General features: G+C 41.5%; 3 protein-coding genes across 4 annotated transcripts; all 3 read left to right on the top strand.

The window, feature by feature from the left end:
• The first annotated feature begins 22,261 nt into the window (after positions 1-22,261).
• Positions 22,262-29,744, top strand: skor1b (SKI family transcriptional corepressor 1b). 2 transcript variants are annotated; one of them, XM_031866679.1, is made up of 8 exons: positions 22,262-22,449; positions 22,929-24,670; positions 25,020-25,113; positions 25,229-25,333; positions 25,452-25,511; positions 25,888-25,962; positions 28,313-28,387; positions 29,104-29,744. In XM_031866679.1, exons 2-8 carry the CDS (start codon positions 22,946-22,948, stop codon positions 29,196-29,198), a joined length of 2,229 nt encoding a protein of 742 aa, XP_031722539.1. In that variant the 5' UTR covers positions 22,262-22,449; positions 22,929-22,945; the 3' UTR covers positions 29,199-29,744. The 2 variants fall into 2 exon arrangements, with proteins under 2 accessions (XP_031722539.1, XP_031722534.1); XM_031866674.1 differs by having other exon boundaries at positions 29,101-29,744.
• Positions 29,745-30,665: 921 nt separating this feature from the next.
• On the top strand, positions 30,666-39,403 carry pias1b (protein inhibitor of activated STAT, 1b). The gene is made up of 14 exons (XM_031865364.1): positions 30,666-30,689; positions 32,071-32,503; positions 32,612-32,696; positions 32,898-32,945; positions 33,073-33,163; positions 33,262-33,396; positions 33,507-33,612; positions 34,106-34,179; positions 34,459-34,619; positions 35,090-35,223; positions 35,302-35,479; positions 35,598-35,737; positions 36,638-36,675; positions 36,773-39,403. Exons 1-14 carry the CDS (start codon positions 30,666-30,668, stop codon positions 37,103-37,105), a joined length of 1,980 nt encoding a protein of 659 aa, XP_031721224.1. The 3' UTR covers positions 37,106-39,403.
• Positions 39,404-40,234: 831 nt separating this feature from the next.
• On the top strand, positions 40,235-46,805 carry morf4l1 (mortality factor 4 like 1). Its single transcript, XM_031865376.1, has 12 exons — positions 40,235-40,348; positions 41,630-41,676; positions 41,785-41,852; positions 41,947-42,033; positions 42,368-42,445; positions 42,572-42,597; positions 42,837-42,928; positions 43,096-43,197; positions 44,368-44,456; positions 44,560-44,732; positions 45,577-45,661; positions 45,746-46,805. Exons 1-12 carry the CDS (start codon positions 40,309-40,311, stop codon positions 45,828-45,830), a joined length of 972 nt encoding a protein of 323 aa, XP_031721236.1. The 5' UTR covers positions 40,235-40,308; the 3' UTR covers positions 45,831-46,805.
• The last annotated feature ends 24,727 nt before the right edge of the window (positions 46,806-71,532 follow it).

The raw sequence follows: 71,532 nt of genomic DNA, 5'->3' as shown, positions 1-71,532 counted from the left end.
TCCTCCTCTCGTTTGCAGCTGAACTTGTGGTGACCTGCTTTGTTGCTCAGATGTTTGGAGGTGGTAAGATACAGTATGTCACTGGTGTTTCAATCATCCGGCATGACCGTTGCAAATGTCCTTTGATAGTTGCATCTCATTTCTGTAACGGATGTAGAGGAAATGGTTGTATAGGCCCAATACTAAGGCAAAAGAAAACTACAAAGCAGATGATTCAGATTTCAGATCACGATGTCGGAGGAAACGCATGAAGTGCCGTCTTATTGTATGATATTGATTTTTGCAGACAGGCACATGGCACACTGACTTTGTCTCCTCGATGATGCACGACTGTGGCCTTGTGAACATGACAGGCAGTCTCAGGTCAAATACCTCTGTCTCCCATCCTCCGCTGTGTCTCTATTACAGTCTGTTGGCTCTTTGGCTGACTTATTGACCAGCTCTCATGCTCGTTACTCAACAGAGGAGTAGTTTGCTGTGATTGATACCATGACTACTCTAAGACCGCTTTTAGCCCCCCTCCTCTCTCCTCTCCAAATCCTATCTGCAGTTTTAAAGCCATGAGTGGGTTTCATTAATGGTCCCTCCTGTTTATGACACCATAATTAGAGTTGAGGAAAGGCACCTAACTACCACGGTTCCACCATACTGAGAAAGTCAATAATGCAAGCCCAACAACTTCTCACACAATTGAGCCCTGTGGAAAATCCATATGCTCTGCTGCTCTATGTCTTTATGGTGCTGTTTTAGAAGAAGCCACCTGATTTGTTAGTGTTTTGTCTTCCACTTTTAACTAATCCCACAGAATTGATTAGTAACAACGGCAATATCATTTAGCTTCCAGCAGCCTCCACAGAATGGATGTTGTGTGGGATGTATCCTTGTGCAGCCAGTGTGCGACACTGTGTTTAGTATGGCATGCGAGGCCAAGCCTTGTGGCCATTTACCTGCTTTATAATTTGTTTTGTGCTCCACCTCATGTACATGAAGCGACTCCTGTAAAAACCCAACCAGGCTGACCGCTACGCCTGGGTTATTTGTGCGCAGCAGGTCATGGGGGATATTACATTAGATTGCTTTCCCAGAAAATAATTTTGCCAGGTGGTCTATTGGGCTTTTCTTCGTGTATCTGTCAGGCAGGATCGCATGCAGTTACACAGAGAAAGAGAACTGTTTGAATACACACAAATACACCCTGTTTTTTTTACTCACCCATCTGTCTTTTTAATTAAAACAACAACAAGAAACAGCTAAGGGAGTACTTGTGCTTGCAAAAGAATATGTAGTTTTGCAGGCTGCACCTTAGATGATGAAAGAAATATGTTGTTTTATTTTACAAGCTAGTTTCAACTGAACATTTTATCAGTGTTAACGTAAATTCAATCATTCAGGAACCACACTGCCACTTAAAAATAATTTCCCAGTCTGGCACTTGTGTCAAGCTCTTGATGTATGTCCTTTGTTTCCTCTATCACAGGTTAGTGTGAGACAACATCTTTTAGGGAGAATAGTGTGTGTGGTCTTTAAATGCTCAGCAGATGGTGTTCCTTTCAACTAAAGACAAGTCAGGTTTTATTTATTTATGGCCCAATATTGCAAAGCATGCCTCAAAGGGCTCTGCAAAATACAGAGATGAAAACAGTGGCCATGTAAAGCAAACAAGTTTCTGAAATAAGATAAGTTTCTGTTCTTGATGCCGTTGAGCTGGGACGTTACTTTTTGTCACACAGCCCCTTCTCTCTGGGGTCACGACTGTCATCTGATGGGTGCTAGAGAAAGCACCATGAATAGTTGATGTCAGAGTGTTCGCTGCAGCCCAGACTTGAATGTAAATAAGATGCAGGTGACTGGGACACAATTTCAAGGATCAGGCTCACTACAGCTCTGTTACACATGGCTTTTCTATTTGCACATTTCCTGTAGGCTGTAGAGAAACCAGACCGCTGCATTCAGACCAACAGTAGCCCTGCGTGAAAAGAAATGCAGCCCTGTCAATTATTTGGATGAAGAAAAGGGTTCCGGCAAAGCAGACGCAGTGTCGCTTGACAAAAAAGTTGAACCAGGCTAAACTTAAGCTGCAATGTAACTCCATCAGGAAAGGCACGTACATGCAAACACATTCCTGGTAGATTACATGGTAATGTGAATGATGTAATGTCTTTACCGCTTTATAGTTGTGAGGAAAGGAATTAATTGCAGCCGTAATAACTTTCCAATGTTTTTAAATACTGTCTCATGGTATTATAAACCCATGTGCAGTGTTTTTGCGTCTGTAAAGCCTTCGAACATAAAGATCTGTTACTCAAACTGGCCCTCCTGGATCAAATTTCAGATCTCACTGGTGTCTGTAGCAGCATGAAGCAAGCTGATGTTTGTGCGAACGCCTGCTAACAGTCCTCTAAGAGCAATGCTTGCGACTGTACTCTAAGTGGTGCTTTGAGCTGCAATTTAACATGACTATGCTAACATGCTCACAATGTTAACATGGTGATGTTTAGCTGGTAATGTTTACAATGTTCACTGATGAAAGTTGAGCATGCTAGTATTTGCTAATTACCTCTAAACACACATTCAATTGTGAGCCAGATGGGAATGTCATTAGTTGTGCAGGTATTTGGTCATAACCTCAAAGTGTTCTAAGAAACATTTTGGCTTGATAATGGCGCTAGAGGACGGGATCCCCAAGTCAGTAGGATGCATCCTACTAATTTCATTGCAATCCATCCAATAGTTTCTGAGCAGGGCTAAAAACTATTCAAAATAATTCCTCATTAAAGATGCTAATCATGCGCCTACAAGTTTTACCTTATAGGTAGCGCTGTCGTTGCATTATAAAGCAGTGTTAATGAGGCCAGGAAAACATGTTGAGATGACAGCAGTCTAATGACTTCCATGACAGTATACAGGCACTGGTGTAATCACAACTAAATGTCAGACACCATAAGGCCTGGTGCATAATAGCTCCAGATTGATATCTCCCTCTTGCTTTAATTAAGAAATGCATCTTTTGCTTAAAAGGTATTGATTGTAGTTACAAGGAAAAGCAAGCCATCAAACTAAGAAGTGAAGAGGGGACCCTGGAGTCACAACAGACTGAACAGTGTGGGGAGGGGATTTGTTCTGAGAAACAAAAGACATGCAACCACTAACTGTTTGCATACATTGCATTGTCTTCCTTAAGATGGAGGTAGAGGTTAAGTAAGCACTGTAGCCGTCAGGGTTGGGTTGATTATCAATTATGATAGTTACCACTCAGGTGCAGACGTTGGCCATTAATCAAAGCATTCAGTCAAGAACCTGTGAAGCATTTGTCTGAGTAACAGAATCCCCCAGAGTGAGGTGCGTCACTGAATTTGCCGAGCAGGAGATGAAGCGGCGCAGGTAGCAAGACAGTGGATAGTTATCTATCATGAATAAACTAGGCCTGAGAGAGGAGCGACAGAAGGCTACACAGAGCTAGGATGGGACGTTTCCCCCCGCAGACCCCACACCCTCTGGCTAGCCTTCCAGGGAGATTAAATGTTATCTCCAACATGTGCTTCTGTAAACGTAAACCAAACTTAGCTCATATCAGTTCACCCTTGACTGGAAACCTAACCTCGGTGCCTGAATGAACCGGTATCATAATTAAATCATCAGCGCTTCGCTTTTACTGTGCCTGCAACCCTAACCACAGCAGGAGAGGGGTAAGAGGAGCGTGGCTCTGTCGGCCGGTGATAACAGTGTAACCGTGAGCTGAGAGCCTCTCTGAATGGTCTAGCATGGCAGGAGCTGGTGGGGCAACAGCCACCCACCTAACACCCGCTTAGACCTTATCTGGATATCTGTGCTATCGCTCTCTTAGTTACTCCTACATTATCCTTACTTACCGCACTCCTTTTAAACATTGTTCATTACCTTTGAGAGGGAGGGTGCAAATATAGTTATTAACCTGCAGATTACCTTCACATTGTTAAACCTATATAAGCCTTTATATTGCCATCAGACAGCGAACGATCTTAAATCCCCAAACTCCAAAACACAGCGCTGTTCCTGGAGACTCGCAGTAATGTCTCCTCTGTGTTACTCTAATGCCTAGTGGCTTGTTGCACTGCATGTGTAATGACTGTGGAGCTATCAGAGCTTATCCTGTCGAACAGAGGATATTAAGGGGGGTAGTTACAAAGGCCAGACTTTAATTTGACCCCTGCCTGCCCTCTACTCTGGCTCGGTGGCTTGGTTTGGGCAGTTGGTGATGAATGACTGTATTTGGTGGGCAGATTGTTACAGTTCCACACTAATTGAGGGGTCAACACAAAGAGCAAATGTGGTAATTGAGTCACTTGTGTGTGGCTATAGAGCTTAACACAGCTCTTTTGACCCATCCAGTCTACCATGGAGTCAGCAACAGAGAACTCTCCTGCCTCCTGTTGTTATTGTGCCATCCAACTGATATTAATATCTTCTTTATTGGTTATTTTTACACAAGTCTTCAGTCTGAGCGATGCAGTGCATTTATTCATGAGAATAACTCTTTAAAAGCAGTCTGCAGTACAAGGATGTCCTTGATGTTGTTGAACTGTTACATCAATGAGCAAACCACAATCATTACCAGAATATAGTGCTGTATATTCTGTATACATTAATACAAACAGACTACACACACATGGATACCTGCAATATGTCTGAAATGTACTCAGTTTGTACATCTTAGCAATCTTATAGAGGTAATGTTCTGCTATTTGCCTGATTGCCCTGTTTAGTGCCTTGTTTAATAATTCATCAATCCAGTTCCCTTGCTCCCCTCTTACCTTGTCTGTATTATAAATTGCACATAGAAACAGAGCTGCAACTAATGATTATTTTCATTAACGGTTAATCTGCCAGTATTTTCCTCCAATAACACTTGTAGTATTAAGAACAACTTAGTTGTGAGCCCAACGCAGGTGAGGATGACCCTGATGAAGGCTACAAGCCAGAACGTCTACCACAAGTTTTGCTCTGTTGTCCAACCAACAGTCTAAAGTTTAAAGATATTTGATTTTTAATTATGTAAAACACAGAAGAGACACCGGAACCAGACAACTATTGGCAATTGTGTTTGAAAAATTATGTAAATGATTAATTTATTGATATAATAGTTGGCGATTCATTTTTGGTAAATCTAATTATTTCCACCATGAAGAAATATTTTTTTTCTGCTGTGATCGTAGTCTAAACACGGAGAAGTTTCTTTTTTCTGTCTTGGTATTTCATAAAATAGAAGTTCATAATAATACTAATAACGATATAGAATAGTGTATTCAGTGGTCGATCAAACAGTTTTTACCTTCATCTGTTGAGATATTTTGGCTGAGCCTCACACCGGTGTTATTTTACCAAAGTAGCTCCTTTGTGGTGGAGACAGTGTGCCCTGTGTTATTGGATGGACTTTAATGCATCTGTTGGCCTCTGCATTTGCTTTGCTCCTGAAACATGTGCTCAGCTGAGACTTTAGCAGAACACAATCCATTTACACCTAATGGCCATCGCCTTTGAATGTGGTGAGTTGTGAACAACAGTCTTTGTGTGTGTGTGAAAAGCTACAAGGACAAATGCATTCTGCATTTAATGAGTGTGGGCAAAAGGGAGCCTGGGTAGTTAAAACTGAGACTTGGCGAGACTATTTTGTCCCTTGTTACCTGACTCTTCTGTTGCACCTTTAAACTGCAACATGCCACTAAACTACTCTGATGGTCTCACAGGACAGATGTAGAGGCTGCAGCCCCGTGTGAATGCAATTGATGGACCACATTAAACTCTGAGCTTCATCCTGCTTAAATGCTTTTGCACTCTAAATCTTTTCTGCTATATCACTGTGGGAAGACCACACACTGTGGGAGATTTATCCATGAGATTGTTGGATTGTCACTTGAACTGTATATTTGGTTGATACGCGGGCTAGTGATCATCGCCTATGTGTGTGTATTTATGTTATTGAATGCATCGGTGGAAACAAAGATGAGATTTCTTTGTTTACCCCGGGCACATCCTCCCTATGGTCTGTTTAAATGTCCGCCATTCTCCGCTAACACTCCTTGCTCCTGACTAAGATGAGATTGTTCTAATGCACAAAAATGTGGATGTTGTAATTACCATTTGCAAGAAAAAGAAAGCAGCTTCATTGATATGCTGCCGCTGATAAGGCAAGAGCTTGGCAGCGAGACAATGGCGGAGGCCACCAGGGGCTCACCAGCACCCAGGGACACGGGACCGTCCTGCCTCCTCCGTCAATGCAGACGACCAACAAAAGCAGCCTGTCATTCACCGCACACTAGCGTTTTTAATTAATTTTCAGTCAGCTCTCCTCGGAGTGCTTGTGTGGTGACGTTGACCCTCAGATCTGCTTCATGAATGTAGCTTTCTCCTCAGCCTTGGCTGTCACGAGGTCAGCAGTGCAGGCTCCCTGAGCAGGAGCGCCTTTTTCTTTACTACTGGACTCAGGAGGCTGTGACCCTTGTCCTTACAAAGAGGGTGCATGTGTTTGAGAATATGTGTATGATAGAGGTCAGTAAGGGAAATGGCAGTTCAGTTGGACTTGTATGAGAGCATGCTAAACATGATGACGAGTATTGATTCTGAATATCAAGGCTTCGTGTAGTATTAAGTAGTACTTGACCCTTGTTTTGTCACTTGCCATGGTAATTGTCTTTATCATGGCTGTATCAGTTATTGACAAAACTGTCAAAACCAATAACCTATTAAGATTTAGAAGGAAGAAATATATTGTCACATCGTCAAGTTGCATTAACACTCCACAGTGAGGAGTTTAGTGCCGCTCTCGCTCGCTATGCATGAGTACAAATCTGGGCGGCCTGCAGATAAGCCGGATCAGAGTTGATCAAATTGCTGTTGTCTTAAAGCCATTCTTATTTGGATTAATCCACAGGAGTGGTCACACCCGGTTGGCCTGTAAATCTAGAGGTCCTTGTGTTTCCACCTGCCCCCCTGCCCTTTGTGATCTGCCAGGGCTCTGGAGGATGAAAGGAAGTGGGACTCGTTTTTTTGTTAAACGTGTCAACTGTGTTCAAAGGGGCTTTTTAAATAAGTGCCCTCGACCATAGGTTGAATTCTTAGGTTCATCCCATTCTTCATGTTACCCCTCTTTTGTCTCCATAGAAAGCTAAATTTAATCTGATTCACTGATGGCTATAATGTTATTAGAAATGAGGGTTTTTGAGTGACTGCAGAGCTGTTCTCAAAGCTTTGTCATCATGCAGGATGCTCTTCTTGGCTTTCAAGCAGGAGATTAGACATGTGGTTATCTGCTCACTTAAATCTCAGGGATGGACGTACAGGATGTGTTTTGGTTATTTACTTTTATTACATCTTCTTCCTTTTTAATAAACCCTAACTCCAGATCAAAAATAATTCAAAGGAAATATCCACTGGAAATGTATTTGGTCTAGGACCAAGTTCAATCCAGTTCTTAGAAAAAATAAATAAAACATCGCAGGTAAAAGTTTGGCTAATCTAGGATGGCATTATTTCAGCGATCTTTTTAATCTGGCCCTAGTGGCTGGGTAAGATGTCCTCTGGTCTCTAAACGCATTAGATCCAATGGTGGACCATTTTGCTCACAATTAATAGAGCTCCCCAAGAGACCAGGAGCCTATAGACTTGTGGAAATACTGTAGCAGCCTTCAGGCAGCTGGCTCGATGTGGCTTTCTTCCCCGTCACTCACATTTGTCGTAATGGCACGAGAGCCTCACTGGCTATTCCCCAATGCTGTGTGTATGCATGAGTGTGTGTGAGCCCACTGCCCCAAGCATGTCTCATTTCAAAGTGCTGTCACTCCCTGCTTCCTGGCATCTATTAACACCCACCATTATCATGCTAATCTACATTGTATGATTACATAAAGTAATTTATTCACAGTTCTATTCCATGGCTGCACAGGGATGCATGCGTCTATTGTTGAATGTTTTAAAAAGAACATTTTATGATCATCAGGTTCCTTTTATTGTCTCTTCCTCTTTGAATCGTGTCTGTTTTGCTTCCTTGTACTTTTCACACTTGTCTTCTTACTTTATCAACAAAATCCGCTCAAGCTCTCGCAAAGATCTGAACGCATCTGCCTACTGAGAAAATAATAGCTACAATCGTCAACTGAGCCATGCTGCTTTGTTCACGAAGAGACGATGAGTTGAGATCACTTTCCTCACAGTCCTCTTTAGCTCCAAATCGGAAATGGTACGAATGTGTTTTGTGTTGAAAGCAGAGGGCAAGAGATGAGCTCTCTTCCTCATTTATTCACAGCTAGTGGAGTAATTAGGAATGCAGAGGGCTGTTAAATTAAAACTGAATTGCACTTATTAACATTTTAACTACCAACCCCACCCTCTTTAGACACTAAACAAGGACAGTTTCAGCTCTAATATGCCTGAAGAATCCCGCTGAGGGGACTCTTTATGTATCCCTAAAACAAAGACGTTCTTTAAAGTAAGATCTCCCTTTTGTTTAAACAACCAGGCATTTAACATTCAGTGTAATATGCCAGGGCTTCCTCCACGCTGTCAGGAGATGCACCGCCAGTGCTTCCCAAACTCTTTGCTTAATGGAACACTATTTGTGGTCAGATTGGAAAGCTAATGGTGGTCCCTTTGAGGGTAACTCTCCAAATTAAATAGCATGGATTCACATCTGTCAGACAAAACCAGGAGGCTCTTTGTAATCAATGACCCAAACCAAGAGAGGCTCCATGGGGGGCGCCTCCGCTATGATGGCAGCAAGCATAAGGAGCCACCAGGGATGCAGGCAGCTCACCTGCACTAACAGCCACTGTGCTGGGCTTGTGGAGCAGGCTAGAACCTGCGATGGAGCACCAACAGGGTTAATGTACATTTATAGAGCAGGTCAAACTACTTAGGCCAGGCACTGATTTATAATGCAGGAGTGCAATGTGACTAAACTGTAAAGGGAATTCTTGTTTTTCTGTGCAAACATTGCCGTCGGTGTTGTGTTAAAATGTTGAACCCCATTAATTTTATCACTCCCCCTCTCTTGTTTCTCTACGTCTTTAAATTTTGTTTGGAGGAGAGACTAGCGAGGCCTCCCGCTGTTCTGGAGAATTTCCTCTCGTTGTTAATTTTCCCTGCTCCATATGGCGCCACAGACACTTCACCTGCAGGCTGTAGCAGGCCGTGCGGCAGCCAGCAGACATCCTCGGGCTCAGGCTGTCATTTACACAGGCCTGTGCATCTGTCTGAGCAGAACAGAGCACAACAGAACACAGACAACACTTCACCTCACGGCCACCTGACAAAAATCAGATGCTATTTCTGAAATATGGCAAAATAAAAAGGCGGTGGCAGGTTAACACAAGACCTTCATGCGAAAGGCTCACGTCCTCACCACCAGTTTGGAAAAGTCAAGCTCGAGCGTAGCCAGAGAAATCATGCCAAATGTGCATGTGTGTGTTTGTCAGTCTGTCTTTGAGCTGGTGCTAGTTTATGTGCACACAAGTGCATGTGTGCACTGGGGGCTTGAAGTTAGCCTATGGCAGAGCCATGGAAGAGAGGGTTTCATCCTGGCTTGCCATTGATTAGAGAAGGGTCTTTAATTCCATCCCACCCCATGTTGTGATTCATTTGCATTCTGTGTCAGGAGGTAATGGAGTTTTGCTCCACGGTTTGCTGTGAAAATCTTGAAGATGTGGTCTAATGTGCATGCAGCCGCTAGCAAAGAGCTTTCTGATTTATTATGTCTCTTGTGTTAGCTAATTTTTCCCCTTCTTCCTTGTCTTGGGGTAGGACTTTGTGCCTTAAAATGGTTTGCAGAGTGGAGAGGTGCAAACACTGACTCCCAAGATATTTGTCATGATTTTCTACAAAGATTTACATTCAAAACATTTGTAATTTTCTGTTCGTCTTACCTTTTGTGTTCAGCAAACCTATTATTCTGTGTATTATTTAGACAGATTATGTATATTTTGAGTTCTAAGCATTTTATAACCATTTGTCCGTTGCAAAACTTAAGATATTGGTGTGTTTTAGGTTACAGTGATTTGTGATTGGGAAAATTCACTTTCAAATTTATTAAAAAAAATTTCAAAACCAAATTTAATTGGCATCTTTTACAGTATTTATTACTTTATTCAAATTGTCTTCGGAAACGTTCTTTTGTGTAATTGGGCGTAATTTGATCATTACAACCCGATAGTCTTTATACTAATTTCTCTGTTGTAACATCTGTGAGGACTCAGTGTCCCTTGTCATTCCAGCGCGTGCCCTTATTTTCCATGAATCTTAAAAGATTCCTTCTCACAGAGGTCTGATTTTCCCATTATGTCTGAGATGAGATAAGAGGCTAGGGGAAGCCATACTGATGGGGCTGGATTGGCTCTGAGTTGATGACTCGGTTTGGTTTTCTGAGCAAAGTTGGGAAAATGTGGTGATAAAATTTGTCAACCTCTGGGGGAGGTCGTGTTCAGGGTCACGGCTAAATCTGTGTGCCGCGAGCAAAGAGCTAGCCCATAATTCCAGCACAAACGAGCAGAAAGCTGACCTCAGTACAGCTGAGGCCAAGCCGCACTGATTTCTGCCCACCTGCAGGATCGTCAGTGGGATAACAATGAAGGCGAGGGGACAGACGGGGGTTCTCTCTCTCTCTCTCTCTCTCTCTCTCTCTCTCTCTCTCTCTCTCTTTCTCTTTCTATTCTCTCTCCTTTTTCTTCTTGGCCTCTCTGTGGAGACTCCTGAATGTCCTTGCACACTGACCGTCTCCCTGCTTTCCTTCCTTCCTCCTCAAAAGAATATATCTTTTCACACACAGCGTGCTGCTTTTGAAGTAACAAATGGAATTTTCAAGGCATCCTTAGAAATACTTAGTCTGTCAAAGAAATAACTAAATAAATATTTAAAATGACAAGAATTGCCCTCTGACAGTTGCTATCCCTTTTCATACACATATTCATTATATTATATTAAAGTGTTGCATCAACATGCAATTGTGTTAATAGATCTTACCTATTGTGAGTCATGGCTCATTCACCTGATAAATATGTAAATTAAAATGTTTTATACTTGATAGCCAACATTAATCTCATTTGGATGTCTTAAGCCAAATTAAATGAGAAAGTGTAGCACATAGCAGTTTGGAACGTGTGCCGTGAATTCATCTCTGAATTAAAAAGGAAATGAGCAGGGAGCAGAACTTGCTCTTTTTTTTTTTATTACAAATGTTAATGAAAAATGTTATTGACTTGAACAAATGGAGAATACACCTGGAAATGTATATTAAAACCCCTTTCCAATTTCTCTCTCTGCGTAGTTTGCAATTATAGTTATTTCAGCAATAGTGGGGGAATTAATTTTGCGTGCAGACTGATAATGTTACCGGTGTAAGAAGAATGGATATTGTGTTGGATAGGGGGTCTCTAGGTATTTACAAGAAGTGGAGAGAGCAAAGCTTTATTTAATTGAATGAATGAATCAATAACAGCTGTAGCCCTTTGTCAGAGAAGGCCTTGCAAAATGAGCAAGTAATTTACTGTGGACAATCCGAGGCCCAGTGGATAGCTGATTGAAGGAGTGTAGACCATCAAATGGAGCTAGATGCAGGTGGGTATTTTAAGAACTTAATAAATAACGAGGACAAGCGCTCCTGTGGACGGTTGCAGCGACCAAAGTAATTTGTCCATACTATGTTTTCTCCTCACCAGACGACGACAGACACACTGGATGTTTCTTCTCACTCGTGCATAAATCCATAAATAAGAACTTTCAACATGTTCTCTCATTTTCAAGCGATCCATTTTGATGTACCCATTAACGGTAAACCTACAATCCTTTAATGTATGTTTGTGAAGGTTTCAAAAGTTTGTAAAGTGACATTTTTTGTTTTTATATTTGTACTTTTGCAGAAACTCTTTTTTCTCTTTTAAGAGAAGCTCCTCAACTGCATCGGTAGAGACGGAATTGGCTTTTCCTCACTAGTTACATTTTACAATCTAGTTCTTCATTGCTGCTGGATGTTGGTAAATGTTTTCTCAGATTTCACTTATGCACCATTGCTCTCACGCCATCACCGAGATCCCTTTTTTATTTTTTCAATCAATCTTTAAGGTAAATTAGTCTCTGTGCACACTGGCAGCCATCCCAGTATGTAAATTCATGTGCTAATTCACAACATGATTTCATTTCAACTTCCAAGCAAATGAGATTTTAATTGAAAATGAGATCTTCCATAGAGTCTCTCACTGGAGATGTGCAGCAGGGGAATGATACTTCTCACAGATTGTTTTAAGAGACAAGGAGCCTTTTTTCTTCTTCTTCCAAGCCATTTACAAAAAGATTGTATGTCTCTCAGCCACCGTTTCCCCACAACCTGCAGGTTAGTGAAAATGCTCTGTGAAATTAACATTGTGCTTCAGCTCCTCTTCAGTATGAAGAGGCGGGCTATTAACATTTGTGTATTTTCATTATGTTAATGTTGTTAACACATGCCCACAGATTGCCACCAGTGGTGCAGTAATTTTGTCTTGCTGATCATAAAGTGTCCGAGTGGGTCATTTTGATTATGACATGCTAATTACATATTGCCTTTGCTGTCTGTGTATTCACGCCCCCCTCCCCCTCCAAACTCAGAGAGACCTACAGCCTTTAATAGTCAGCTTTTATGAGTTTGAGGAAAGAATATAAAAAGATCTCTGCCTATGTTCCTGACGGCTATGTAGCACGCATGCTTCACTGCTTCCCTTTAAACTTCCTAAATTGTGTTTCACAATAAATAGATGCCCAAGCCTTTAACTGCCAGTATTAGATTAGATACCATTAGATGTAATAGAAAATTCTCTCCTTGTAATATTTTCATAAGAGTTTGAGGCGTTTGATTAATCTGACCACATTTTATTGCATTAATGATTTCTTTTCCTTTCCACTCTGCTGTAAAGACATTGTATACAGGCTAATGCTGTTTTCTCTCTCCTCACTCTCATTCATCCTCAGCCGTTATTGCAATGCATTGTTGATGAGGTGAGTCGGCGTCTTATGTGCTTTCACTCCTAAAGTCATTCCTAATGGAGTGGAAACCTTATATTTTGTTTCCTAATGAAGCACAGGAGTGGCAGACAGCTCCGCTTGGGCTGTCCTATGGCTGCCTGCAGGTTGAAGCCACCAGGCCGAGCCAAGCTGCTCTGAGGGAGCCAGCAGGGGATGTTGGGCCGCGGCAGCAGACAGCTTACACATGAACTTATGCACAGGTTGAGCAAATCTGAGGACACAAATCTAAAAATGTCTAATGGTGGATGAAGTATTCGCGATATGTTACCTTAGTAAAGCAATACAACTATTTAAAAATACTTCATGAAGTCAAAGGACGTCATCAATAATTTTACCTCAGAAGAAATGTGAAAACATTATCCGAAATATGCACTTAAAGGTACAGTGTGTAACATTTAGGGGGATCAATTGGAAGAAATTGAATTTAAATTGAGTATTAGTAGAATTGTGTTTTCATTACCTTAGAATGAACCGTTTATATCTACATACAGAGCCCAGAACGGACAAACTCAACACTGGCTCTGGATAGGGTCAATTCAGGTGTTTGTGTTTTCGCGTTGGCCGGCATAAATCTATACGTGCTTGACCAAAACATTCTCACTCCCAACTCTTAAAATACTGACGTTTGGTACAGTGTCCCAAAGCTTCAAACTATGACCCTCTACGTACTCCTCTAGTGTCAGTTTTGGAAGTCGTGTCAATATTCGCTCGTTACATGAATAGTATCAACTAGAAGTTAGGTTTTAGCAACAAATATACTTAGTCAAGTTAACATCAACTACGCTCTTTTCGGGTTAGGGCTACCAAGCGTCGGTATTTTTGACGAGTTGTGAATGAGACCCGGTTGGCTTAGCACATGGGAGAAGTTTCAGTTGGTGGCAATCTGCAACCTCATCGCTAGATGTCGGCAAATCTACACACTAGAGAAGAACAATATCACTCTCATATCTGTACGATGAACATGAAAATACAGCCAGTAGTTGGTTAGCCTAGCTTAGCAAAAAGCCTGAAAACAAGGGGAAACTGCTAGCCTGGCTTTTTCTGAAGATGGAAAACAAATCCACTGAGCAGCACTTCTAAAACTCAAGCATTAGGATGTTTCATCATCTTCAAAAAACATATGTGAAAACGACTAGGCTGTTTTTATTCTTTATGCTAAACTAAGCTACCTGTCTGCTGGTTGTAGCTTCATATTTAATGGACAGATATGCGAGTGGTATCAATCTTAGTGCATTTCCCAAAATGTTGAATTATTTCTTTAATCTGCGAAGTAACTAGTTGCTTTCAGACAAATGTGGTGGAGCAAAACATACTCTATAAAAAAATTAATTAGAAGTAAGTCAAGTAAGTATCTCAGTCATCTGTCAAGTATAGCACTTGAGTAAATGTACTTAGTTATATTCCAATCCAGCAGCATTTGTTTTCACAACACAATATACTGTAAAGAAAACTGTCTCTGTAGCTGTAACCAGTCTAACTCGATCACATTATTACAGTGCTGTACTCTGACTAAAATTATAAGCTTTTCATCAGCAGAAAAATGTGAGTATTTAATGGAAGTGATAGATCTGTGCACCGAGAGTCCATTGGAAACTATCTGAGCTATTCTGAGCTGAGGTTTCACAGCAAGGTCACTTTTAAAACAAAATGTCTCCTCCGCTATCTAGGTCACAGCACATTCTGTTACTTTCTCCGAAACTTCCTTCCTTCCTTCCTTCCTTCCTGCCACGGCTTATAATTAAACACGCACAATTATCCCAAATTTAATGGGATTTCAGAACCAGGCTTTTATTTAAGAGGTAATGAATAATATTTTAATTGCATATGTAACTGAGAGATCGAAATGTGCTTCTCTCATCACGTGTAATTACTACACTACATTTTTCTGCTGTGATACTCTGAGAATGCGATCAATAGATGATGAGTGTCTTTTTTTTCTGTATTTTTAAGGTCACTGTGTAACGGTTTCTAATTGTGAAATCATCAAGTAGGGGAAGAGAAGAGGCATAAGCACACTTAAAACATATGGACAGTGTCCTATTGTTTATTGATGTCTGTAATTAATGATATAATGCATGCCACTGAAGTAGTTTGACCTCTGAACCGATCATTATTCAGAGTGTAGCTGCATCAATCAAGCTGTGCTTTTCTCAGATCTATTTCTGTACACCCCCTGAGGGACAGACAGGGCACCCACTGTATCCTCATTTGTATTCGGCTGACCAAGGCCGTAGTATGAATGATTTAGAAGTCTGTATCAGACATGGACTATGAGAAGCAGTAATATGAGATTTTACAAGCTGCTGCTGAAGTTCATAAAGACTGCAGCTTCTACTTCTCTGCCTCAAACTCCAAAAAAGTAATTTTCTTTATAGGACCTTGGTGTATTTACTGCTGCTTTTTCTCTCAATTCCACCACAAAAACAACGTGTATTTACTCGTCTTTGGGAGATGTATCCAGTAATGACAAGCTCAGTGATGTTATTCACCCTCTCCGCATCATAATGACCATATGAATGTCTGCCTTTTGGATGGAGTGCTGGCCAGATTGTTTGGGCGATCTGGAAGGAGCGACATGCATCGCTGCCCAGCCTGAGGTTTAGAGGTGGTGTTGATGTCCCACTCCACCAAGCATCCCAGGCTCTCCTCGGGACGGGTGTATTAGAATAAGTCATTTCATTGTTAATTTAAATGGCTTAATACATCACTCTAAGGTAACAGAGTGATGTGTGAGCAGCAGAGGGAGAGAGTATGAGAAAGAGAGGGAGAGAGATGCCATGGGGTGTTTCTTTAATATCAAATGAAATTGAATCCTGCATTACCTCACTTGTGCCGTTTCTCAAGCAGCTCCCAGGCTATTAATGGAAAACTGTAACAGGATTGGTTCAGTCTTTCGGTTCTTTAATTTCACCGCAGCTCCCAAATGTTAGGTCTTTGTCTCATTGCTGATCCCTGGCTGAGCTATGGTGTTGTCTTTATCCCGCCTCCAGTCCATTGTGGCTGTCTGTTGTGTTATTGGGTCAGGTGAATCTATCAAGGACGGAGAGTTGGGCAGTTCACACACCAGGGGGATAATTACAGGGTGATTGGTTTCCTCACGTTCTCTGCTCCCACTATCTTTGTCTCCTCTCTGTTAGCCTCGCCCTTACATAAACGCACACAGCATGTCTGGCACTGGAAGTCGACCAAAAGCTGCTTAGTCCTGGGACCCCCGCCCTCTTACCTGGTCAATCTCCGGGGCTCTGCTTTTAAACAGCTGTGTTTGTTTAACAGAAAACGTGTGCACCATTGTTTACAGATGTTTGTGGATTTATTTACACCAGCGGATTGAATGGAACTCAGGAGACAGCTGACTTTAATTCTCCACCAACACATCTACTGCTATTATTAACCTAACCTCTTCTCATAAATAATTCATCACAGTTAACTTTCTGATGTCACACTTTGTCTGTCTCTCTCGGCCCTGAATCCTCTCATCTGCGTGTCCTTTCTGGGTCATAATGATACACTCTCTCAAGCTGCTGGTCAAGTTCATATAGAGGGAACACCAGTTCAATTAATTACTGTGTAAAACTAGTTCCAGTTTTGATCCTTTAAAGGACTCGTTTGACATTTTGGGAAATACCCAAATTCACTCTCTTGTTGAAAGTTAGTTATGAAGAGCAATGCCACTCTCGTCTGACCTTAAAATATGAAGCTACAGCTAGGACTCTGTTAGCTTATCTTAGCTTAGCATGAAGACTGTAAACAGCTAGCCTGGTTCTGTCAAATAGAAATTAAATCCACCTACAGCATTTGGGGGGTTATGTTTAGGCAGACTAATTCTTGGCCGGGAGGAGCGACTTCCTGGAGTGACTTTCCCCTCATAAAGCCACAAAATGTCATTTTTATGCTTTGGTCCCCTGCTTTGGACTGCTACAACCTGCAAGGCGAAGTTCATGTGACCGACGAAGATAGCCAAAGGTAGGCTTGTTTTTGGTTGCCTTGCTAGTTTGTAGCTAAGTTAATTAGTGATAAAACGCATAACAAAACCGTCCCTGAAAAACATTTTAACTATACAGCAAAGAAACAAATGTAAAATCAACCTGCCTCATTTCTTTACTCATTGACCTCTATCTATTTTTGACAAAACGGTCTTTTATCACCATGTTTTGAATGTAATCAATGTAAATATGTTAACATGTGAAAATTACAGAAACAGACTTGTAGTAAGCCAACCTCCCTCCAAAATATATTTTGTTCATCAATATCTGTAGGCCTACTATGCAAACATAATTTCTAGTTAGTCCGATTTTGAAAGATTTTCTGTAATACAGTTCTATTATCACACAATGCTCCTAAAATTATTTAATGAATGGATCTGTCAACTCTATTCAGAATGTCTGTCTGGAAAAACTTAATCTTCAAATATTAATTCCTACTGACATATATCCTTCATGACATAAAAAAAACCCTTGTAAAAACAACACAGATTATATATTTTTAATGTTTTAATGAAGGTGTTTTGTGTCTGTACGGCTGTAAACATGCTACCAGATTGGCTATCTTTGTTTGTCACATTCTGTCAAGAGTTTGTTGTCCTCAAACATAGCTAAGTTAACTTGCTGCTAGTTTCACATTTAAAGTGTACACATGAGTGATATCTCTCAGCAAGACAGCCTATTTTACAAAATGCAAAATGTTGCGCTATTCCTTTCAACCTTTACTTACATGCATGTTTGATACAGCTTGTATTTCTGCGATGTGTTTGCTTTTGAAAGTTTATAACAGTAGAAGAGCTGCTTTTTTTGGAGGGGGTCTTTTACTAGTTCATAAGGCAAGATTTCCCCCCAATCCCTGGTGCTGACAAGTATGTTAACACAACTTCTCACCTGCATGTGATCTTGATGGAAATCTCTGGTCCTCTGTTCACACAGAGCGAGAGAGAGAGAGAGACCCGGCTATTTGCACTTCCTGACTTTGAAAGCTGTCAGCAGAGCAACAGTACTACTTTCAGTGCCCTGGACAGTTCCTCCACAGAGACCAGCAGAGTGTTCAAACCGGAGGCTCTCACCTCACCCCAAAGTCTGACAGGGGACCCCAAGACTGAGTCCAACACTGAGATTTGCCTCTTGCAGACTATTGTGTGTATGTGTGTGGGCATGTGTGTGCGTGTGTGATGAGTCCACTGAGTCGACCAGCCCTTCCCCCCACGTATCATCCACCCAGAGCCATTCTATCTGTATGGAAATTTGGGCTCCACAGCTGGAATCCCACAAAGCACTGTCATCTACTAATAGTTATTATCTCTTTGGCCTGCTCCCTCACAAAAACCCTGCAATACAAGCACATCGCATCTTTATGGTAATGCCCTACAATATAGCCCCCAGCCATGGTGCATAGACCTTTGTTATCATTACGATAATTCCCATTCTCACTTGACTCCTCATTACACCACTGAAACTGCTCGTGGTTGGATATAGACAAATTCCTGCATCTTTCTTTATTACACTGTAGCATACAGTGTTGGTACACAGAACTTAAACTCCCTAAATAAACATAGTGAGGCAGTCGGTATAATGACAATTAAGCATAAGATTTGTCATTATGAATTAGCAGCGGAGAGGCCTGTGTGCTTATTGGGCATATTTGTTGTAGATATGGCTAAATATCACTATATCTTGTTGTTTTTGCAAAACTCTGTTGTCTTCGTTTATAATGCAAACTGAAATGACAAAATAACAAAATGAGTTTGCTGTAGACCTTGTGGTGAGATTATTTGTGATGGACTGTTTGCAAGGTCTAGGATGAACTTAAAATCTTGACAAAATGAGTTTTTTCTTTCCATGTGTGAAGAGTTTAGTCTGATATAACGCAGTGTGAAACAAAATGCATTTTTATTGTTTTCTTTTCAACACAGAGAAATTAAGAACAAACTCAACTCTTAACTCCGGTCATCGGATGGTGAAATCTGCCTTCTGTGTGCCCTCCGCCTTATCTTCAACGCATATTGCATTCCCCTGCACATTGCATATTTGCCCTAGCTTGTGACATGTGCATTTTACTTTTTTATATATCATTTTTTATTTTGAATTGTTATCCTCTATATTTCTTTTTTCTAATTCTGTATATATATTTTTTTTTTACTTTAGGATTATGCCAAATTTAATTTCTCTTCTTCTCTGAGTCTAATGTGATAAGAGGCTGAATTATTCAGAGGTTTCTTGTTTGGTTTTCCACAATCAAATAGACAGGAGAGCAGGTGATTTATATATGCCACGATGAGCTTAGGGTCAGCTCCATGTAAGAAGCAAAACACAGAGAGACACGGTCCTCACTGTGGCTGCTCGTGTCCTTGCCTCTCTCCATGAATGCCCACACAAGGCCTCTGGATTGACACAAAAAAAGTAATTGCGGAGTGATTGGCACAGCTTGTCCCATGCAGCCTGCGTCCTGCACTTGAAGGCTCTCCTCGGAGCACCCTCATTGTCACACAGCCTTTTAGCGCCTTTGTTCCTACCTTCCCATAGGACCTCACAGCTCACCATTGGCAGATGAGTCCCTGTCTGTGACAAAAGGGTCCCTGCGCTCAGCCTCATTTGATGCAGGGATGAACTCCCCCAACTCCCCCTCTCTCACACACACACACACACACACACACACACACACACATATTGCACACCACCTCCTGCAAGAAGAAATGTTCCGTTTAGCGGTGGAGGATGTGGGGGTCAGGACCCAGGGGTGGGCTTTTTGGAGACAAATAAACATCAGAGCTGGAGAGGAGTGATGTCTTGTTTACACATTAGCAACCATTTAGCAAGTCTCGCTTGTTTTCACTCTGTCTCTCCGGTGGCCTCTGAAACAGCTGATCTTTCTCTTTTGTTTGTCTTTGCAGCTCAGAATCCAGTCAGGGTCATCACTGAATGATTTGAACAGTCTTGAGTTGATCTTGATTAGGCTCTGTGCTGCTAAATGTGACAGTAAGCCGGTTAGAATAAGTCATGTATATCAAGTTTCTAATGAATAACTGTGACTCATCCAGCATATTAGAAAGATCCAGAATAATTAGCCAACAGCACTTTTCCCTGTGATTGTCATCAAACATGTTTTCCACATTTTTCTCTGTTCTTTGAATTCCACTGTTCATTTTTATGATATGCAATCAGGCAAAAACACACACACACACACACGCACACACAAACACAAACACAAACTGCATCTTTCTAATACCATCTAATGAGGTGATGACCAACCACTTGTTATAATTGCTTCAGTCTCCTTTTAATTTTCAAGCTTATTAATCATATGTAGAGTTATTTAAGAATGCATAAATTAATCTTAGATTAAAAAGCCTATCAAAGCCTCAAAACAATTAAAGAGTAAGGTAAGATTTCCCCTGGGCTGGCACTTTTATTTTAATAGAGTGTTCAGGTGATTATCATACTTTGATGCAGCACTGTGATTAATGCAGACACACTTTTAAATGAGCTGTTCTCCCATGCAAAAAACGGTAGAATAAGCATTAGCCTTATAATGACCTTATTGACTTCTTGGGTTACTTTTGTCACTTATTCGCACCCTCATATTACACCTCTTCCAACAGTGAATGAGTTTCTGAATGTTACTTTTAGTTTAAAAATATGCAAATGTATTGATTTTAAGGGTCTACTTACAATCTCTTTAGGTGTACAGACATTAGATCATTCCAGTTGGAGTCTTTCATACTGTCAATAAAGTTTTGAATTTATCTGAAAGCAAAAAGTACTTTTATTTAAGATGTTTGTGTTGATGACAATCAAAGTTTACCAGGCCTTATACCGTTCAATAATCGATAGGTAGCAGATGGAGTAGATATCGCTGCTTGATTTGAATTTTCTCTTTTGACGTGCAGACACGCCTCAAGTTGGATCACAGTCTGCTCATTTATGCATTTTCATATAAGATTTACACTGAATCTTTTAGAACCAAGATCAATGTTTAAAACGTGTGTAATCCCAAAGGCAAATAGATAGCAAACTGTTTTTTTTTTCATGATATTCTTTCTTCCCTAACAAAGAAAAAACAAATCACATTTTAAGCATTAAGTCGTAAAGGTTTCACATTTTCATTTTAGAATACGATTTGACAACAATTTTTTATTGCTTGGCGAATAACAGTAAAATTGTTCATTACCATTTCGATTTACATTTAGCAGCATAACTGTTTTACGATCAAATTATAGTTTTATTAGACCAGACGTATTGTTATTATTTTGAAATTAGCCAATCGCCAGATATATGTAGCCTATGCTGCCTGAATTCAAATTAACAATATCCTCCTCTCTTGAAATAAGTGAATAAGGATGAACAAATTGTCATTACTGCTGTCCCACTCTGTCCCACTGAAGTCCATCGGAACAAACGGAACGTGTCCTGTTTCCTTCATCAATATTACATCAGCGCTTGGCAACGCGCGTGCTGCCAAATTACAATGATTCACCCAAAGCTTTATTGACTTTAAAAAGTGAAATGCCCGTCGCTTATACTGTGAGGCTGTCCGCATTGTTCTCTGATCTTTTTTTTTTTTCTTTCGACTCGCAGAAAACAAAACAAAGCGCAGATCGCAGAGAGTGACCTTTAGAGCAGCTGGTTATTGTCAAAACTCATGTAGGCGAAGTGTTGCTCGTAAACGATGAATCCGTGGGAACCCAGCACGTGTTGAAGGCCTGCGCGCAGTATTCATCAGCGGGCCCTGACTCCATGCGCACAACAATGTGTCGGTGGGTCCGTGCTGTTTTTAGCGGCGTGTCAAACCCCAGCCTCCTCCATGCATAATGTCAATTACATTGCGCGTGTTTGTTTTTTTCCAACAGGAAAGTGCAAAATAATGTATTAAATGCAATGTGGCCAACAGTGCTCTGCTGAGTAATAGATTCATGTTTTATTTTTAATTTGGAATATATTTGAACATATAGGCTGCATTAAGCAACATGTTTAGTTAACCTACTGTTTTTTGTTGTTTTTTTGGGGGATCATTTTAGACATTCATAAACCTATGTGTAGACCTGCAGGCTGCTACAAGACCAAACACGCAAACCAAACCGTCTTCATTGGTCATGAATCCATAGTTAACGCAGACTATAGTCTGTGTGAGTGGGAGTGCCTCGCCATAAGTTTCGCCGTCACTTGATTGCTGTGTGTGTCGTGGAGGGAGGGGGCTGTACTACAGTCTGTATGCCATGTGGACACTGCTGCTGCTGCTGCTCGCGCAACACAAACCATCCGCACACACCCACATCGGAGCAGAGTGAGGGGAGGACAGTGAGCAGGAGGGAGGCGGTGTTGCACGGACAACTGCGTCCCACTCCTCAAGCAAACATCTTTTACGTCCTCCAACACACACTTCTCATCGCATGCGACTTTCACCTGATCACAGCTTTCTAATTCACGACGGAGAGGAAAATTAAAGGTGAGTTTTGGAAACTGATTTCGAAGGTAGCACAGCCTGTGTTTGTGTCATGGCTTTAATGCATCTATTAGCTTATAAAAAAAATGTTCACGCTCAGTCTGTTGAAATTATAACGTGCAATTATTCAGAATTTAAACCTGCTGTTGACCGTAAAAAAGGCGGAAGTTGCAGGCAAATATAAATAATTAAAGTAAGTGGAGTTTTAAGTGCAGGGAACATATACTTTGCCCATCAACAATTCACAGACATATTGCTTAATAACGAGCTTGTTGTATTCTTATTTTGGTCCAGAAATTAAAAAACAATTCGAGTTCGTGCAATTCTCTAAAGATAAAGGTCTGTCCTTTCTGTTGCCATGTTTAGCAGCTCATCAAATAATGATCTAACAAGCTCAATTAATGGGTTTTTATAAAGCTTAACTTGAGGCTATTATGATATGGCCAAATCGCACATATTAATGACGAACGTCGTCTCTGCAGCTTCCAGGCCTCCAAGGATGGACTCCATACCTGCGGGACGAGACTCCAGCTCTTCGCCAAGCTCCAAGCAAGAACTTTCCTACACGAGCACCAAGAACCTGAAGCCCAACCAGGTCGGGGCGACGGTGCTGTACGGAATACCGATAGTGTCTTTGGTGATAGATGGCCAGGAGAGACTTTGCCTTGCACAGATATCTAACACGCTGTTGAAGACTTACAGCTATAACGAGATACACAACCGGCGTGTTGCGCTGGGAATCACCTGCGTCCAGTGCACTCCTGTCCAGCTGGAGATCCTGCGGAGAGCCGGTGCAATGCCAATCTCCTCCAGGCGCTGCGGGATGATCACTAAACGCGAGGCCGAGAGACTATGCAAGTCATTCCTAGGAGCTCATGCGCCGCCTAAACTTCCAGAAAATTTTGCCTTTGATGTTTCCCACGAATGCGCCTGGGGGAGTCGGGGCAACTTCATCCCGGCCAGATACAACAGCTCCAGGGCCAAGTGCATCAAGTGCTCCTATTGCAACATGTATTTTTCTCCAAATAAATTCATATTCCATTCGCATCGCACGCCAGAGTCCAAGTACACTCAGCCAGACGCAGCTAATTTTAATTCTTGGAGGAGGCATCTCAAACTATCAGATAAAGGGGGGCAGACAGATATACTACACGCATGGGAAGACGTGAAGGCCATGTTCAATGGGGGCAGTCGCAAGAGGACGCTGCCAGGCAGCGGGTCAGAGTCCGGTTCTTCATTTAAATCACATGGACACAACCGTCCCCGGGACTCACCTGATATACCTGCAAAGATCCTCAGCTGCGAGGACAACCGGGGCGGCATGACGAGCACCCGCAGCTACCCAGTCATCCCCGTGCCCAGTAAAGGCTTCGGGATGCTGCAAAAGATTCCACCGCCGCTCTTCCCTCATCCGTACGGGTTTCCAGCGTTCGGCCTGTGCCAGAAGAAAGACGACAGCGTGCTGGGAGAGCAAAGCAAAGCGGGCCTCCCGGGTGTCCTGTGGCCCGGTACCAAGGACAGCGCCTATCACCCCTTCCCCATGTTCTGGCCCGCGGCGGGCGCGCTGCCCATGCCTCCGTACCCCCAGACTCAGCACAAACCTCCACCGGAGCTGCTGTGTCCTCCGAGACAGACTGACATGGACATATCCGAGCACAGCGACCGGAGCACCAACACGTCAAAAGACAGCATGGTTGACAACGACCGGTGCTCCAGTACTCAGTCGACGCGTAACGAAGACGACAAGTCGGGGGACGAGGCGAGGCCGCTGGAGGGGATGACCCTGGCGCCCCGGAAAATCAGCTACGTCTCCGCGTTCAGACCCGTTATTAAAGACGCCGACTGCATCGCCAAGCTGTACGGCAACAGGGGCGCTTACAACGGGTGTCGCACCGGCTATTTATCGCCGGATTTTTTGAGTGAGAGCTCGAGCTACCGGTCCATGTCCCCCTGCGTGGACAGCGAGGGCGAGCCGGACGTGGACGTGGAGACAAATAAAACACCAGAGGAGGAGGAGGACTCCCGGACTCTGTCCTCGGTGTGTCCTCGGACTCCCCCAAGCTTGGCCCACAGCGTTTCATCAAACAGCTCAGAATCCAAGAGCCTGCAGGAGAGCAGTCTGGTTGCTTCCCAGAAAATGAGCCTCCACGTGGCCCAGTCCTCTGACAGAGAACTGCAAAACAAACAGTCATCAGAGACCCACATAGCTGCGTCTTTTACTGAAGTGAGTGACTTATAACTGAAACATGGCCATAATAAGCTGTATTATCTCTCTAAAGTTGTCTGCAAATGGGTTTCTTTCCTTGGCTTGTGTGTTTTTTTAAACAGATATATTTGTGCTCTTGTGACGAAATGTGAAATTTATGTTAAAACAGTGTAACAGCAGCAACAAACAGCATGTCCTCAGCATTTAGAAAAAAAGAGAAACATAAATCAATCCTTTAAATAAAAATGTACACACTGTAATTTAGAGTATATTTTTAATTATTATTTTTTGGATTAATTCTAATTATTTTTGCCAAACCTCTTGCAATTTTAAGAGTTCAAAGAAGTGGTGATTCTGTCTTCTTTAGGTGTACACACCGGAGAGGGGTGAGCTGCAACAAAGGAGCAGTCCCTATCAATTCAGACCTGCGAATTACAAGACTGGAGTACTTACAACAAATGGTTAGACTTTTTTCTGTTTTTGTAAAAACATTTTGCTGTAAAAACGATAATAAAAAATAAAAAAGAAGAAAGAAAGAAAGAGGTTACAAATTACATCGATTTATTTTTTCTTAAGATGAGAGTGCAAGTAAAGAAGAGCCGTCTTCCACAGTGGAGGAGATCGAAACGAAATCTTTTAATGAACAAAGCAGTGATGAGAACCAGCAAGAGCCGGATGAGGGTAAGTTACATCGAGGTCAGCGAGTTGGATTTTCTCTGTTATGAGTAAGTTTCAAGAAATCGGCTCTGGGTCTACTTTTTCCAGATAGAGGAATATAATTTATTTTCTGTGTATTCAGGCGAGGACGCGCCAGCCAGAGCTCTGCCATCACAAAGAGCCATAGAAAGTCTGGCAAAAGGTAAGACGATGTCTTACCGTTAGATATAATGATTGACAGATAACAAGCTTCTTTAAAAATAAAAATAATATTATTGATATAATTATGAATATTGATTTTGCTATTATTATTATTGTTATCTAAAAACGTATATTTTCTTTCTCTGCTTTGCCTTGAGGCAGATTATTTGGCATTCGTCCCCAAAAACATAAAAGGCGATGTTTTTTTACGTTTTATTTTTTTTACTGCAGGCCCAGGAAGACCTGCTCTGAATAGTCGATGTAAATGATGATGGTGTCCTCATCACTGTCATTAAAAATAGAAAACTGTCCTAGAAGGAATCCTGCTGTACCCTATTCTCCTCCTCCAACGTCCTCTATTTTTGTCTGCTTTTTAGAGGAACTACAGAAGCAGCTGTTAGAGCAAGTTGAGCTGAGGAAAAAGCTGGAACGTGAATTTCAAAACTTGAAAGGTAAGCTAAATTCTGCAACCGTGCTTTTCCACTATTTGGGCTTTTATCACCACAGCAGTGATTTAACAGACAGAGACTCAAAAGTCCTTCTGGTCAATGTTAAGTGTTGCTCGCCTGTCATGTTTGTGAGTCAGGTCAACACATGAACCCCTGCCATCATGCCACGACCAAATCCACCTCAACAGTAGCATGCATCTGCTCCTCTCTGCAGAGCAAAACAATATTTTAAAGGGCACCGTTCTTCCAAAAATGCTAAGTGGTTAAGGGACACACTACCTTGGAAAGAGGTGCTTTCAAAACCCCTTTTAACAATGATTTGAGAGGATTATTTCATGCAGCAACTATTAACCTTCGGTCCAAAAACATCCACGCATCTTTAGAAAATAGCTGAAGAAAGTGCAGATATTTTTTTTATTTTGGGACTCAACAGAAACATGGTTATAAAACTTGTTTTAAATAAATATCGACATACAGAAAATTAAAAAAGAAGGTGAAAAAACAAGTTGAGGATAAAAGTAACTTGATATTAAGCTGCTTAGAATGGCAACACAATGAAAAGTGTGACAAAAAATTCTGTGTGCAATGCATACTTTCAGAATATCTGCATTTGTATGCATACAAACTCAACAGAGATCTTAATTCTTAAAAGAGAATTGTATCCACATCCAGGAGAAGCATCAAGAGGGCTTCATATGAATCTCAGGTGAATTGCAGGATGAAACACTCACATTCTGACTGCTCCAGTATTTTTTTTATTGACAGTAACTCCTAAACACCTTCTCTCCAAAATGCTTGAAAACGTCTCACCCACTCAACTGTTTTCACATTCTGTTTTTCTAGAAAGCTATTTGAGAATCTCATTAAAATGGAGAATGGATGTGCTGCACAGAACTGGTCTATCAGAACAGTGGGACAAAAGTCAGCCGTATACTTCCTAAAGATAGTACTAGTTTGTACAATTTCATTTATTTGTGCAAAATCTCGGATCTAAGTGAACAACAGAGTACTCTGTTATGTTGTACAAAGGTCTTACAAAGTATTTCTCAAAGTGTTTACGTTACTCGACCAGCCCGTGCAATGCAGATCAGTCTGCATCATCTTTGGGTTTAAACATATACACCTAAACATCATACGGGATACTCATCATTTCACCAGCAAAAATATCTCAAATATGACATGTCGTGTATTGTTTGAAATTATACTTATTTTGTCTCACCTTTGTGCAACATCACATATGTCAAAGTAAGGAGACTGTCTTAGAAATGAATTCAGAAAATCAAAGTACATTTGGTTCTCTACAAATTCATCTCATACTCACTACTACTACTACTACTACTACTACTACTACTACTACTGGATTTTGGATATCATTTCATAATTTCTAGGATATCAGTTCCTGATGCCTAATTTAAAGCTGTATGGTGGATTTAACATGCATATTCAAATAGTCTTACTTTCATTATCTTTATGCATTCATTGCAGTATTTGGATCCAGCAATTGGAGTTTGATTAAAACACAAATCATAATCTAGTGACAAGACAACACAACTGTTTTAATCTGTTGCGTTAGACAGAGTGCAAATACCTCCGTTCTACATTTATTCTCTTTTATACTCTTAATTGTCAACAAGGTGGGTTGTTATAGGATCAAGTCATAGTCTGCAAACAAGATACAATTAAAATACTAACAAAAGCATGTCGATTACAACATCAGCACACGTGTCTCAACCGGTCTTGGACATATTTCGATTTTTACTTTAAAAAATAGATTAGAGTAGAACTTGTTTTACAAACTGTTTTTCATTTACACTTTATTTAAACTCTCATTGTTGCATTTGTTACAAAATTTTCTGACACCGAGCAATGAGTTTGAATATTTTTTTAATTTAAATTATTCTAAACTGAATTATCTTTAAAAATTCGAATTTCTTATCTTCATTATAAAACATAAATGCAAGTATGTCCACACATGGCGTTGCTTTAATTATAGCCCTCTCGATGAGGTCGGTACCTGGTTTCTTGCTTTATCTTGAGAACAGCGCCCCCTAGAGGCTGGTGAATCTTCGGAATGGACCTCTTTAAGTGTTATCAATGTTATTAATCTGTTATAAGCAAGAATCTATCGGGAGGACTTCATCCAACTAACCTCATACTCCCTGTGATTATTTCTATTATTTTTAAGGTGCGTTTTTATTTTCATATGAACAGACTATTTATGACAAATGTCAGAACAACATTTGTATAAATTAGTATATTAGTATAAAGTATGTATAGTAGCTAAATTAACGCCTTGTGTGTGAAATGGTTGTGGTATTGGATTACTGATTGAAATCTGCCATTTGTTTCACAGATAATTTTCAGGATCAAATGAAAAGGGAACTTTCCTACAGAGAGGAGATGGTTCAGCAGCTTCACATCGTCAGAGGTGAGAGAAATAAAGCAGAGGGAGCGGATACAGCAGCGTGGATTCACAGATTTACTGTGGCATGTTTACCGACGTGATTGATGACAGACTACATGCTTGAAATGCTCTGTGTATACTATAGCAAGGATTTGCGTGGGTTGTCTGTAGGCTATCATTTACTGTTTTGATACGCAAAGTCCGTTAAATTCACGCGAATCACTTGCATTTATGTGGAAAACATTTCTCATTTTTCCACATTTGACCTGTAATCAATGTGTTCCACATATTAAATAAAGACATACATTACCATATTAAATACATACATGAACCTATAACGTAATGGAAATTTCAAATAAAGATAACATTTCTTTCAAAGATTTAATTTGATTACCTGCAGCTCAGTGTGCATCTACCACCATTATCCAGTCTCTGGACGCTTTATGCAGCGAGTTGGACCAAGAAAGAGAATTCGTGTTGTTCAGCAGAAGTTAAAAAGTAATTGTAAAATCGGTGGAATAGCAGCCAGTTTGGCAGATTACCTTTCTGTCAGACTCGACGATCCAAACATTTTTGGAGCATGAACTTCAATCAATTGATCCTATTATTATGTAACTGACTCAACATGCCTATCAAATACATCAATTGTGTGTTGTAGCTTAATATGCTTTTCCATATAGACCGATTTACCATCACGTGCACGTACACTATTGATTGTTTTATCTCCTTCTTCATAGAAGCTCACGACGCTTTACACCATTTTTCGTGTAAGATGTTGACTCCTCGCCACTGCAGCGGATCCTGCTCCTTCAAATCTCCTCTGCTACCGCCCTGAATCAGATTATAGCACATTTATATTAGAAGGACACATATACAGTTCCTGTCAAACCATGGAAAACTTCCGAGGAATCAAGTTAAAAGAAGACTTGTGATATTATAACATGTGTATCTCCACCCTCACTATTTATGTCACCATCTTGTATACAGTGTAATTTGTTTTCCTGAAATTATACCATTGATGATATTTATTATTTGTGGCAAAGTGCAATGACAATGTATGTATCTTGTAATAGTTATAGGTTGTTATTTCGTTGTTTTTTTTGTCAATAATCGCAGCTTTGACTAGCCAATTCATTGATCCTTATCCTGTATTGTGAATTGGCCTACTTATTTTGCTGTGTTCTTATTTGCAGACCAATAGCTTCCTTTGGATGTAATGCACTTTAAACAAATGAATTACCATAAAAACCGTGTGCATTGCAATAGGCCTACAATATAATTATTTGTAGCGGTCAAACCATGCCTATTTGTCTCTCAAAACACTGGAGTTAGTAGGCTGAATTAGGTGACCCGCGAGATTGAAAGTAGCGACATATACTATTAAGAGTAACCTATTTGTTCATGTAGCCTAATATTTCTTTTCATCGCTAATGAATAAATTAATTTATTGAAAGAAATGTGGATTCTTGCCCTGAGTGCGTAATTCCCTTTCTTGAGTCCCATTTCTCTCAGGAGAGCATCGAACTTGCTCAGGCTTTGAATTTATGTGAAACCTTCACCTCTGTGTGTTGAATTATTGAGGCTATTTGTTTGTTTAGCGCCACAAACAAGAAGCTATCCATGAGAAAACACTATAATTTAAGTTTTATTTTCTGTACCATTGGCCTCCGAAAAAATGCCATGATGATTATTTTCACTGTCTAATAGCTATTTATTTGATCCATTAATTGATTAGACTACAGATTGTTAAGAATATAGAATGTCAGGAATAGAAGGAAATAGTCAACACAACTTCTCAGATCCTGTTGTGACATCTTCAAATTGTAATTTTTGTCCAAAACACGAATAGCCTATTTAATATTCAGTGATATAAAATAGAGAAAAGTAGCACATCCTCACATTTAGGTGACCAGCAAAGCCATTTGCAAAACCATTTGCGCTTGATTATGTAAGTGACTACCACAATAGTTGGTCATTTATTTCATGTTAATGACTGATGAAATAATCGATTAATCGTTAGATGAAATACAACTGAAAAAGAAGAAACACAATGTACTATCTCAAACCGCAGTCAGTTGTATCTTTGTGTAAGCTCTTTCATACGAGCAGAACAAAATTCCTCAAACAAATGAAATGGTATTAGAGTGGAAGGCATAACAACTATTGCCCTTAATGTCCCATGGATACAGTTTTATGTGTTGCGGCAGCGCCCCCTTCTGTTTGTGGTGAAGAAGTGACACAAATTTGAATTTGCGCTGTCCCTTGAGGATGGCTGTTGCGCATGCGCACCAAATGTAACAAGATGGCGGAGAGTGCGGAACTGAAGGTAAAGCGAGCCCCTTCATTAGCTTGACAAATAGACGTTTCATATTGTGAGAATTTCATCTCAAACCATAGCACCATTGTTACTGGACAGTAGAGACCCAATGAATGTTGTGATCAAAGCATATAATACCAAAACAACAGAGCACTGGGGACCGGCAAACTGTTAGCTGGCTGGCTAGCTCGCTAGCATTAGCTTTGTTATTGTTGCCGATGTTCCGTTAGGCTGCCTCTCCTGTGTGGCTCACCTGCAGATAAGGCCATATATCGCTTTTTCAAAGATACGAAAACCACGTTCATGTCAACGTTTTCAACCCAACGGCACTGTAGTGTCAGCCACTTGACATTATCAGTAGTTCCTCAGGTGGACCTCAATGTTTGTTTTTACAATTTGGCTCTGTCTATTCCCTGGAAGACGAGCGCAATTTAGCTACCATTACCATTGTTTCTGATGAGATGGGACGGTGGACCACGGAATATAGCTACTATCCACAGTCGGGATAGCGGCAATGTAACGTATATTGTCGATTACTGTTCAAATAAATGAGATAACGTAAATACTGTAACATTAAGTTTTCTTTCAGTCCGATTACGTTACACCGGCTTCACACTGGCGCTGTTGGCTAAATGCTAAAGCTACACTGTCTCCCTCCACCTTCTGACGTTACTCTCTTAATGTTGGTAATTCGTTGTTAATTGACATAAAACGCTAATTGTTACACGCTTTCGTTATGATACGCTCCCTTTCTAAACAAATCTCGGCACAGTTGACACTTCTTTGCCTCATATGAGCTGTACTCTGTTTTCTTCTCTTCATTCGTGTGTGGTGCCACATCGCACCTTTTAAACACAGTTATCCACAAGACATTACTCTGGTGGGACATTTACAACAAACAGTAGCATAATACAATGGAGTCACGATCTTTGTGGATTTGAAATTGTTTTGGTTTCATATGTTCTGTGGCACAAAGGTTGATCCAATGCTATGATGATGATAAGGTTTGTGACGTTGCTTTATCTGATTGCATTACACTGTACTGAAGGATGCGTTTTGTTTAGAATGAAAATCCTGTGTCATTAGATTGTTGTCAATGATGATACTCGTGCTGTTGTTTCCACACACCTGCTGAAAGGAAAAGAAGTATAAGTTATGTGTGGCCACTGCTTCAAGCCAGAGGGCCATCTCTGCCGAAACAATGTCAGAGTGTCTGTCTGTTAAATATACCATGTGACGATGCTCTTAATGTGTCTTTTATTGAGATAAAGAAAATTCATGTTTTAAATAAGTCTAATGAGAAAAGAAAACTTTTTTCTTTACCTCTTGGGAAAATCTGTTTCCCAGGGTTTAATAATTGACCATTTTCCCCACTCTTAATTTTTCACAGCAAATGGTAATGAGCCTTCGAGTTTCAGAGCTCCAAGTGTTGTTGGGATACGCAGGACGGAACAAGCACGGGCGCAAACACGAACTTTTGACCAAAGCTCTCCATCTACTCAAGGCCGGTTGCAGTCCTGCAGTGCAGATGAAGATCAAAGAGCTCTACAGACGGCGCTTCCCAACCAAAATGGTTTCGCCGGTCGACCTGGCTCTGCCCGGTGTCCACTCTGCCTCCAGCCTGCCTGCTGGCCTTGCCCAGCTGGGATTCGACAGCCACGGTTCCGCATCGCCTCTGCTGCCTGTTTCTTTACTTGGGCCGAAGCATGAGCTGGGTTTGCCTCACCTCCCCTCCGCCCTTCACCCCGTACATCCCGATGTCAAGCTCCAGAGATTGCCATTCTACGACGTACTGGATGAGCTCATTAAGCCAACCAGCCTGGGTGAGTCCGCCGCTTCCATTTCAGGAGTCGACATTAGTTAGCCGAGTGATTTCTGTAGGTTTTCTTTCCTCTGACTGGCGTGTTCTGCTCCTGGTTTGTTTTTCGTAGCCTCAGACAACAGTCAGCGGTTCCAGGAAGCATGTTATGCCTTTGCATTAACACCACAGCAAGTTCAACAGATCAGCAGCTCCATGTAAGTGAGGAAGTTCTCTTGTAAGAGATGCGAGAAAAGAAGAAATAATACTGTGAAAACACATTTTTCAATGTACTGTTTACATGGATTAGAAAGCAGGTGTTAGCGGACACCGCAAGCAATCAGAGTAAACTAAGTTGTTATTAGATTACGTGTTAAACTTTTGACCCGGTGGATCTGACTTCTCTTTTAATTCTTTAGGGATATATCTGGGACCAAATGTGACTTTGCTGTTCAAGTTCAGTTAAGGTATGTCTGTTCTCTTTTAACCAAGATGTATATCTGTGTAAAGTGAATAGTGGGAACATTTCTTTTGACATTTGTCCCTCAACACTTGTGCTTCACACTTCTTTAATCTGTTTTCTGCCTTTTATAGATTTTGTTTATCAGAGACGAGCTGTCCCCAGGAGGATCATTTCCCCCCTAATCTCTGTGTGAAGGTGAACGGCAAACCCTGTAATCTTCCGGTGAGTCCAGACAGTTTGTTCTCAGATGTCAAATGTTCTGTGTAACACCACCAGTTACTGAGAATCAAGGTCACTGACGTTTGATGTTTTGTCTGCAGGGATATCTTCCTCCAACCAAAAATGGAGTTGAACCAAAAAGGCCCAGTCGTCCCATCAACATAACCTCTCTTGTCCGACTGTCCACCACAGTCCCCAACACAATTGTGGTGTCATGGACTTCAGAAATTGGGAGGGTAAGAAGATCCAAGCAAAGCTTTAGGAGTCAAGTGTCAAAGCACATTAAGGAGGAGTGTAGTCACCTCAGTGTAACTTGTTTCGCTCGTTTTATCTTTTGTTTTGTCAGAGTTTTTCCATGGCTGTTTATCTGGTAAGACAGCAGTCGTCGGCAGTGTTGTTGCAAAGACTACGGGCCAAAGGAATTAGGAACCCTGACCACTCGAGAGCTCTGAGTAAGTTGCCTCTTGATTTTGTAGTAAAAACATAGAACAGGTGTTGCCACTGCATCTGTAAGTAAAAGACAATCATATAATTTAATTCCTTTCATATAGACAATCCTATGCATTTTTGTGGCCTGTTTGACCACGTAGTCACTACAATCTGGAAGTCCCAGGGATTCAATTTAAGACCCAAAGAAGGAACAAAGTTCTGCAAAGTTATTCTGTTCCCTAACGATTCCTGAAAATGGCCCTTTGCTCCTTTCAACAGTTGTTTTTTCACACACCTAGAAAACTTTCCTCCCGACATATTTTTGTATTGGTCATACAGTGGTATGTGGAGTACACCCACATGTGATGTTTCTCTTTAAATCGTTGTGTTCTATGTGTATTGATCAAGGATTATTTCTGCTGTAGTTTGAGATCCTGATAAACAAATTAGCATTAACACACTTGGATTAAACAAAGTCATAATTGTTGTATTGTGCATTTCTTTTTCTTCTCACAGTCAAAGAGAAATTAACAGCTGATCCAGAGAGTGAGATCGCCACCACCAGCCTACGAGTCTCTCTCCTGTGTCCTGTAAATACTTCACTTTACTGCTGAGTTATTCTAGTTATTGTGAGAAGTATAACCAGTAGCCTGCAGAATACCAGGAGAACCAGTTAGTCAACTAGTCATTCAATACATCTACAAAAAATGTTTTGACAACAACTGTATTTTTTTCAGCTGACAGAGAGACTAAATGTGCTTTACCATATACTTATTCTAATTGGAACACTGTTGCTTTGTCCTACAATATCCTCTTATTATACAACTAAGTGGCGTTCATTGTGTGTGTTTTTTTGTTTTGTGTTAAAGCTGGGGAAGATGAGGCTGACAATCCCTTGCAGAGCTTTGACATGTTCTCACCTTCAGTGCTTCGATGCTACACTTTACATCCAAATGAATGAGAAGAAGCCGACCTGGGTGTGTCCAGTCTGTGACAAGAAGGCGCCTTACGAGCACCTCATTATCGACGGGTGAGCACAACACGTCACACATTCCTGCTAGATTACTGTCTAACGCCTCGTTTCCAATGCACGGTTCTGTTCAACTCAACTCCCTTTAGTACTCGTTCCTTTTCTCTGTTTCCTTTTCCACTGCGGTTCATAGCCCCTCGGTGTAGTAGGGACCCCCCCGCTTCATCTTCACCCTGCTGAATCTCTTCTTTGGCAATCAAACAGAGGAACATCTGCACTTTGTCATTTGTACGGCATTCTCTACGCCGGAGTTCAGCAGGCTGACACTTTTTAAGATGTGGATCTATTATCAACTTTCCTGTACCATATTTCATCATCTCATTTGTATCCGAAGCCGACACCAAAGCATCTGAAATGCAGCTTTATAACGTGCCACTAATGCTGTATTTCCCAAAACTTAAGATGATGAAGTACTAAAGCCTTTGTAATTCTGGTTGAAAAGTTGTAGAAATATTCTGCCGTGTTCACAGGTTGTTCATGGAAATCTTGAATAGCTGTTCTGACTGTGATGAAATCCAGTTCAACGAAGATGGAAACTGGTCCCCCATGAGGTCGAAGAGAGAGGTGCAGGACGTGTCTGCTTCGTACAACGGTGTAGACAGCGGTATGTAGCCGGTGTATTTCAGATGCACTCAGTCATTGAGAGCTGTGAGCACAGTGTGAGTTAACTCTTCCTGTGTAGATTCGTCTCGGACAGACGCACACGAGCACAAACGGGGATCGTCTCATGACAATAACAAGAACGTTGACGTGATTGACCTGACACTGGATAGCTCCTCAGAGGACGAGCTAGATGATGAGCCGCCTCTTAAAAGGCCCTGTCCCTCGCTGTCACCTGTCTCTCCACCTCCAAGCAAGGGGTAAGTCTCCAACCCATGAACAGGAAGTTAGATCACCATGAGCACATTTTTGGGATCTTTGTGCTCAGTTGTGTGCTGTACTTTGTCTCTAACCTGATGTGGCGGTGTTTCTTCTCAGAGTGCTGAACCTCCACAGCCAATCGCCACCTGTGAGCAGAGCACCCAGCCTGCCCAGCGTGGATACCAGCTACATTCCTCCCCCTCCGCCTCTTATCCAGGACTATCGCCACTATTATCACACAACTAGTGACCTGCCAGGTACACCTGTCACTTGCCTTAAAGCATAGGTCTAGATTGTTGTCAAGTCTATCTTAATACAATAATCACATGCCCATATGTATGTCAAAAAACTTTATTGATCACAGTATTCATTTGTTCTGTCCATGCTGGTTGTGAAACATCGTCTTTTAAAGTTAAGGTGAAGCTAACATGATGTTAAAGCAGCTGAATTAATTTGGTATCTTTCAGTGTTATAGTCTTTGTAGCACAAAACTCCCTTCTTTGTTATTCCTCAAACAGTGTTTAGATCCTGAGATGTGGTGATGTGTCCTGATAGTCGTGTGTAATCCTGTTGCTGGGACAAACCCTCAGCAGGAAACGTGATCACATGACTGCCAGGATGAAGACACCCATTTGATTTGTCGAACTTAATCTGCTGAAGCCTCATATTAGCTTAAGCTAACTTTTGACATGGACTGCTGATAATGTCCCCGATCTCTTTCACCTGGAGTATTCAAAGTCACTGCCCCCCCCCTCAACACCCTTTAACACCTATTATTATTATTATTATTATTAGTAGTAGTAGTAGTAGTAGTAGTAGTTAATAGTAGAAGTATAGAGTTGGGTAGGGCTGTTCAATGAACCCTACCTTCATTTCCTCCATGAGCTGTGTGTCAAAGTCACTGCTGCAGCTCCAGCTGCTGGTCGTGTTGGTAAGGGTACCAAACTACAAGGGAAGGATCCTTTCACTGCTAGTATGGACAGGAGGAATGATTACAGCAACCAATCATTCTCTCAATGTACAGATTGTTTTAATAGACTTGACATAATCCAAGAAAACAATCTTTGAAGACAGACGTTTGTATATTGTTAAATCAACTATAAATACTGGGAGTGTATTTGCAGTATAGGTAAATGAACCTTTTCCTTTTCTTACAGATCTAAATTTCTTCTCCTTCCTCCAAGGCGACAATCAGGTATATTTACTCAAACGCATGAACTTCGGCAGCATCGTACCAAAGTACGTTTATGTTTGGTTGTTGTGTTGATGGTCACTCTTTTCTGTCTTGTTAGCATTACAACATGGTGATGGCTGCCGCGGCAGCTGCATCAGCATCAGCCTCAGAGGACCACGACTTGCTCCTGAACCGCTTCCTGCCCTACGGCTCCTCTCCGATGCTACGGGAGCAGCCGGGCACCCCGGGGAGCAGCACGCTGGCAGCCACCAACGGCGGCAGCAACAGCGGCAGCACCAGTAGTTTGGTGTCTTCCAGCAGTCTGCGGGACCGCGACAAAGACAGAGACAGGGACAGCCACAGCATCTCAGGGTTGTCGAGGTCCTCGGTGGAAGCTGCAGCGGCGGCAGCCATTTATGGCTCCATATCTGACGTTATCTCTCTTGACTAGACCCACACAAGACTGAAAGGACATGGGAGACCTCGAGGACAGGAGTTCTTTGTAAATAAGGAAGGGTAAGATGAAAGAATACAGTGCTATGTACAGAGAGGAAAATCTATTTTCAATTTTACTTATCATATGTATATAAACTTAGGACGCTTCTTGTCCGGTGAGTTACTTCAGTTGATATTTTTCTGTGAATACTGAAGACTTTTTCACATTTCTTCATGTGGTCCTTTGATTATATTGTACCTTTTTGTACCTGGTTTTTACAGTTTTGTTTCGATATTCCATGTCAATTGCATTATTTCAGTATATTATGTGCACAGAACCCAATGAGGTGACACCTTATGTAACATGATATTTAAAGTATAAAAAAAAAAATGGGCATTGTTATAGATGTACAAAGGGCAAGTCACAGCAAAACAGGAACATGTGTAACACTTTTTTTATTTCCTAAATGGCATCATTTCTGTCAAAGCTGTCTTGACAGCAGAAAGATCTCGCCATTTTTGCCATCACTGTAGATTTTTCAGTCAGACATCGATGCTGTGGTCATTTAATTTTCAAGGAATTATTTATGATGTAAGTTATGTTGTATGTATGCTGTTTTTAAAGAAGCATTCCTTATGCCTCTATGAACTGTTGCCACTAGAATTGAAAATGCTAGATCCTTCTGTTGTCAGAACTCTGCACTCTTTTCACCTGTTTCAGTCAATCAAATATGAACCATAGTGTATAGTTTAGACTGTACCAAAATTGCATATGAATTGGGAGTAAGTCAGTATTGTAAGACAACGTGTAAATGAATGGCACTAGTCCAGCAAGCAGCCTTATTTTTCTGTAAGTTTCTTCTAAAGTGCACCTGTTTTATTTTGAATATCACACTTAAAATTATGCCTGAAAGACTAAAGCGTAGTGGCCGGTTGACATCTTTCAACACAGCTAGTTTCTGGTCCACTTGAGGTTAATTTGACATTTCATGATGCATTAATGTTATTTTAGCACTTGATCTTTACATAAAGGCTGTGTGGAGCACTGAAGAGTCCACAGTTGCAGGGAACACTTCAAGAGTTGTTTTCAGCTTTCTGTGTCCCTGCAAATTGCCTGAAAAGCTCACGTGTTTGTGTGTGTGCTATGCGGTTCCTTACTGAGGCCACAGGATGCAGAGCCTTTCTGCTGCAGCCTGTGAGAGAACTGTGATAGCGTATTTTTTGAGTGTATCACAACATGCATTTTGGCCCTGAAGTTAAAACCATTGAAGTTATTATGGATGCATCCCCTCCCCTTTATTTTTCTTGACTTGTGCTTACAACTAGGATTATTTATTATCATATATATTTTAAGCATTTGTTTGATTTGTGGATATGCATTGCTGTCATTGTATGTGATATTTCTTTTGTAATTATATAATTAATGCTATTTAAAGATGTCATAGTTGCTTGACATGCATTGTAACATTTTCTGTTTGTTTTACTATCAGATGATGTCAATAACTCAATAGAGGCTTTGATCATTTTGAATCGCTACAAGGTCTACTGTGCTGTTTGATACTTAATTCAACGGATAGAAAGTGCACATCTGTAGTTGCTCTGAAAGCAGTGCTGATTCAGCTGCATGGGAAAAAATCCTTAGCTTAATCACAGTTTAATACAGCACATGCTTGTAGTAGAGGCAGATATATTGACGTTTTGCAGACAGTCAGCCTATGTGAAGGACATTGAGTAACCAGAATTTGCTGTAGAGAAACACCAATATATGTTTAGAAATGGTGTCATATTACAGTTTTTCCACCAGAGGGCACTGATAATGAAAGTCAGAACTAAATTTCCTACCAAACCATCCAATAGTTGTTGAAACATTTTACTTAAAAAGAAAAAACCCAAACATCAACCTCATGGTAGTGCTACAGGGAAATAGTCCACAGGATCCCCTGTGAGCCATGAATGTCTGTATCCATCCAGTAGAAAACGGGTTACTGTATACAAATTTTAAATTTGGGGTATCTGAATCAGAAATCGCAAAATAAAAAATGTTGTATACCTATTGTTTAATTTAAATCCCAAATTTGTCAGCCCACTTCAAACTGCTTAAATATTGAAAATTGAATGTATTGACTGCCAATATGCCAACATCTCAGACATTGCTTTTCAGAGACATTTTGAGGTGGTGGCTCAACAGGTGTTGGATTCAGTCTTCAGATTGATTGATTCATGTGTCCTTAAGTAGTGACAGGGATGTTGATGTGGTGAGTGTCCCCAATCAATGATTCTTAAAAGTCTTATTTTTTATCTACAATCAACAGCATTCTGGGCAAAATCAAGAGGAAATCTCCTTGTTCAGACACTTTTCTGTTTCTCCTTTTTCCACCGGTCTGTACTTGATGGGAGTGATGAGGTTGTACGTAATGTTACAGCTCCGCTCCATTTAGGTGTGTCAGTGAGCCAAACACTGGCACACCTAACAGGAAGGCAGCCACCAGGGTCTATACAGAGGGGTGTTAATGGAACCAAAGGAAGCTTTCATCATCTTTTGTATAACCTTGAAACACTATTCTGGGTTTTCAGTGAAGTATATACTGTTTATACATTTAAAAACTGACCATATAGTCCCCACAATCTAATCTCTGAATGCTGAAAAATACAAGGCAGGTCATGTCCCAAGTCTTTGAAAATTTGGGTTGGTTACATTTTAAGGAGGACTTTACACTCAATACCAATGTTTCTGTTTTTAGGAAATTAAATTAAAATAGGCTAATGGGATGATGCATTTGAAAAAAATATGAAAATCAGAACACGTTATTCATTTTTTGCTTGCTAGAAAACTTTTCCTTGAAGGTTACAGTGGCTGAATCGTGACTCGTGACCTCAGTTTTTCTATTTAATTTGCATTCACAAGTCTTTCATCCATCTAACTGTTAAAACATATCACTAAAATACCGACGGACAACGGTCACTGCATACGACAAAACGTATTCAAGAGACAGTTATTTTCACTTCACATACATATGTATATTTGGCGTTTCATTTCGAGCATGGATGTACAGCGACGTTCAGGCAAAGGAACGTAAATGCTCTTTGCTTTCAGGCGCATCTCTCGTCGCGGTATTAATGCGTCATTGCGTTGGTTATGACGGATTTAGAGAGCGGCGCCGTTTCAGACTGGAATGGGAGCTAGCAATTTTCCCCATATTTTGATAGTTTAGTCCGTGAATGGCGCCGAAACAGGACCCGAAACCTAAATTTCAAGAAGGTAACAAGTTGTCTGTTTTCATTTCTGGTGGATTCACAGTGCCTGTCGGTGCTGGAGCCTTCGGAAAGGTCCGAAATGTTAGCTAGCTTTAGCACTGCCGCCGCCGAAATGCTAGCGTTGCCTTCATTGTTGTTGCACATACCAGGTCTTGATGGTTTATTTATTTTACCGCGGTAATTATTTACTTTACAACATGGTGTCGTTTCAGCAGTACGTTTGTATAACGGTAGCGTCGCGGTTTGATTTGCTGCAGTATAGCTAGCAGCTAACGTAAAGCGCTGTCTTCATTCATGCAGCGTTAGCTCCCCATTGATTTAACCGCCCACCTCTCACGGTGGACTGTTAGCTGAAGCTAGCTGGCTAGCGGCTAACTGTGTTGTTTTCTTCTGCAGCTCTCTTTAATATGCAAAGTAAATCATGTCTTCAAAGTACTTTAGTGGTTTTTGTTGGTGTGTCAAATCAACTTTCATATGTTTAAAAAAATCAATAGTGGGTTCATTGATTAAGTAATTAATTGTAATATATATATCACATATTTATTGGTTACTCATTGTTTTCATTAAATTGTACAAAAAGTTTGTTTTTAGAGCTGAGTGAATTTCGCGTCTGACATTATAAATCAGAACATAGTTGCTTATTTAAAGTGGTGTGCAGTATCTAAGATACTATAATTATATTTTATGATATTCATATATAGTCTCAATTAAAAGTTATGTAAATTAACTTTTTGCAAAGTGCTGCAAGCTCTCTAATGAGAGTAGAAATGATAAGTCGATGAATTATTTGACAGAAAATTTATTTTAACTATTTTAATTATCAGTATCTAAGTTATTTACCAAATTACGTTATTTTCATCTTTTTTTCTTCTATTTTACATAATTATGAACTGAATATCTCTTGGTTTTAACGACTAAATCAGATTTTTGTAGAATATTCAACAGACAAATCGATAATGAAAATAATCTTAAGTGTTATGCTCAGCCCTTCATACATCATGTGAGGTCTGCTGGTAAATCAAACTCTTGACTCTTGTCTGACTCCAGTAGATTTAATGTGATCTGAGTGTGTGGCTGAAACATATTTCTAAACTTTAATGTCATTATTGTTCTCGGCTATTCGACAGAGACCGGTGTTGGTTGCTGATGTGCAAGAATTTAAGTTTACGGTGTAATTATTGTTCTTGTGTTTGTGTGTAGGAGTAGTTTAGCCAGCTTTACATTTTCACCGTGTTTTACTTGGACTGCTCTCATGCTGATTTTAATTGACCAACACTCTGTTCAGGTGAAAGAGTGCTGTGTTTTCATGGGCCATTGCTCTACGAAGCTAAGGTAGGCTGCCTTAGTTAGCCTGTTACTCTGATCATGTGATCCTCCTCTGTGTCTCTGATATGAACCCTTTGTTTTTTTTGTGACCATGATTTATGTCTTTCTTTGCAGTGTGTTAAGATAAGCATCAAGGAAAAACAAATCAAATACTTTATTCATTACAGTGGTTGGAACAAGAAGTAAGTTCTGGTTCAGATAAAACTAATCTTTCAGAATAGTGCAGTAAAGATTCCCCATGTGCTTAATTTCTTTCTTGGTGTTTTTATATTGCAGCTGGGACGAATGGGTTCCTGAAAGCAGAGTGCTGAAGTATGTGGACAGTAATCTGCAGAAACAGAAAGAGCTTCAGAGGGCCAATCAGTAAGTCTATTCTCCCTTTTTACTAACTTTAGTGTTTACAGATACCGCTAGAAAGAGTGGTTTTATGAGAGAGAGAGAAAGAGAGAGAGAGAGAGAGAGAGCAAATTAAGGCAAAATACACGCATTGCCTAATTTGAGTATAAAATGGAGCTCTATATAAGACCTAATGTGTTACAACACACTGGGGCTCACAGACCAGTCTAAATGAATGACAAGCACTGCCAAAACAAAACACTACAGATGGGGTTTGTTAAATATTCTGCCTAAATAAACAAACTGTAGTCTGACTTTAATATGAATGATGTATTCTGAAGTCATGTTTCTCTTGCTGTAGAGACCATTATGTAGAAGGGAGAATGAGGGGTGCTGCGCCAAATAAGAAGATACCTGCTCCACCGCAGAAAAATGATGTGTGAGTTTACGCCATTTGTTATTCCACATGTCAGCTGCTGTGATGTCTCCTGTTTAAGTGGTCTGATACATGTTAATGATTTTTATTATTATTATTTTAACACGTGTCTTTTTTTGTCTTTTGTAGGAAAACCAAAAAGAACAAACAAAAGCGTAAGCATGAATGTCCTGTTGTGTATTGATGTCGTGGACACCTTTTTGAATGCATGCCCTCCAAAATCAATCAGCAGTTTGTTTTGCACAGGTGTGTTTCTGTTAGCTTTCCAACAGAAGCTGTGAGCTATCAAGCGAATACAAGCATAACTAGAGTCGTAGCAGGATGTCACAATCACTTTGGCGTTTACTTTTTCTTATGAAGGAAATAACGGTTGAGTGTTCTTCTGATCTTGCAGCTCCTGGTGCAGGAGAAGGGACGAGTTCAGGAGGAGACCCAACCCACCCTCCCCGAAAGAAGAGGGCACGCGTTGACCCAACTGTTGAAAGTGTAAGTTCAGAAATAGCAACGAGTATATAGTTATACTGAGCTGAAGTGAAAGTAACTGAGTCAGAAGTCTACTTCTCTGTAGGTATGTTTAGGAGGATGGAATGACTTTAACTGCGTGAACGTTGTGCCAAAAAGCTTCTTTCTTAAATTTGTTCCTGTCTGCTCAGGAGGAGACCTTCATAAATCGAGTGGAGGTTAAAGTAAAGATCCCAGAGGAGCTGAAACCATGGCTTGTGGATGACTGGGACCTGATCACACGGCAGAAACAGGTTAGAACCTTTAAAATACACACAGCATGCGTCTTCATTAATATTATCGCATGCATTTATAATATAACTTGGGGGTTCCTGCAGATCCTTAAAAGGCATTGAATTTTTTATTCTTTAAAAAAAAGCCTTTAACTGGTATTAAAATAAGTCAATCTGTCAATAGTCTTAAAAATGCTAAGACATTAGATGTAGTAGATTTTACCAATTTATCTCATTAGCATTAACGTCACGCAGATCTGGATAGCGGAACCAACAAAAATTTTATTTCCTGAGAACAGAGGATCCTCTGTCTGCTAGCTAGCTGTCACTGTAGCTACACTGGGAAGTGCAAATTCAGCAAAAAAAAATGTCTATTTAACCGGGATTTCATTTTGTCTGAAACCGGTACGAGGTAATGCGCACGAGGCTCGTTGTTGGCGTTCAGAGCAGAGAGGACGTGAACAATCCGGTTGTCTAGTGGTGGTAAACTAACAGTGTACGGTTCAGTTTGTCTTTGAATAAATGCTGCAGCTCCTCAAGACCCAAATAACTTTCCAGTGTCTTGATCCTCAGCCGGGTCTGTTGGTTACCGAGCCGCTACGTGCTGGCTTCCCTTTTTATTTATAAAGCACCTTTAAAAACAAAGTTACAAGCAGCTTAACAGCATACAGATGCAGAAAGGAAGACGCATACAGACACATACATGACAGCTGCTATACAGGGAAGGCAAGTCGGTAGAGATGGGTCGAGCAATTTTTGCATACGTTTTTTAATTGGTGCAATATTGTTGGAATTATTGAATTTGTCCCTTTTTATTTTGTACAGCTTTTTATATGATTTACGATATCTCGCTCTCAAGACACAGCTGATATGTCATCACAAGAACTTCATCTATTCCAGGATATGAAAAACATCACATTGTTTCTATACATGACATGAGCTTATTTATGAGCTATTAAAAAAACCTCAGTCTTAACTCGATATGTTTTAACTCATGATCCTAACGAGCTGATTTCCCTGAAAACTAAAAAAAGATATGCAGCGTGTCCAGATACACAACAATGGGAACATAAAACAGAAATATGAACTGGTGTGTATGAACTGGGTGTCGCTCTTCCAAAGGAACCCTGATGACGTTTCCAAAGTTATGTATCCGTGTTTCTTTTTGTCCATTTTCTTTTATGCCTTCAGCTTTTCCACCTACCTGCCAAAAAGAGCGTTGATGCAGTGCTTGAAGATTATGCAAACTATAAGAAATCAAGAGGAAACTCTGACAGCAAGTAAAAATACACATTACTTGTCATTTTCTTTCTGTGACATGAATTGCTGCAGGTTTGCTCTCTGTGTCAAAGACATCCAACTTGTTTTTCCTTCACCCCTCAGGGAGTTTGCTGTGAACGAGGTGGTTGCTGGTATCCGGGAATATTTCAGTGTCATGCTGGGGACGCAACTTCTCTACAAATTTGAGAGGCCGCAGTACGCAGACATCTTGGCCAACCACCCAGATACGTCCATGTCTCAGATCTACGGCGCCCCTCACCTACTTAGACTCTTTGGTAAACACATTACCCAGCTGTAGTATTTGTGTTATTTTTTGAGAAGAGCAGCTTTAATGCATTGCTACTTAAAACATCTGTAGCAGTCCGCCTATAGAAGTAATCCCAGTAAAAGTAGAATTAGATAAATACGGTATTTAATCACCAATGGACTCACCTCATTTGTTGAGCCACAATGTTTATCCCTTCTCAGACTTATGGGAAATGGTGTGCATTAAAGGAAGCTAAATAAACACACAAATAATAAATAAACAGAAGCATTTTTCAAAATACTACGGTATTGTACTGTAGGTCGGGCTATGGTAAGAAGAAAGAATGCATGTGTTGCTCCTCACATGTACAAAAAATAAAAAGATTGAATACGTTTGTGTCTGAGCTTCTGAACTGTATGTAGCTGCTATAGCGTTAGCATAAAACACCAAGTTTGCTAACAGACTTCTGAGACACATGGCAAATATAATATCTGACTTTTCACAGTTCTGACTTTAAAATCCCTTTTTAAAAAAAAAAAAAAAAAAATCAACATTTGAAACAGAATCGGGGCATCGGTGTTCAATTCAAGCCATCAGTGTGTCCTGACCTGCTGTTCTATTCTCTGGTACAGTGAGAAAACAACATACAGTTCATAGATGTTAGAAATAAGAGTGCAGCCCGTTTCTTTCAACTACCTTTTCGTGCTCGTTGGTATTCATCCACATCCACCACTATGACCCGTGTTCTGTGTTTTAATCATTTGAATTGCCTCGAGGATGAGTGGAGTCATTGAAATGTTTTCTATCCTTAATGAAGACGAGGTTTGCGGCCACGTTGTGTGTAAAATGCTGCCTTTGTTTGGTTTTCAAAGTGAGAATTGGAGCTATGCTGGCGTACACTCCTCTGGACGAGAAGAGCCTTGCACTGCTGCTCAGTTATCTACAAGACTTCCTCAAGTGAGTATTCACAAAGCTGTCATTAATGAGGCTCGTAGCGATTCACCTGCAGCAGTAATGAATACAATGTAACTTCCCTTCCAGGTATCTTGTAAAGAACTCTGCATCGCTCTTCAATGCAAGTGACTATGAAGTTGCCCCTCCAGAGTACCACCGCAAGGCAGTTTAAGGATTTCTTATTTCCGGATCTGAAGCCTTTGTGTGTTGAAGTTTGGAGACAACGTTCGTTACCTGTCGAAAGGATGTGATTTCACAGAAAAGCCTTCGGAGAACTGATTGTGCGAGATCCGTTGATTTATTAAGGAAGACAAAGGTGTCACACTAATCCCTGGACAAATTCATTTTCTTTCATGTGGAAAGCTGCTGAGTACGCTCTTCCTGTATTGGTATGTTTTTGAGTACCACTTTTTAGTTTCTATGATACTTCTTTTGTCCGGTGGTTTACCAAGATCTTTTGAAAAGGAATTTCATCATGATTCTTTTTTTTGTTTCCTGTCTTGGTGCGGATGCTGGCTAAATTTGTCTTGTAGGCTGTCATCATTTTCTAATAAAAACCTCATTCTCAAGTTGTTACTGTATCTCTGATTGGAACCAAATGTAAGATGGTTGGATCAAGGTGGAAGTTATTGTCCGTCTCTTCATCTCCAGGGAGAATTACATTTCTTCTTCTTCTTATCGGTACTGTTGTTACAATGAGGGCAGTACATCCTCCTAATGTGAGCATATTGTCTCGTCTTAAATGCTCTAATCTCTTGTCTATGAAAATACTTATTGGATAACATGGATTACATTTAGTTTATTACTTTGACTATGCGTAAACTAAAATTGTCAGTTTGCAACTGTACACACAGTACTGCATATGTGTATTGGTTATTTCATATCACTCCAAGAGGAACTGATATCAATGTGAAACATTAACTAAATGCGTTCTGCTTACTTTTGCATTAATTCTAATTGAATATTAAAAAAAACAAGCATAACTGAAAAAGGCCAATAGAGTAAAAATGTCTGTCAAATGTTAAAATAGTATTTCAATAAATGCTCATTCAATATTTAAAACTCAATGAAATACCTACCTTAATAATGAAGCAGTCATTCAGTGTTTAAACCTTTTGAAATTTGGATAAATATCGAAATGTAATAAATGGCAACTACATGGTTCAAACATAATTGGACAGATGTACAACAGTAATTGTTAGATGTCGGTGAATAGATGGTTAGAATCCCTTACAAACAGTTTCTCAAAGTCAGGTCAACAGGTCAAACTCGAAGAAGTGGATCATTTAACACTTGAAGACACCTGAGCAGTCTGTCTGCTGAAGATTCTGCTTTAAAGGCAGAATGACGAGGATTTGTCAGTTGTTTGGAAATGCATCTATAAAGTCGGCCTCTCCTCCCTGGCTCAAGACACCAGAAGGGCACGGCCCGTGACTTCACCACGGTTAAGGTACTCTGACTCACTGGAGGTGGTCTGCAAGTATTAGACTGCCTTTGGCCACTGGTTTCAGCCAGTATTAACATTTAACATATAAACATTTTGAATTGAAATTGAGCGTCATGTTGTGAGCTACATGAGGTCATTAAACTAGCAGGAGACAGACAGTGAGGAGGTCTACTCGGGTGAAAGCACTTTGAGGAGGTGAACCCAGGTGTGTCAAATATCACATTGTGGTCTCTTTCTGCTGTTGGGCTGGGATAGATGTGTGCACTAGATGAATTTAGGCGTCTGTCTGAAGTCTGACTTTTAGTTGGATCGAAGCCGTAGTTACAGTCTATCTTTGTGAAACTGGTCCCTGATGTTATTGCTGCACTTTTTATTTCAGGCCAGGCGTGCGCACCTCCACTGTAAAACCACAACAGTCCGATCAGGCAACTTAAGTGGAAACACCTGTGAGACATTGAGCATTGACTTATATTTTGAAATCACTGTTTTCAAAGTTGTTTTTACGTGAAGATCTTTCTTACTGTCCTGCTGTTGGCCTGTTCATCCGATCTATCATGGCTCTGCTGGGATTAACAGGTACTTCATTAGTATATTCATGTCCCTGCTCTATCTGGTTTCTTTAGTCCACATGGGGTGTTTGAGTAGCATCCATACACTGACTGCAGCCTGCTTTATTTCAAAATGTGGCTTTGTGACTTCAGCAAAGATACCATCCTATTTGTTTTAAGTGACGAAACTGATGACTTCCTATGAATTGGACAGGTGGTCTTAATTGAATCATGAACAGAAACGTTCTCAGGCCTGTGCTGCAGTTCTGCCTGAAAGCTTTTATTATTCCAACCTTGTTAACATCATTTCAAGCAAAGTGAGGAATGTGCTCAAACTTCCAAAACTACCTGTGAGCTTTTTCCTCTTATATTGTCTGAGATTATTTCCCTGCTCTGATGGTTTGGAGTCATCAAACCAGCTTCTCCTGCTGCTCGTGATGGAATAACATCCCGGTGATGGAAAGCATGTGGTGCAGTCAAGAGTATTTTGGCGAGGAAAGAAATGTAATAGGCTATTAAAACCAGGCCACAGCCCCTTCCTCACCTCTCTGGACTTAAATGTGTTCAGCAGAATCCACCCCCCCTTCCACTCTTCCACTGTTGTGACTTGCTTGACATGAAAAGAGAAGCATAATATTAGTTTCAGACTGATTTGTGGTTTTGTCTGTGTCAGCTGCCTCGCAGTTGTTATGGCAAGAGCAATTCAGACCGTTTCAAGAAGAATTTCTTTAATCCAATTTCCCCTAGCCTTAACCGGGAACATATGTTTTCACTGGAGTGTGTTCTCAGATCACAGCGCCCTGATGGCTTTTAACTGCCCATCAGAAAGACTGACGCGCACACAGGACTCCTCTGCAGTTCCGTTCAGGGAGACACCTCAGTGCCTGCTCCTTTCTTGGCTCCATTACTGCTGCGATTAACACTTTACACATGGCGTTGCATGCAGAGTTCACCAAGAGGCCTTCCTCTGGTGTGAGGGCCTTCATGTGACCCTGGTGACACAGAGCCCTCATGCTTTCATTACCCCATAGATGAGAGAGACCTATGCATGATACAGCCACGGCTAATGAGGCCGGTTCACGTCTTGAGTGATGGTTTCAGCAGGTTTCCCTCCACATTTGTCTGTGCTGGTCCGCCAACCAAACGACACTCTTCAGACAGGACTGCAGGAACCGCTTGGATCAGGGATCAGAAATGCCCCGAGTTCATTGCTCTTTGGGGACGATTGTAGGATTTAACAGCATATTTTAGCATTTATGTGGCTCTGTTTAAGGCAAATAAGCTTTTGCTCTAATATAAAAATCAGTGGTGGAAAGTGCATTCATTCAAATACTCTTCAATTTTAAGGTATTTTACATAAGGTTCTCCATTTTAGACTAGGCCTACTTTATACTTTTACTCACTAGTGTTACATTTCAGAGAGAAACAGCATTTTGAAAGCATTAAGACTGGAAATGGCTAAGCAGGTACCTTAAGTCTGTCTGCAGGTGGCAAAAATCCATCTAGCAGCACCTTCAAAGCTCTCCAATTAGCATTTCATATGTTGTTAGGTTAATCAGTACGAACGTGTATAAATGACAAATACTACCGGCAGTAAAATATGTGCCAAATTAGCTGCCGATATATTTTTGGAGATTCCGCTGGTTGCCAGGCAACTGGTCTGACCAGGAAATTGTCTGTTACATAACTCTTAAATAACTCAAATAAGCATGTTTTCCAAAATGTCAAAACCTTTTCTTTAAACCTGGAATACCAGATGTTTTGTTGTTGTTGTTGTTTTGGCCACCAGCAGAAACGAGCTGTGAACACAACACTGACATCAGCTTTTCAGTTCATATTAAGAGCTTGATATCAAACAGGTGCCTATTTACACCCAGCAGTTAAGGAGGAACTATCCTTCATTTGGAGTCGAGGTTCCGGCCAACTGTTGAACAGAAGTCCAATATTCACTCTCTTTTAGCTCTGTTTTTGTTCTTCGCCAACTCCTAAGAGATATATCTGTCTCATGAGCAGCTTAACTATGTTCACTAACTAGTCGCTAACGTAACCGTGTGTCTGTTTGGTGTTGAGCAGGTAACGTTGCTGTAGTGGGCTTAAATAGCTTTGCTGCTGTGGTCTAAAACACAGAGAGCGGTGAGAGTGAGTGAACCAAAACAGTAAAGTTGCGGCCCTGAACTCAGTTAAACCTCCATAGAGCCGAGGGGAGCTTCAGATTCATCATAATTCTCTGGAGTTTCATCGCTACGAGTGACCTCTTTTGCATTGTCACGTTTTCACAATACGATTTGGTAAAAATATAAATTATAGCAGTTTTAAGTGAAAGATCTCAATACTTTTTCCACCACTGAAAACGGTTTGATTTGATGTAATATTGTGTGACAGCCACCAGATGGCAGGATTTCACCGAACAACTAAAGCAACATTGTGAGTATCTTGGTTACCCATTTGAGTACCATGGTGGTATTTCTGTGAGGCGATGGGACCTGACAGTATAGGCTCATTTGATTATTATTATCAGGAACACATAAGAGACACTCCAATAAAAAGATTGTCATCCAATGCCTCTCGTCTTCTGCTGAGATCCCCCCCTCCCATTAGACAACAAATGTGATCAGTTTAACTGACTGATGAAAGTCATTTTTCTCTACATGATTCCTTCAGAGCGTATCCATCTGCTGCAGGCCCTCTGAGGTGAAAAACCGTCCGTGTTTAATGTGGTTGTGAATGTTTCCCCAGACTAGGAGTTAGTGGTAGACTAATTACACAGTGGGCATGCAGCCTCTGTAGCACACTGCTGCCAGAGCCTTGTGTGACTATATGTCATTAGTGTTGGAAAAGTGCATTTGCCACAAAGGGCTGCGGTCACGCTGAGCCATTAAAACATGAAAGAACATACCCCGCTCTTCTGGAAAAGGAATTTGCAAGACATAAACAGCCTATAAAAAGGAAAACTACATCTGTGTCCATTTGTTTTCCTGAAAGGCGGCCAGATTTGGTAATTCTTACTGAAATTCTTTCCAATAACAGAGAGCAGTCCAAATAAAGGAAAGGACTGTTTGATCCATCTGGTTTCAATGCAGCGTAGTAGTGGTTTTGTACACAGGATCTTGACTCAGTGGGAAACGAAGAAATCGCGGAGGCTTCAGAGCATGTTGGGGCCTTTGCTCAATTTACACTCTGGGTTTATCGTGTGTGGTGAGCCCTGCTCTCAGCTGGAACAGGAACCACCACAGAGCAGAGGTGGAAAGTAACCAAGTACATTTATATTTACACTGTATGCTTCTTTATACTTCTGCTCAACCACATTTTAGGGGCAAATATTTTACTTTTTACACCATTAATTTGACAGCTGTAGTAGTTTTATACATTTGCTTGCTCATTAGGTTTTCTAATCTGAGTGATACTATAATTTGTGATAATCAGTATAACTTCCTTAGTATAAAATTTGTTCATTCATAAAATTTCTCTCTTTTTAATTATCAATCACTGGGATCAATTTTAAGAAATTGAGGAGACTTCAGATAGTTTTGTGACTTGAAGTAGATTATTTTGCATTTATTACTACTTTTACCTTTTTAAAAGGAAAAGTCAGAAGATCAATAAAGTCTGTAGCATTTGACCTCCAGAGAACATGAATGAGATTTTTCTAGTCCACTGGCCAACATCGCCACTACACTAACATGGCTACGCCCGCGAGGATCAGAGGACGGTATGTGCAGCAGAAGTATTTAGTTCTTCTGCTTTTCTCCTCTGTGTATCATTTGGAGTCCCCTCAAGTTTGTCTTATGACCCCTTTGTTGGGGCGCTGGCCCCCAGGTTGGTAACTAGTGTCCTTGAGTCACAATACACACCACTAAGTGCGAGTGTTGAGACCTCACCTCAGCTAGTTAGTGCCCGGGTAAAAGTCAGCCCGTCAATGAAATAATGAAATGTTAATTTAATCTACAGGGACCTCACTATTATTAGACTTCACCTTGCCAGAAAATGTAGCTTTCTTTTGATGTTGAGAGGGGATGTAAAAGGCTGCGAACTGGCAGCTCTGAATATCTAATAAGATAACCCTCGGTCTCTCTCCCTCATTAGGCTGAATACTGAGCTAAAACACCTTTTCATGTCACCTTAGTAAACAGCTTAATGCGTACCTCTTTCATCTGCTATTCCCCCGCGTCTCCCCACAGCTTTGATCCACGTCTGAGTGTCTGGGTATGATTGCGCCTCTGCGCTGTAGATTTGTCTCTATGCTAGTTCAGATTTTCTGATAAGACATTTCTGAAAGCCTCCTTCACAAAATAAATGCAGTGTAGAGGCGTCATTTAACCCCTGACACCTCTTGAGAGAGTCTGATCCTCTTTCCAGGATCTTGCAGCCTCATGGTTGGAAAAAAAGGCTTTCATCTCAGGAAGCATCATGCGCACACATTTATCAGGAGGCTCTCACAACACATGGCATAGAAATGTAATGTTACATAACGTATTATACAGGTGGAGTCATTTAATGCAATGTAAACCTAACATAATGAGACACAACAAACACGACAGGCTTCGCATTGTAATAACTAGCACATCTGAAAAATACGTTTTACTTTGTGTTATATACATATATGGTAAATGGACTGTACTTGTACAGCGCTTTTTCTAGTCTTTTACGACCACTCAAAGCGCTTGTACACTACATATCGTCATTCACCCATTCACATCCATTCATTCACTGATGGCAGGGGTTACCATCCACCTGCCATCAGGACTAACTAACATTCACATCCACACACCGTAGGCACAGCTACGGGGGCACAACATGCAACTAGCGGTGCACGGGATCGAACCGCCGATCCTCTGATTGAAGGACAACCCTGTTCCCCTATAGTAGTGCTATATTGTATTGATGGTAGAGGAGAAAAAGGCCAAGAAGAAGAGAAAGAATCATATCTTAAGGTATGTAAAAAGGGTGATATATTTTTCTGATGCTGTAAATTTCTCCAAATTTGAATAATCCATCATTAGGTTAGTAATTCATACCTAATCTTTAGATTTGTTCTATTGTTTTATTAGCTTTGTTTAGTGAGATTAAAATGAAAAGTTAGAGGTGGGAATTTTTAATACAAAGATGTCTCTATGCAGTGCAGCATTGGGACACAGTGGAACATTTAGGTGGATATTTTCTGATAATTTGATCATGACCCTCGACCAGATGTTTTGGACGGTTCGACGAAGCAAGAGTGCGTGGAGGTAATCGTCTATGGAGGGGACAATGCGACCAGGTGTTGCTGTTGGTGAAACATGTGTTTTACAGTTCAGCAACATAACAAATGTAATTTTGATCCAAAGCTTGATTTGAAACTGAAATAAGTGGCCTTTGACTGTTGGTATACAGTTTTCTTTTAGTGTCTGCTTGAGATAGATTTAACCAAGTTGTCATGTTTTAACCTGCAGAGGGCAGACGTAGCTGAGAAATCCACAGTCGAGCTGAGCAAAGAGGAGTAGAAGCTACTCCGCTACTAAGGTGCACCTCGTTTACACTATTTCAGTCTAATACAACAGCCCTGGTATACATCCTATCTACATGATAATGGTAACATTTAGTTAAATGATCATCCCATTTATATTAAAAGGTAGACTAAATACCAGAAACACTTTTCAATACAACATAACACAGCAACTTTAAGTTTAACACTTAAAGTTGACAACAAAAACACAGAATATTATAACTTTATGCAGGTAGGATTTATTGCAGGACCGTTTAATAGACTACATTCTTTTTGGCGAGGTGTACCTAATAATAAATACGTGTATGATGCACTTGTGGTTGCATTGGCAACAAGGTAACAACGTGCCTTTTCTAAATGAAATCCTTAACAGGAGAGGCAGTAGCATACTTCAAATTTGTAGGAATGTAATGGTGATACCTCATTAGGAGGCCTGAACCATGACACTTACATCTCCTCCAACTGTGCTGCTGGTCAGTTCTTGGTTGAGTGATTCCTCCTGACCTCAGAGCGCCACAGCGTTGCCCTCGCTGTTCAAACTATCCATGTTGCTTGTTGACAGCAGCTCCCTTCTGGGGCTGCCGGGGATTGGCCTGTTGCTGACCTCCTGCTAGTCCACTGGAGGAGAAGAAGAGAGCGGTTTGGACTGGGAGGAGAGGGTGAAGACGAGAGGAGTAATGAGGGGGGGAGGGGGAGTTTCCTGACAGCTTTTTGCCTCGCCTGATACACACTTACACACACTTGGCACAGTCAATCTGAGGTTTTGCTCGGCTTTCCTCCCATGCATTTCAACTATGTGAGTCAAAGGGCGAAGTGTTCATTTATTAAATTACTACTTTCTTTTTTATTTCCAGCTGCTTTTTACGAGTTATAATTAGTTGTCAGGTGTATAATGACACAAATATTTTGACGGTTGTTATTTAATTTGCAAGCTGATATAATGGAGCATGAGCTGGCTTCGTGTCCGATGGGGTGTGTTGACTACAGGAACAGAGAGCAGTGTATTATTATAATTTTAGTGGAAAATGATAGGTTCCCTCTACGCTCATAAATAGTCGTTAGATAGACGTTTTGAATATCAATACTCCTCCCCTCGGATGTTTAATCACCTGATACCATTGTGTTGGAACACAACAACAGAGCTTTTGAAGCGTTGTAGTGTCAGCAAGCTCAAATGTTTTTGAACCGCCTCCATGATGCTCATAAGATATTCACCGCTCCAGTGGAGAAACATGTCTACAGGGCCCCCCGACAGTGAGGCGTGCATGCAGATATCTGCTCTGTGTCTGGGGCTGCTGTTGGAGATCCCACCCAAGGCAAGGCTCCATTCATGCTGCAGCATGGAGGATGTTATGGATATGGCCTTGACAGCGCGCTCTAACCCCAAGGCCTGAAGAGGGACAGGAAACAGTTGGCTCTTGGTCGACTGAAGTGGTGCCTGGGACTTTCCCACACGCCTCAGGATCCTCCTCATTCAGCCTGGTCTGTGGTTGGAGCGTGTGTCTGCACCGCTTCACACCGGGGGGGGGGGGGGGGGAGTGCAGGCTTGTAGAAGTTGGAGAAAACTTTTCAGAGGGGATTCATTGCCCCTTAACTGAGAGAACAGCATAAATTATTTGCGCTGGCAGATGTTCACAGACCCAAATATGCATGAATTTGTAGAGCTGGCAGGCTTCCCTCAGTCAAACGTACTGGTTTTCACGATGCGTGCAGGAGCAGTTGTTATTCTGGCTGTTTAACAGAGAGCATTAATCTGAGCTGTCAGCACCACCAACCACTTTGGTGGAAATTATTTCACTCCTTAATAAGGGAACTCTGGTGCTGTATTACATATGGCGGTCAGGGCAACATTCTTGGTGGGTCTGTCATCATGTAGCTGTTCTCCAACAGTGGGCCTTCTGTGTTTGGCCTGTAGCACACTCTGTAACTCAGAGATGAAAAGAATACACTAACTAGACATTAAATGAAACCACTACCTTTCACATCCTCTCTGCTGGTGGAGATGAAGGGTACCTCCTGCCAGGAAGTGGGAGAAAACCAATATTATATTGACTTGTCTCTGAATTTCTGTTAGTTGTTAAACTCAAGCTGGAAATGTTATTTTGACAACAGAATGTTTGCCTTTGCTTGTTTAGATCTTCACAGCCAACCTGAGCCCGGGCTACTGTGTGAGGTTACAGCTAAATATCATCAAAAGTTTAAATACAGAAGGGTTGTGGACAAAATAACATGAACACCTGATAATATAATGCTGTCCATTCTAGTAGAAAACATCAGAAATGTGATTAGTCAACACTTCTCTAAATTTGTGCAGGGATGTTGTTGTATATTGCACATATCTGCACATGTTTATTTTGACTCAAAGTCTTTGTATATGAGTGCATTGGAAAATGGATGAAGAAAATACCTGTGTCTGTGGTCGGTCATGCTGGCTGTACTAAGCAGTGGTCATTATATGGACTCTGGCGTGCGATTAGTAGCAATTTGTGTTACATTTATAGCCAATGTTTGTGAAACATCATCTTCGTATTTTTCAGTGCCTTCTTATAGCTATGTAGTCATCATTGTGTCACACCTGCATGTGAAGCACACAACATTAGGCATTGTACAATCAAGCTATCATCAGTGCTCCGAGATGCAAACAATAATAAAGGTAAAGTGAGACAACCTGTAACTGTCAGGCTGTATCAACTGCTGAGGGAGAAGTGACTTAGCCTTTTCTACAGGAGGGCTTTGGCAGACTGCCACTTACTGTGGTCCCCCTGAGGGCTCTTACTGAATCAAAGAAAATGGGAATTACACATATTAAAGAGGGTAAACGTCAGTAATCACAGCACTGGGAGGATGCTTGAGGACTCATCAGGCCCGCTGCTGCATTTTTAGAGACACTTGTTTCAAGGAGCCACGTTGTTTAGCAGCTGACAGCACCACTGCAATGGGCAAAATGACACGCTTCAGGAAGGCATCCACCTATGAGATTCACCGTCAGCACACCTGTATTTACTCTCTAACCGTCTCTTATCCACACACGGATGGTGTGTACCGCAATGATAACACCATTTGACCTCCCAATCCATGAGTCATCCACCAGCCAGGTCGCGTTACAGCCTGTCATGTCCGTTATTGTCTTCTGTCCATCGATATTTCCAGCGTGTTTGTCCTACACTGACTGCCTTGTGGTCCCTGACCGAGGCGTGCTTGGTAGTTTTGACACGGAAGAGTTTGTTGGTTTGTCTGTCTGGTCAGCAGAGGTCACGCAGCAGTGTGTTTGTTTGCCGGGTCAATTGAGTCCACTAACAGAGGAGGCCTGTGAGGAGAAGTGATGGAGGGAGAAGCACTCATTAGTGGCCCTTCCTCCCTGTGTGTTCCTCTTCTGGTGGAAATGACCAGACTACCAGGCCCTTTATCCTGACTCCCAGATAAGATGTCTGGAGTCGCTCCACATGACTTAATGCTGTTGGTACTTTGACAGAAAACAAACCCTCAAGGGAAACTCAGGGAACCATAAATATTTAGGCACCAAAGAGCTTTATGGAGTTTGTTGTAAAAGGATTTATAGCAGCCTCGGAGGCGATGCATCAGTGTCAGAGGGCTTGAAGCAGTGTTTACAGCGTCGCATGTAAATCCTCCCACAACTCTCGGCCAAGCCTGAAGAACTGAACCAAATAAGCACTTCAGCGGTAGGAATGCAAACATCAGAACTTTTCCAAACAGGTTTCAGAAAACAGGTGTGAGCTTGGCGGCCCCTTGGTTCAAAATTTTTTGTAATCGCCTGCAGAGACGATTCACAAACATGACAAGTCAGTGGCCATATATGGGCCGATTTGGAAATGATAGTTCTTGGCCTTGTGAGGATTTGATTATATTATTATATGCTCTATTAAACTGATGCTAACAACTAGAACGACAACAAGACAGTCAACAAGCTTGTAATAGATACAATAAGGGTAACAAATATATATGTCTTGAATAGTTCAGCAGTGTAATTCAAAGAAATCATTTTACATTTAGAAAGAATGTGCGTATTCACTTCATTTTCTTGTTAAGAGTTTCGAGAATATTAATATCACTCTGTCCGTGAATTAGGAAGCTACCACCAGCAGTCTGTTAGCGTAGCTTAGCATAAAGAGTAAACAACATACAAGTAGTAATGTGATCCATCGTTAACATTGAATAATACTCATTATAGCCGCTTTATGCCTTGGAGAGCCATTTAGTATTTTAATGTTGCCTAAACCTGTGACATGTTAATTGCATGCAAACTTATTATGGACATATGCTCCTAAAACACCCGCTTACATAAACAGGTCTGAACAAACAATCTCGCTGCGTATAGCTGATTAGTTATTCTTTCCTTAATAGCAATCTGATGTTGAACTGGAGCATCTGCACTCTTGTATCCCTGCTAAACAAATCACTTGTAGCACCAGGCCGTCCATGCAGCCTCCACCACTACTCTGCCTTTACCTTCGGCCTCCTCATCAATGTTGCATGAGGTGTTATCTGCATCCCTCTCATCTCTGCCTGCTGCCCCAGGTTCTATCCGGCCCTTCTCTTTCATCTCTATCCTCCAGGGCAGCCGGACATCTCGGTCCACCATCCACACCACCACTGCCTCTGTTGTCCTCTCCGCTCATCTTCCCCTCGCTGCCCTACTTCTTCCCAGCAGGGTCACAGGCCTGCTTTGTCCCAGATTGCTGGAGGATCAGGATTTCTCATCATCCTGTTAACTGTACATTTATCTGACAAGACAGAGGACCGAGAGCGACCCCCGGCATCATTAAGCTTTAATGGACAGCCTAGAAATGAGGGAGAAGCCATAAAAGCAGGAGCCTAACCAGAGTCTCTCTTTAATGTCTCTGATCGCCCTGACAGGATTATTAATCAGGAACTAAAGGAATTTAAAACCTTTGCTCTTGGCTTCCTCACTTAGAGTCTTTAGCTTGCACCATTACATAGCAACCCGGGGTCAGGAGGTCTGCAGCTAATTGGTTCTACAGGGTTTTGAATAACAATGAGCTGAGCCCAATTACTGAACTACAGAGAGGCGGAGATGAGAGGAGAAGGAGGGGGACCCAGTGGAACAGCCACATGGAGGCTGGAGGGAGGAGGAGATGGGGGGAGGCTGCTGTCTCTCTCCTCCTCAGAGTAAGGATATTAATGAGATCAGTAAATGAGTGCTGGCAGAGATGTGGGATGTGCTTCTGTAGAAAAGCAGCCGCCTTGCCCCTGCAGGACAGTAGCAGCAGCTCTTCATTCGCTATTCCATTTGACTCCCGGATTCACACGAAATATGTGCACCTCATTCTTTTTGTCCCAGATTTTCCTTTTTCTTTGTATCTCATGTTCATTTATTAGTGATGTATTTTCTTTTCTTTCCTCCGACACAGGGGATCTGTTTCTGTGGCCCTTTGATAGTTACACTGTATTGCAGTCTGTCTTATAGAGCCTTTAATGCTGTATTCAGCGATGGCTAATATAGTTAGTCCCAGCAGGTTAGAGGCAGTTTGCCTGTAAATATGTGCTCCATAGCTATAATGGCTACTGATTGTGCCTTATTTTTATGACCCCTGCTGCTTTGGTGGACATAAAGGCTTGTTTTTCATCCTCTTACTCATACATCATGCTGCTGCCGCATATACAGTGGGTGGATAAGGCCGTGCAGTATCTACACAGTGTCTCTTCACTCTAGTGTGTCATGTAGTGTCCCCCTTGCCCTGATATTGCTGATGAAACTCGTTTGGATGAAGGCATTATCAGATTTAGAGAGCTAATTTGTTCCAGCGGCAAAAGGGCCCAGTGCTCAGTATTTCTTCTTTTTGTGCTCTTGAAACATTGCATCAATGTTGAGCTGTAGGACTTTCAAATTGATCTCTGCTTAAATAATCTCTTTCAAATTCATGAATTCTCATCGAGCAATCCCCTCTTCTGAGCATTCATCACTTTCAATAAACCCTGGAGAAGCTGTCATTATGCCTCAACCTCCTCATCCTGCTCTAAACTGCTGTTCAAGGGCTGCAAATTGGAAATGTGATTTAAATATTGCTTGAAATGGATAGCTCATATTCACCTAAGCCCCTCATGCTAGGCTCTGTCATGCGATGAAAGCCTAGGATGTCGGCTGATGATCACTGTGCTTCCTGTGCACCATGAGTCAAAGACATTAATTGCTGCTAGCAGAAGGTTTAGCCCTGACCTTTCCAGATCACAAGGCAAACAAAATTCTCTGTAGGCCTGCTAGTCTGCACACTTTTGTCACTTGTTCTTCGCGGTTGGATTTCTCAGAGATGAGAAGAATTCTCTTTGCTTACACTTTTAATCGGCTATAGAGCAGAGAAATACTCCAGCTGGAATGAGGAGGTGATAAATGCCTTAACTCTAGACTGCAAATGAACTACAAATGCTTGGGCTGGATTGCTGTTCATTCTTCAATTATGTAAGCTGCCATCTGTTTTCTTTTTCCTACTCAACGGTGTCAGTGTGTGTATATACAAAAATACTCTCGCCCGACAAGATTTATAATCTTTTTCAACTTTCATAGCATTAGTAAGAGTATGAGTCCATTTAGCACCGTTTTTTTTTTCCGAAGGTGCTAAATTCGGAATTCAGAGCATTAACATGGCAGCAAACAACCATTTTGCTATGGAAAGATATAGTGCAGCAGAGAATGAATTCACACTCCCTCTCTCCGAGCTTCTCTGTGTTGTTGTTTTTTTAACTTATAGTCAATTCGGCTGCGCCTGTATGTTAGTGCATGTGAGTCCCAGGGTGTGTGCGCCCCAAAGGCTAGCTTATCACTGCCGCTCTGCACAGCACTCATACGGCGGTCAGTGCTGATAACACTGTCCAGACTCATGGCGTCGTCTCAGAAGTGTAACACCCAACCCTCCAGTTCTTCCCCAGGTCAACACTGTTAACTCTGTCAGAACTGTTGTCGTATGTTGGCACTGTTGGCCGTCGCATGGGGCACGGGGTACATGCAGGAGGTTGCACTTAAATGCCATGTGCTGTGAACGTAAACTCTATGTAAGAAGTGGATGAAGTCACTGTGATGTCACCCATTGGTTTGTGGACTTCCGTTGTAAAGCCTTGAGTTTGGCATTTTCAACTGAACCGAATGCTGATTAAGACATTTTTAGGTGACCAAAACAGTCATGTTTACAATGTCTACTGAGGTAACAAATCAAGTGAGAAGTAGGGTCATTTTTTCATAGACTTCTTTACAATTGGAGTTGTTTTTGCAACCAGAGGAGTTGCCCCCTGCTGGCTGTTAGAAAGAATGCAAGTTTGAGGAACTTCCGCATTGACTTTAGTTTTAGGACCCGGAGGTTGCCGTCTGGCTCTAACCATTCGGCTATTAAAGCATTCCTTGGAACAGGGTTTTTAAGCAAACATTAAGCAAAGCACTCTCTGCTGATGATCACCTGAAAAAGAATATTCATCACTATTGATTTGATTGACTTCATATAAATTTGTGCACGGCTGTCTTGCAAATACACTTTTGAAATCCCTCCTCAGCCGTGTGCTTGGATGTGGATTATATGTTGAATCTCATCATTTTAAAAATGGTTGTCAGTGCCATTCATTCCAAACAATCCTCTGAGCCTGTAATGTATTCTGAACTCTTGAATCTGCATATTTGCATACTGTAACAGAGTTGCAGCTGTGGTCTCAGAAGAGTTTATCATTATTTCACATTTATTTTGTCTCCCTAATTACCTAATTAATTCTGTTGTTTTGATTGTGGTGTTTACCGTTTGCTTTGTGGAGGCGTAATCCTGTTCTATTTGTCTGTTTGAAGAAGGAGCAGTCTCACTGAATTATTCATGCTGCGCTCCAGCGACAGCACAGCCGTTTAAATGATGAAGGCATTCGTGAAATCCTCGCTCTCTTTCACACACACACAATCACACACACACTCTCTTTCTCTTTCTCACTCTCGCCTCTCTTGCTCTGTGAGTGCCTGAGGCGGTGGAAGTGGGATGTAAGGAGGGGAGAGGATTTCACGAGGCTCACAAGCGCACCTCAAATGAGGCGATGGGAAAACATGTCCCTCTAATGTGTCTGACCGAGACTCCGAAAGGGACTGACGCAAAGCCATGTCTAATCTGACACCATAATGCAACCTTTCATCTCCACTTCTCACAGGAAACATTGCTCCACCCTGTGCGTTGTACATGCCTGTGTCAGTTTATGTGTGTGTGTGTGTGTGTGTGTGTGTGTGTGTGTGTGTGTGTGTGTGTGTGTGTGTGTTCCTGGCCGGGCCAAGCGGCCACTGAGCAGGAATGTGGACACTTGAGTCGACACAGGCCCTCTGGAGTGCTGCTGATGTGTCAAAACGTGTTCACTGATTGGATATCGCTGTGTCATGTGGTGGCTGGGTGTCCACTTCACACCTTCAGCTGTAACTTTTTCCAGTGTTGAGGATACTTGATAGAGCACAAGTCAGCAGAACGGATGGATCTATTTGAGGGTTACTGGCATCTGGTCTGACTTTTTAAAAGAAATGCTGTGTCTTCACCCTCAGTGTGGTCTTAATGGTGTTCTCTCTCAAAGAGCTTTTCCTTTGGGAGGTGGAGGAGGAAGACGAGGAGGAGGAGGAGGAGGTGATAGGCCTCTCCGGGGATTGTCTGTTTGTAGTGTTTACTGCAAAAACCCTCAAGGACTTCAGGCACTTTCATCAACACTAAGTAGTACATAGCACACTGCACCTGTGTTCTTCAGCTTTTAATGTTTTACTTTCCTCTCACACTTCTGTGTTTATAAAAAAAAAAACTGTATAAGACACCTTGTGTCCCAGGTGTTACTTCTCTGTGGATGTAAGGACTGATTGCCATCTCCAAGTGGCAACACATTGCCATTATACACACATTTACAGGAAGAGCGTCCTACACCACAGAACGTCATTTGTTCGCAGTTTCTTTCATGGTTTCCCCTCAGGACGGCATTGTCCTTAAAATGCACAAATCACAACCAGCTCTAGTTTTCCTGATGCCTTTTTCTTTTGATGATTGCAGGTTTGACGTTATCAGTCGCCATGACTCCAGGCTCAGACAAAGCCTCCAGCATACAGTATGTATGGTTTTATTTATAAAAAAAAAAAAAAAAAATGAATGTGTTGTTTTCTCTCTGTGGGCCTGTGGATTCTGCATTCTATTTGATCTGCCCTAAACATACATCTTTAATCTTTGCTGCAGGCTGTGTGAGAGGGAGTGTGTCACTGCCTCTCAACTGTGGCTTCCGGCCTGCCTTTCACAGCACTGCAGCCCCCGTGGGAGGCCTGCAGAGGGCAGCATACTAAATACAGCATCACCTCCTACAGCAGCTCCTCTACACCTGCACCAACACTGCCACAGCTCTCTTTATTAACATACATCTTCATTAACTCACTAGAGGAAGTCAGCGGAGAAAAGTACAATGGAGAAAAAAAACCACAACAGCCTGAGAATGAAACCATCATGGGCCCGCGGGGTGTTCTACTGTTTGTACTGACACAGAGGACGAGTTATGCTAATTGAGAGTTCTTTGCATAATTAGGGAGAAAAAACTTTAGCATTATTATTAGTGGAGAATAGCCAGACAGAGGGTAATTTCAAGTTTCCCAGCAGGGTGCTGCCAGAGAACAGAAGAGAAAAGGACACTCTCTCAATGTTATTCCTGCTGTCTTTTGATGCAGGGAGCATAATTCATCTAAGATACTTAGCCTGAGTACGCTTTAATGATGATGACTTTTCCCAATGTGATTTTTTAAAGTGTTTTAATGTATTGTCTTCATAGCGGATGTGTTTGCTATGGTAAATGTGAGGACTGCATATTAAGTTATCCACCTAAATGAGTTATTTCTTTCATGTTGAATGAGCCTTCACTTTTTGTCACTTTGTGCAGACGTCTTCATGCTGCTCCATGTGCATTGGGGTCGTGGCTCTTCTTCGGCTATGTGTAGAGAGTGAGGAGTGTTGGTGTTGTGCGTATAGTGAAATCATGGGTGATACCACTGAGAGAGGACTGAGAGGTGATGCGGCTGGCTGGCTGGCTGGCTTACTGGCTGGCTGGCCGCTGAGCCTCACAGAGCTGTGAGTAAGTGGGCTGTGGTTATAACAGGCACACAGGGCAGTCGCAACAGAGTGCTGAATCCATTAGTCCCTCAGCAGGGTATCAGCAGGTCATTAAGGTTCAACAAGATCCTGTGATATCCTGTTATACACTTTTCCTCTTCACCTAAATCTGATGATGGTACAGCCAGCGGATTCTGCGTGCAGGAAGTTGTCTTTACTTCAGAGCACAGAGCCTCATGTGCTTGCTTTAAGACTGTGAACGATAGTTTATGCCGCAGTAAGTATTCCTTTCAAAGGCTTTACAAGGCACTGGGGATTAAGAGACTGTACCACACTCATCTCATTTGTGTCAGGGCTGGGAAAAAGGAGCACTCTAAATACACGCCACACCAATAAGCCGTATGGGGTAGAGCGGAGACGATGGCTCTCAGATGTGAGGGAGAATCATTTCACCTGCCCCAGTTGTTCTCCACCAACATGGCCGTCTGTGCAGCGTCTGCTTCACGAGTGCAGGGAACATTCCCTCGCTTCAAAGGTTCCCCTGCTTATTTCATCTCTGTGCTCCAGCCCACGGCCAGAACCACGGATTAATATTTCAAAACATGTTTCTTGCTTGCTTCCCCCCCTCTCTCCCCTCCTCTCTCTATACCTCCCCTCCCTCTTTTGCCCCCATGATTCTACTCCCCCCCGCCCCGCACCTCAACATCATCTCTCTCACACACAGCCCATTCCCTGTTCACCACTTATTCTCCTACTCCCCCCATCCACCCACCAAAACCTGCCTGCCTGCTTGCTCGCCGAAATGTGTGATATTTTTTCCATATCTCATGTTTTGCTGCTCCACTGCTTCCTTCAATCCAATCACCAGTGCAGTATGTTTTATGGATTAATAAGAAATGATCCTGGAAGGTCCAGTCAGGCAGTTGAGGAGCCAAAAGCAGAAGGATGAAGCAATGAAACGAAGGGGGGAGAAGGGGAGAGGGGCAGGGTGCCGTCTGCAATCGAATTTTAATGAGTACCAAGGGGAATATCCCCTTTTCTTTTTCTTGGGGTATCCTTCTGGTGCATCGCTCTAAATCACTGTCACACAAACAAGGTATTTCCCATCATGCCTCTGGTTTGGCTTGGTAACTGTGTCATCCTGTGGCACAGGCGCCTTACCGGCGCACCTGCTCTGCTATCCTAATTGAACAGATGATCTGCCAATTTGTCATGTTTATCTTCAGAGGCGTTCTGGCGTCAATGCCCTGCTCTGCTCAGCCCCCTCAGAACACACTGCAGATGTTAGCAGAGCTTTTTTTATGACAGATCTTGTAGTCATTATTGAATAATTCATCGCCACATTCATGTCTTTAGATAGCATCGCCGGCATCTTGCTCCGCTGTTTTTGGCCCCCTCTCTTTTCTTCCTTCTCCGGCTCCTCACAAGGGAAAACTTTATTATTCTCTCCACTGACAGTAAAGTATACGGATAAAAGATAATTGCCTGGCTTGACGTAGCCATTGATATGAAAATAAGATTGAAATTATTCACTGTGGTTTAAAGGTTAGTTGAAGGTTATTATTCAGGGAAAGGCATGGAGGAGTCTCTATGCCCAGCCGGGTGGCAGGCCTGACAAGACATCACTGAAAGGCTAATATGCTGCGCGTGCTGCAAAGGCCATTCAATGAATAAACTGAAAGGGTCTCCGGAGATTTTAACACAGGAGAAGTCAATTATTTAGCAGCAAATTACAGCTCACTCTGTGCATAAACATGATATGCTCCAAATAATATTGTGAGCTTGATTTCCAACACACTCCAGCATCTTCTATTGGGATTATTGTTTGTCCTTTCATTCAGCCTTTCATGCATGGTGAAATGTAATATGAATAATGAAGAGGGAGAAGACTTTCTCAACCAGTTTAATGTATTTGATCCGTGGCATGCTTATAGGCTTGTTATGGTTCGGATGGACTTTGAACACGGGCTTAATAAATCACCTCCGCCAGCAGTCTTCTGATGTTTCTGCCTAAGAGCTGCTCTGATGTCTGTGGTTGGCCCGTCACTACTTACGCCAGTCTCTATTACCATGGCAACTGGGGGGATGTATGCAGGTAGCGTGCCGTAAACTGGAGGAAGTCATGGTGTGCTGTTTAATAGCAGCTACACAGCAGCAGACAGCTCTCTATGTCTGTCTGTCTGCAGGCGCATGGTCCTCCGCAAATCTGTGTCTACAACAATATGTTGAGGCAGGAGTGTAAACATTCTCTCAGATTCATGATTTAAGTGTTTCTTTACATAGATTTATAGGCTTATTTTGTTTTCCTGTGTTGCCATATATACTCATGGCAAACCCAATATGGTAGGGTTTATGTTTTTGTCTTGATACACCATCTAACACTTTCCTGTTCGATATTTTGTGTAAATCTTTGTGAGCAGATTTATTGTTGTACATGTTGTAATTTATTTATCGACAGCATATTGTGATGTAAAACAATATAATATATCACGAGCAGTTTTCAGACATTTTAAATCTTTTATGAGATTCATATAAGTCTGCGTTGGCGATACTTTCATTTGAATATATCAAAGAGAAGAGATGAGAGGCAGAAATGATCACACTGCTCGAGAATGTTCTAGTTCACACCTCCTCGCTCTCTCGCTCACTCAATCCGAGTCAGACGAGCTTCGGTGTCCATGCAAAGATGCAGGTGTAATCATTCATCCGTTCATTGTTGGTCAAAACCAACTCTTAAGCTCCCGAAATAGACAATTATTCAAATTTCCATCATCAGAAAGCCTGTCGTTTTTTCTTCACTTTTCACAGAAGTTCGTGAAAGCCATTCAGCTACACTGACCATGTGTTAATAGAAATGCATGAGTGCACATTCAGAAAGCATTCCGTCTCTCTTTAAAAAACAGGAGACAGAGAATTTCAAGAATGTGGCGTCCCATTCCTCAGTTGGCTTCCATTTATCAGTGACCTGCCCCCTCTCTGATGCTCCTTTTGAAAATACTGATCGAACCAAACTGATCCGCTGGCAGAATACTGTGAGGATTTGTTATTGGGATGTGTGCTAAAGGATTCAGTGGTGATGAAGTCTCACTGGGTCATACAGGGGCAGAGTTAGACCTCCAGCACTGATGATAGACAGCATGCTGTCGATATCGGTCTGCTCTCCTGTTTCAGCCTGTAGTAAAGATCACAGACACTGTAGCTCTCTCCCTCATTCTTCCAGTCCACTCCTGCTCAGTGCAAAGAAATTGGATCATGTCCTTAAAGCTAAACACTTGAGGATGAAGTTTTTTTCTGAATCCCCAACCTGCTGGTGTGATTGCAGACAGATCGATACCTTGTGGTGTCCCCAGCCAGCTCACCCTGCTGGCACAGGAAATGATGCGATCCATCCGACGCTGACATTGACCGGCCCCAGAGAGGCGACAGCCTCACTTACTAGAAGAATGCTCTCCATTAGCTCGGCTGGGTGGCTCTGGCCTGTTATTGTTATGCTAGCGAGGCTGTGATATTTATGTTACGTGGATGGCAAATGCTTTTCTAATCATCTGCTTGCAGCGCAATTTGAATTTTCATCAACTTTGATGGACAGCTCCTGAGGAGTTATCATCAAGAAAACGAAATCTTCCCTGACCCTAAATGCCACGGCTGCTGCCACTCCCTGACGGTGTCCCACAGTGCTGGTGACAAAAGCTGTAGTGTAGACTGTCGCACAGCATCTCCCTGCGGGCTGCTGCCCTTTAGCTGTTGTGCTGCAGCTCAGAGGTTAAACCTCATGACTTTTCTCATAGTTTTGGAGAGGCCTGGTGATAGGCCGCGTCCTTTTTTCTCAGGCCTTTACAGCACACACCCTCGGCCCAGGATGTAGTGCTTATATCCATGTCAGAAAACAGCAGCACTTCAGGGCACGTGTTTTTTTTTATGGCTGAGCCAGCGTCTCTTAAACCCAAGCACTTGTATTGACTCACCTCTCATCTCTCTCCTCTCTCTCTCTCTCTCTCTCTCATCCCCCACTGTTTCCTTGTTTGAAACAATATAGCCTGCCTGTTGTTATTGATTCCAGAAGATTGGGCCCTGGTAAGTGCTCCTTTGAGTCTGGTGTTATATTAAGCAATTGTTCCAACAGCAGATGACAGGGCTGGGAAGGTTTTGGCTGGCTCTATCAGGACTGGTATTACCCGTGTGTTAATTGATTGGGCTGCACTGAGAATTCAAAGCTAAGTAGCCGAACACTAACTCTGAACCGTCACTTAATATGACTAAATAGTTGCGGCCCAAACAGCTAAACGAGTCCTTTCATACTATTAATATGCCTCATCACTTCATATCATGAGAGCACAAGATAACACAGGATGTAAGTGATGCAAATCTGAATGTTTACTGTTCTAAAGTCGGATCGATTTTATACGTTGAATTTTCTTGGAATGAGTGAATCCTCACTTCATCCGCTTGGCCCTGCAGAGTGTATTTGTGTCTGAGCTGCAAAGTCAGTAGCCAAACGTTGTCAGCGGTACGAGGGCAGTATTGCACGGAGGGCTGTTTTATGGAAGCCACCCTAAGTAAATGCTCCATTCATCCTGCCTGTCTGCCCCGGCCTCCATCTCCTTCTCTGTCTCACGCATGATTAAGACCAGCCTGAAGCATTTATCACAAGGCTAGAGCATGGGGGTGGAGTTCAAGCAAAAGGAAGCAGAGCCCACCTCACTTTTTGTTTATCTAACATCTAAACATGTCTCACTTCTCTGACTTGTCAGTAAAACATCAGCAGAGAAATCCCCCCTCAGTTCTCCTGTCAGAGCTGCACAATGCTTCAGCTCGCTGTCTGTGGAAGCGATGACATTATTTTGACAGCCGTAATGCATTATGCATCTAATTCCATTAGCAGTGAGTGGTCATCACTTGTTTTCAATGAAGACATTGTGCATGTGTGTGTGTTTTTATTTTGGTCAAGTGAATCCCATTAGATTCCATTTCCAATAACAGCATGTTCTGCTGCGGTTGCATTTCAGTAGAGGGGTAATTTGCTAATGGGATGGCCCTTATTAGAAAGCAATTATTATTAATTACCAGTGGGTGATACAAGAGCTGATTTAGTCCTTAAAGCCCACAATTTTTCTGCCAGTGTGTGTGTGTGTGTGTGTGTGTGTGTGTGTGTGTGAGTGTGTGTGTGTGTGCGTGTGTGTGTCCATGCTGTCTTTCTCAGAGATGATTTCCAGCCCCACACCATCGCCCTCACCTCCCACTGGCCTGCTGCCAAGCAGCGACATTGTCATTATCAGTGTGCCAGAGGGCTGGGTAAATGTCATTATTGTAGCTTGTGGATTCCTCCAGGGAATCGGCAGCTACCCGATTAATTTCTTTAACAGCCTGGGAAATATTTGTTGCATCACCAGCCCGGTTCACGGCAAACATCTATCGCTGCTATGCAATTAACGACATAGATCATTTACATAGTCACAGAGCTAATTTTCATAATGTTCCCTTTATTATCAGAGGAAGAAATTAACCCAGGAATTTATTTACACACCCACTGCAAATGGTAACAGTGTGCTAATTTGCTGTTAGATGATTAATAAGCTTATAGCACATGCTAATGAATGGTGCACTCACTGTTTCAGAGGTGCTCCAGCACTGTGCTTGTGTTTTGGCAGCTTAATTAGACGGATAATTATGTACTTGTTGCTTTCGCTTTCAAGCAAATACCATCAAACATTAAAAAAGATTAAACTGGCTTGCATTGCTATGAGCTTGTGTTGGTTCTCTAAGTTCTGTTTTGTTATACATTTTTTAGAATAAATTGTGTCTCTAAAGTAATACAGCGTCAGAGTATAGGCCACCATTCAGATAACATGATGCAGTTTAATGCATTAATCAATAAATAATGAATAAATTAGTGACTATAACCAAAAAATGAAATAGTTGTTCTTCTCATTATTGCATAGCAAAAAAAGTCTAAATTGCTGCTGCAATTTGCTGATAGGACTTGAAAGACCATCAAGAGACGTCTAATCCCTAAAACTTCTTTATTGTTTCACTTTGTTAATACATTGATCATATATTATTCATTATGCTGTTGCACTCAAAAGAGTGTCCACTCTTAAATCTGGCCTCAGTTCTTTAGAAGGAATCCTGAAGCAAAGACCAAACAATATCTGATGACAAGGCAGGTTTTCCTCAGGAGACTGCTTTCATTGACTGTGTAATACATTGTGTAACGATGTGAAACATGTTGTTGGCTCACTGGTTGCAGGGGGAGGATGGCAAGAAACCACATTTCTTTCCTGTTAACAGTTATGTTTTCTCAAAACATACAGCAGCACTTTGTAGATAATTACTGTGACATTCCCTCCTTACATAAGACACAATTTGGAGCAGCTCGGCCTTTACAGAGAATCCACTTGGTGGTTTTGTTTTCCATTGGCTCTGTATAGAATAAAAGTCAGTGGTTGTCTGTGGTGGTGAATCCACTGGGAAAGCCGGCTATGAATATTTGATGTAAATCCTCCTTTTTATCACTGACACGGCTCAGAGCAGCAATCCTCATTGATCTGGTGTTATAATCACAGATTAAAAGAACTCTCCCCAAACAATTCCCTGATTAAAGCCCTGTTTATACGCTCCGCTCATGTCCAAGTGAGATTCACACACAGCCATTGAAGAAAGCTCCCGTAGGATGAGCAGGGCTGCAAACACACAGTCTTTAATGTGGCTCCCACTGGCTATTGTGAGCATCAAGCCTCTGGATCTGTTTCAACTCATTAGCTCCAAAACTTGGCCTGAACCTAACATGTCATGAATTGAATCCGCAGAGAGATGAGACAGAAATAAAAAAGTGCAAAAAACATTTTCCAGGATATTCAACAGATTTGTTTACCGTGGATCTTTATGTTGGGTTCTGCAGATTAGCCTCTGTTTCACATGTCAGGATGACGAGCTGAAATCTTAATTTAATTTACAACTGCACAAAAAGGTTCATTTGTGATATATTTTCCTGCATCTAATTTCAATTAAATTATAATGTGGAAATGTTTTCTGCTTTCTTTGAGATATTACCTTAACTCAAAGGTTCACTAGATCCCAATGCTGATTGGAGAAACTTAAATACTGGCTCCTTCGCTCTGCAGAGACAGACACATATACTGTACCTAAACTGCAAGCCAATGGTATTTCAATGGGCTCTTGGCCTCCTGTCAAACCTCCATTTGTGAGCTTAAATGATTGGTGAATTTCATCTTAATTACAACAAAGACGAGCCAAGCCCAGAGTTCATTCTGATCTCGTTCGGTTTGCCAATTATGGATGTGGCTGGCAACGCGATGGCTTCCACTTCTCATTTCTCAAACCATATTGTCCCCGGAGCAGAGGAGACTGGTGCGTGCCCGACGTCCCACCGCTGTGCTTAGAAAGAGGCAGATGAGATTGCTCTGTGTGCATGAAGACGGTTTCACCCAATATCAACTCTCAGCCTGCACCATGCATACTAATCATATGGATATATTCTTTCATATGAACTAGCTCTCACCTTCATTAGTGTTTAAAGTGAAACACGCGATTGATATTCCAGAGAAGTTTACCAAGAGACTTGTGAGACTGATAACTGGGACAAAGCTAGACTCACTAGCTTCTCCTTCACAGGTCTATACTGAAGAATAAGCTCACTATATAGTGCACATCGATACATGAGAAATCAGGACAAAGAGGGGTATTTTTGCTTGCATTCAGTTGCAGTAAGAGGGACTGTTAACTCATGTTTTCCCATATCAGATTAAATTTGCTTTATTCATGCATGTGCTAAAGATAATCTGTTCCAGTTCTCAGAGTTTTGATTATCCTGGTGGCAAGGACAGAAAGATAGAGAGGCTATAGCAGCCCCATGTAATTAAATTAGCCCTGAATGGCTAATTGGATCAATTTAGAAGGCAGACACTGTCAAGGATAAGAGTAATCATCTATGCAGTAGCAATCTCTTATTGCCTAGACACGTCTTGTAAAAAGACAAGGTGTGATCCCGAAGGTTAATGTAATTACTGTCCAATTCTCTCACTCACTGTGCACAATAATGCTAATTAATCTAAGATCTCTGGACTATAATGAAGCGCGACAAGCCAGGTAATGCTGATTATAGTATTCAGGACATGCCTGAATATTCTCTGCTATTTCCTCATCTTAAACTCAGTGATGATGCTACAATTAGCCCACTCATTTCTCACACTTTTACAAGACTATTGGCTTCAAAGCATTCGATCTCCTGCAAAGTGAGTGCATTTTGTTCTCATCTGCATGGCGTTTTAGTATGATAGTCATGCATTTTACCCCAATAAAGCAGTGATTTACATTTCATCCAA

The sequence above is a fragment of the Anarrhichthys ocellatus genome, unplaced genomic scaffold (assembly GCF_004355925.1).
Source record: "Anarrhichthys ocellatus isolate YVR2014 unplaced genomic scaffold, GSC_Weel_1.0 scaffold2, whole genome shotgun sequence".
Lineage (NCBI taxonomy): Eukaryota > Metazoa > Chordata > Actinopteri > Perciformes > Anarhichadidae > Anarrhichthys > Anarrhichthys ocellatus.
Note: the sequence above shows the minus strand (reverse complement) of the source record. Positions and strands in the feature narration are given on the sequence as shown.

What these genes read in the sequence shown, in the direction of transcription:
- pias1b (XM_031865364.1), top strand. Translation starts at nt 30,666, where the DNA reads ATGGCGGAGAGTGCGGAACTGAAG. An exon ending in GAGTCTCTCTCCTGTGTCCT is followed by an intron (nt 34,180 to 34,458) that starts GTAAATACTTCA and finishes TTTGTGTTAAAG; the next exon opens with CTGGGGAAGATGAGGCTGAC. An exon ending in CACAACTAGTGACCTGCCAG is followed by an intron (nt 35,738 to 36,637) that starts GTACACCTGTCA and finishes CTTTTCTTACAG; the next exon opens with ATCTAAATTTCTTCTCCTTC.
- morf4l1 (XM_031865376.1), top strand. Translation starts at nt 40,309, where the DNA reads ATGGCGCCGAAACAGGACCCGAAACCTAAATTTCAAGAAG. An exon ending in GAGCTTCAGAGGGCCAATCA is followed by an intron (nt 42,034 to 42,367) that starts GTAAGTCTATTC and finishes CTCTTGCTGTAG; the next exon opens with AGACCATTATGTAGAAGGGA. An exon ending in CCACCGCAGAAAAATGATGT is followed by an intron (nt 42,446 to 42,571) that starts GTGAGTTTACGC and finishes TGTCTTTTGTAG; the next exon opens with GAAAACCAAAAAGAACAAAC.
- skor1b (XM_031866674.1), top strand. Translation starts at nt 22,946, where the DNA reads ATGGACTCCATACCTGCGGGACGAGACTCCAGCTCTTCGCCAAGCTCC. An exon ending in TAGCTGCGTCTTTTACTGAA is followed by an intron (nt 24,671 to 25,019) that starts GTGAGTGACTTA and finishes TGTCTTCTTTAG; the next exon opens with GTGTACACACCGGAGAGGGG. An exon ending in TGGAGTACTTACAACAAATG is followed by an intron (nt 25,114 to 25,228) that starts GTTAGACTTTTT and finishes TTTTTTCTTAAG; the next exon opens with ATGAGAGTGCAAGTAAAGAA.